Here is a 55,641-nt window from a genome sequence, read left to right as displayed (position 1 = left end):
AAATTCTATTCCTTACTACTTCTGAGCCAGTGCCACTGAATGATCCTCTATTTGCTTTCTCCTTCCTTGCATGGGTGCAAATGAGCAGTAGAGTGAAAAGCTGAACTTAAACTCTACTGTATTTGCCCCTGGCTGGGGGCCATTGAAGGAAAAAGAAGTGGAATACTTGGCACCCCCTAGCGATTTAAACTTTTCTTCTCCTTTAAAGACAGCGAAGGCATCTATAGGACATGTGATGGCACAGGTCCGGGAAGCATTATGGATCTTGGATCCTATACTTGTGCAAAGTTGATCCAGTGACTGGTCTGACTGGGCATCTTGGGGGCAAATTTACTAAGTGGCGAAAATTCACCAGGGACGGCTTCGCAGGCAGGGCAACACTTCAACAGGCCAAAATTCGCTAAGACAGCGATAACATGCGAACATACGAAGTTGCGACCAGGGCAACGAACGCTGGCAAAGTTGCACTAGCGTTAATTCGCAAGCAGAGCTAAGTTGCGCTAGCGTTGGCTAATTAGCATGCGGCGGGAAGTTAAAGTTAAATGGGCGTATATGTTGCAGCAAAAACATTACATTACACAAGTCCAGGGAAGCTTAATAAAATAAAATAACGTTGTTTTATTGCCCTACACATGAGCCCAGTGTATAGTTTTGTGCCATATGTTAGGAAATGTAGGGGGGAAGCCAGTTACCCCAAAAAAATGTATGTTCTTTTGCAGCATATCACCCTGAAAAAAACAAAAGATGCCAACGTTTTTTGGGACTTATCAAATTTTCAACTAAATTTTGAGGAACTTCTATCTACTCTATTGCACTTCGCCTGGTCTGAGGTGGCAAAGGCAAGTCTGGCGCAAGAGTTAAAGTTCAGTAATATCCTCATCTTAGTGAATTTGTGCAGTTACGTCCATTCGCCAGAGAGCAACTTCATCTGGCGATTGAGTATGAATGAGCGCCAGCGTCAGTCTCTTTCGCTTCCGAAGTTACGCTTGTGCCCAATACAAAATCCGCGGAGTACCGAAATGACGTCACACTGGTGAATTTTTGCCAGTGTTAGCCACTTCGCCCTTTAGTAAATTTTAAATGTTTCAAATTGGAGAGACTTTAGATGGGGATTTCCGCCATTCTCTGGATCAGTTGGCAGTTAGGCAGGTTTCATTTACACAAAAAGGTTGAATTTAATGGACCTATGTTACCCCAAGGTGTGGCATGGGCCTTGGGGCTATGGCACACTGGGCATTTTGGGTGCCACTACTCGCAGCAGTGATCAGAATACCCATGAGCCCATGTGGGCTGCTTGACACTGACATTGCACCTAGTTAGCCCCTAAATCAGGAGATCAGTATAGGGATCCCTATAGCTTATCCCCTGTGAGTCTCAAACCCCTTCATCCTGGGTGGTGTTTCACACTTCCCCCATAGGACTAATCCATTATTTTAGACAAATCAATAACAAGTCTAGCCAAGATTCTGTGGCTTTTCCCAAGGTTTTTTGACTCGTCAGACATGTGGGTTAATCTTGACCCTCCTTATAAACAGTGCTGGAATGGTTGGCCCAGATAAAGATTATCCCAGGGCCAGAGTTGTGTGAATTACAATAAGAGTATAAGGTCTTATTTAACAACAAATGCAAAGTGCCTCCACTTTGTGTGCCAAGTTAACTTTGCCTTCTTTTTGGGATCGTTTTTGATTCCAGGTTTAGCCAACCGACGCAGGTTCCCTTGTCGTGCCCTGCTTGAGAATATGTGAGTAGTGCTCAAGTTAAAGAGACGTCCCTATGAAGCTTGTGATTCCTCTATTCATGCCCTTTAACTGAAAGAGGTGATATGGAACCTAATTCCATTGAATCCACGGAAACCATCTAATTGGTGGCACCCCAAAGCCCTCTGATAAAATTTGGTGTATTACCGTTAAGTATGTAGAATGGTTTGTGACTAGTAAGTGTAGGGTGCACCACCGTGAACCAACAGCATATTCTAGGAATACGAATGAATGAAAAGTATCTGTGGGGCAGGTGTTGGGTGTTTCCTACATATTTGTATGTGTGTGTTGTAGACAGACTTAAATGTCCGCAGATTCCTACACCAGGGAGAGAAACCACTTGAGGAAAAACAACTTCCAGTTGATTAAGATAAGGGGTCGCCATTTCTGGCAGATACTCAATACTCGAAAGTTTTAGCGACAAATGGTGGACTTTCATGTCCTTGTGGGACCCTTGGAAAAAGCCCCATTTATTTAAACATTCCTACCTACCAACACACACACCTCAAATCAAAATTAGACACAACTACCAGTAAGGCAACCAGTAAAACAAAACTATGTCTTGATATGAGGAACATCTCATACAACTACTTGTTACACCCACATACCCATCATTCTATTCTATCCATGGCGTCATAGAATATCTGAAGGCAGAAGACAGTTATAGGGAACATCTCATATAATATAAATGTTTAATGAATGACAAACACAGAGTGACAAACACATTGGGTTAAAACTTTCTAAATACACCTTTATTCATTTTCTTAAAGCAGCAAAGAACTTTAGTGTTCAGCTTTTTAGTTCTCACCCCATAAATCAAGGGGTATAGAAATGGAGGCAGCACAAAGGTCGTTAAGCAGAGAAAAACACTTAAAACAGCAGAGTTTTTGCGCCCGACTCTGTAGCGAATAAACACAAACAAGACTCCGATTAGGAATACAGAGAAATTGAGTATGTGGGTGACCAACGTGTGGACAGATCTCTTGCAGGTTTCACTAGTCAACCTAAGGCAAACCAAGGATATCTGCAGGTAGGAATAGGATATGAGCAGCATGCAGACAATTAAATAGGCTGAGAACATGACTGTCCCATAGATATAATTGATGGAATTATCCACACAGGACAAGTATACAAGAACCATGTTATCACAAAAAATGCCTCTGACTTGGGTCCCACATAAAGGGAGTCTAGCTACCAGTAATATAGCAATAAGGACTAAAACGAAGTTAATAATGTAGCAACTGGCAAGCAGATACAGAACTGTCTCCTTGGTCATCAGGGTGGGATATCTTAAGGGATGGCACACGGCTATGTATGTGTCGTATGCCATAATGGTGAAAATGCTGATTTCAGAAATTGGGAAGACTCCAATGCAGAACGCTTGGGTGAAACAGCCAACCCGTGAGACGCAGTTGGACCACTTTAGGAGATCAACCATCATTTTTGGCATAAAAACTGAGCTTCCAAAAATCCCATTGAGGACAAGACTACCAATAAGAATGTACATGGGTTAAATAAAGGGTACTTGCTGCCCGAAACATGTTGTGTGAAAGGCACAATAAAGATTGAATAGCAGTTATTCTGCTTTTTGCTGTTTTTCCTTGATTTGCTACCTTAATATATTGAAGTTAACTCTGTGGTTGCCTGTGACGGAGCACCAGTGCGAATCAGGAATATCCAACCAATGCTGGGTGCATGCGTGTTACCTTCGAATGTACATGGGTTCATGGAGGCTTTGTTCGGCCCAGATCACAAACAGAATGGTCAAACTGAAGAACAGAGTGAAGCTGTAGGTGAGAAAACAGAGAACACAATGCAGGAATCTGGAACCTTCTATCTCCACTATCCCAAGTAGGACAAAACTGTTGCTCGTGTTGCAAGCATTTTCCATAATTAGCCTGGATCAGCCGCCCTCAACCCTGAGAAATAAGATAGAGAAAGATGAGTAGTTTCTGATATTGGTGGCTTGGCATTATCATTCGAGGTATGGTGGTAGTGTCTACTACAAAACAATATATGAATGGTTCTATAACTCTGCAATATTATGACTTCCATGAATACTCTGAATCTCTGTCAAAATCAGTTTTACATGCTTTGTGAAATTTAATCCTAAAATGTCACCCATACTATAAACTATTTTTGACTCCCAGCAGTAAATGATACAGTGACTCCCAGCATTTCATGATACAGTGATTACCAGCAGGGCAGCCACCAGGGGGGGACAGGGGGGAGAGTTGTAGGGGGCCCGAGGTTAAGGGGGCCCCCCCATATTTCTGATAGCTGTTGACTTCGGGAAGGCATGGACGTTTAAAGGTGCCCTGGCCACCAATTTTCTTATAATGGGTGGGGGGCCTGGCCACCAATTTTTTTTTTCTCATGGGGGGTCCTAGCCACCAATATTTTTTAATGGGGGGGCCCTGGCCACAAATGTTTTTTTATGGGGGGTCCTGACCACCAATATCTTTTTATTTTTTATTAACATGTGGGAACCCAAGCCACCAATATTTTTTTGTTTTTTTACTGTGTGGTGGGGAGGGCAGACCTGTATGTGGGGATTGCGGTGGGCGCAGCCCCCGGGCCCAGGAAATTTTGTCGTCTGGGGCCCTGCTATTTCTGATAGCGGTCCTGATTACCAGCAGTAAATGATGCAGTGACTCCCAGCATTTCATGATACAGTGACTCCCAGCATTAAAGGGTACAGTGACTCCTAGCATTAAAGGGTACAGTGACTCCCAGCATTATAGGGTAAAGTGACTCCCAGCATTAAATGGTACAGTGACTCCCAGCATTAAATGGTACAGTAACTCGCAGCATTAAATGGTACAGTGACTCCCAGCATTAAATGGTACAGTAACTCGCAGCATTAAATGGTACAGTAACTCGCAGCATTAAATGGTACAGTAACTCGCAGCATTAAATGGTACAGTGACTCCCAGCATTAAAGGGTGAAGTGACTCCCAGCATTATAGGGTACAGTGACTCCCAGCATTAAATGGTACAGTGACTCCCAGCATTATAGGGTACAGTGACTCCCAGCATTAAAGGGTACGGTGACTCCCAGCATTAAATGGTACAGTGACTCCTAACATTAAAGGGTACAGTGACTCCCAGCATTAAAGGGTACAGTGACTCCCAGTATTAAAGGGTAAAGTGACTCCCAACATTAAAGGGTACAGTGACTGCCAGTATTAAAGGGTACATTTACTCCCAGTACTAAATGGTACTATTACTCTCAACATAAAATGGTACAGTGACTACCAGCATTCAGTGGCACAGTGACTCCCAACATTTAGTGGTACAGTGACTCTCAGCATTAAATTGTACTGTTACTTCCAAAATTCAGTGGTACTGTGACTCCCAACATTAAATTGTATGTTTATTACCGGCATCAAATGGGACAGTGATATTGTGACACCCAGCATTAAATGGTACAGTGACTCTCAGTATTAAATAGTACAGTGACTGTCAGTTTTAAACAGCACAATAACCCAAGCAATAAATGGTAGATTGAACCCCTCTTAATCTCTGTTTGAGGGTCAATTTTGAAGGCAAGATTACCATAGATAGTACAGTCATGCCTAATCATAGAGGCCATGACCATTAGGTGTTTTACATGCTCTGTGGAGGTATCGGTTTTCGGTTTTGTAATGATAGAAATGTATTTTCATAGGCCATGCCAACTTTTAGATACTAGATACTTGACAATGTTCATTGGTGGCTGAATGCAGAGGTGGGCCAAGTCAGCCACGGGCCCTAGACAACCGAGCAAACCAATGGTGGGCGCAGTGTGTGGTGAGAAGCAGAGGAGGAAAGAGAGCCCAGACTAGGGGTCGGCAGAAGGGGTACCTGTCAAGTGTTGCACCATCATTGCACCATAGTCAGGGTCCTCTTCTGCCTCGCTGAATGAAACATACAAACTGAAGAGGTAAAGGTAAGATGCACAAAAGGGGTGCAACAGACGTAAGCCTTAGGAAATGTCCCAAAGGAAAGATAAAAATGAGCCTCAGATCATGTGCCAGAGCAACTAAATGCAGCGTCAGTGAAAGTGGATGACCAGACCTCAGGTACAGTATGTGTCTTGGTGTTGAAAAAGAGGAGAAGAAAAAGGGAGTATCCAAAATAGCAGGCTAAAATAATGAGACATTAATATTAATCAGAACATTTAATTTTAGGATTTATCATGTGAAACTTCAGTGCAATATTTGAGAAGAAAAAACAGTTTTTTCTAATGTAGTTCCAGTTTTTCCATAGACTTCAATGGACTTTTCATGTGATTATTAATCACAGAGCCAGAATGGCATGATCTGGCTCTACTGGAAAATTCAATTAGGAGAGAAGCAGCAGTTGATTCAGACAACGTTCCTGACTGGCTTAATGAAAGGGATACAAGACAGTGGCAACAAAGATAAAGTTTAGGAATATAACTGGGTGGGGGAATGAAAAGGATTTGTTAGACATAGGCGGAGGGTGATTTTTCTCTTTGGGAAGGCTAAAGTTGGCCATACATGGGATGACTTAAAATAGTTGTTCACCTTTAAATTAATATTCAGTATCATTAATATTCTAAGATCAATTGCAATTAGTCTTCATTTTTTATTGTTTTTTAGTTCTTTAGAGTTTTGTTCAGCAGCTCCCCAATATGGTATTTCAGCAGCAATTGGGTTGTTAGTCTTATTTGCAGCAACCAGGCAGTGGCTTAAACAAGAGATGGGAATATGAGAAGTAGAGGGTCTAAATAGAAAGATATGTAATAAAAAGTAACAATCGCACTATAATCTGAACTTTACAAAGCAAAAGTTTTTAGATGCCAGGGTCAGTGACCCCCATTCAAAAGCTGGAAAGAGTAGGAAGAGGAAGACAAATCATTCAAAAAACTATTTAGAAATGTATAATGAAGACGAAATGCAACGTTGCTAGGAAAGGGACATTATATAACATACTATAAGTTTACCTAAAAGTGAACCAACCCCTTTAAAGGTAATATCAGATGTAGCTGATAAAATAAACACCCCCGCCTCCTGTGGCTCTTTAAAAACCTTCACAACTGCGCATTGGTCAACATGTTTTTTGTTGTCTTTTTGATTTAGAATTATGTTACACCTCCATGTCTGTCACTCTCATCTCATTCTCTTCTTTCATATATTTTTCTTCAGTTTGTTCCCTTATAACCTGCCTTTTTCAGATTTTTTCCCCTTCAGCCCCCTGTTAACCCTTTTAGCTAAATATGTTTCCCAGTCACACAGTGTCACAAGGGCTACCCCTGAGCAGACACACAAAATGAACAAGGAAAAATGTGCAAACAGCCCCTCAACCAAAATTCCCTTTTTCAGTGAAAGTGTTACTTTAGGATTGGGACACGGGTGACTGAGACACAATTGATATTGGGGGTAAATTTACTAAGTGGCAAAAATTCACCAGCGACGGCTTCACACCCATTGCTACACTTCGCCAGGCAAAAATTTGCTCAGCCAACGCTAATTTACTAAAATGCAAAGTTGCGTCCAGGGTTCCAAATATTGGGAAAGTTTCGCTAGCGTTACTGCGACAATCTAAGCGAGGTTGCGCTAGCGTTGGATAATTTGCATGCGGCGTGCAGTTAAAGTACAATGGGCGTATATGTTGCAGCAAATACATTACACTACACAAGGCCAGGGAATCTTAATAAAATTATATAAAGTTGTTGCCCTACTCATGAGCCCACTGTATAGTTTATGTGCCGTATGTTAGTAAATGTATAGGTGGCACTTGGTTAAAGACTGGGCAAACAATGCCTGCAAGGGCAACGTATACACTACAGCAGTGGATACGGAATATATTATTGCTGCTTGGAAAACGTCACTCAGGTGGTGTTTCTGGAGACGGTATTATTATTGATATTTAGACAGAATATGAAAAAGATCACACAGCTAGATGGCAGTTGTTTGAAGAACAGATGCAGATGAGAGATCAGCAGCAGGACAGCTGCCCACAGCAGCTACATACAGAGCACTGCAGTAGAAGGTAGATTACTAGCCAGCAAAGCTACCTAACCTAAAATGTCCCTCAAATCCCTGCAGACTTCTGTCCCTCCAATACAGAGCAGTATCAAGTAGATTACTAGCCAGCAAAGTTACTATCATCTGTCCCTCAAATCAGTGAAATCACTAACAGCTCTCTCCCTACACTAGCTATTCCAAGCACACACAGGCAGAATGAAAAAACGCTGCAGGGCTTCAGTTTATATATGGAAGGGGAGTGATCCAGGGGGTGTGGGGGTGGTCCAGGAGGGAGAGCTTCCTGATTGGCTGCCATGTATCTGCTGGTCTGGGGTGAGAGGGCAAAAATAAGCGCCAGCTAAGGCGAACCCAAATTGGCGAACGTCGCGCGACGTTCGCGAACATTCGCCGAACGCGAATAGTCGATGTTCTCGCAAATTAGTTCGCGGGCGAACAGTCCGCGACATCCCTACCTAGGAGTATAATTTCAGCTAGTGAAGCAGTTTGAAGTTGACCTCAGTCCTCAAAACCTATAAAGTACCTGTCATTGAGTGGGGATGAAAGATGCTGCAAATATTCAGAAATATTCAGAGCTAGTGAGTAGATTGCACACAGTTTTAAGATCTTTCTTATCTATCTGCCTTCTCTCCTGCTGCTCCTTCAGATCCTAATGTCTCCACAGTCCCGCCCCCTCCTTTGTGCTGATCTTTGTGTCTATTTTACAGCCTGATATGAGGGGTGAGTTCTGATTGGAGAAGCTTCGAGGGGAAAGCTCCAATCAGAGAGCAGATAATTTTCTACAGCATCAGAGTTTTGCAGGCACGGCAGGAGTTTTCGCGTGTTTAACCAGCGGCATTCAGTAAGGGAGATTTTTTTCTCTCTTTTCTTTGAGGTGTCAGGCAGGTTCTCCCCAAGCCTTAATGAAAATCCGCCTATGGGCCTGTTAGAAGATTCAGAAATAAGCCTTACAGGGTGACACAGGGTGACACATTAATAAATTACTCAATAAACTAATACTACAGAGAGGAGACAAATATAAGATCAAAACCATGGTGTATGGTGGAAATAAAGACAAGAGGCTTAGATATAGTATCTCACAGGGCATTTCAATTTGCGAAACGGCGCCAGCGTCTCGTTTTTGACGCTGGAGCCCGTTTTTTTGATGCTGGCGTCAGTTTTTTTCCGAATTTTTGCCAGCGAATTTTCACGGGCGTTTCGAATTTATTTGCTGGGGTCGAATTGCACAAATTCGCTGCAAATTCGCGCCTGGCGAATAAATTCGCCCATCACTACCGGTGGGCCACAACCCTCATTAAACTGGTATAGCTGGTGTGTCTGTATGGCTGAACTGTAGGCGTATTAGAGCAGAGATACAGAAAGAAACACCAAATAATGTTGAGTAGGAAATAGACGAGAAAGGCATAACCTTGGGCAACGTGCCATTGTGGCTGAATAAAAGGGGTGTAAGAGACAGAGATCAGCCTAAAGAAATTTGCCAGGTGCCTAAACAAGTGGTGCCATGCACAAATAATATGCCATGACAACTCCCTGAGACAAATAAATAGATAATAAATATTATTAATCTGTAGCCAGTGTGGAATTACTGCTCAGCCAATCAGATCATGGGACTTAAGGGGAAGTAAATCGAGGCAAAAAAGATAAGCTCTTAGTGCAGACAGTATCTACAGTTGTGCCCTAAAAGATAATAAAAGGCACTAAGTTGACCCAGGTGCAGTAACCCATAGCAACCAAATCCGTAGCAGAGAATGTGAGAACATTGTACCAGTGAGATGTGGTTCCAGCAGGTATAAATACTAACCAGCGGCACAAAGGAAAACTAAGCAGAATTCTTCTGCCAAATGTTTACACCTGTCACACACTATCTCCTTATGTAGTAAGTACTGTGTGTAGTAAGAATTGTGTGTAGTAAGTACTGTGTGTAGTAAATACTGTGAGGCAGGTTCGAAGGGAAAATTTGAATTTGAATTCAAATTTTCGAATTTTTTGGTAAAAAAAAAAACAACTAGAATATTCAAGATTTATTATACACCGACCTATAAATAACTTGCATCAGAGAATTCGCCACCTCAAACCTGTCGAGGTCATGTAGAAGTCAATGGCAGAGGCCCCCTGAGCTATTTGAAGATGTTATAGACTTCATGATGTGAGGTTTTTTTTGGAGGGTTTGGCTGAATTATTCAAGCAATTCAAGTTTTTTCTCCTAGATTCGAACCTTGCAATTCAATTTGAGCATCGCAACTGGAATTCGTTCATTTGAGTTTTTAACGTTCAAGATTTTTCTTGGATACTATTCAAGTTGTGAGTTCATTCAAGGAAAAGCTCACTTAACTCTAAAACTCAACCTTTGATAAATATGCCCCTATGTGTAGTAAGTACTGTGTGTAGTAAAAACAGTGTGTAGTAAGTTCTATGCTTAGTATGTCCTGTGTGTAGTAAAAATGGTTTGTATTAAGTACTGTATGTAGTAAGTACTGTGTGAAGTAAGTACTGTGTGTAGTAAGTACTGTGTGTAGTAAGTACTGTGTGTAGTAAAAACTGTGTGTAGTAAGTACTGTGTGTAGTAAGTACTATGTGTTGTAAGTACTGTGTATAGTAAGTACTATGTATGGTAAGTAGTGTTTCTTTCCTTGACATAGGCTGCTAAAAGTCACGGTTGCTATCAAGTCAAAGGTACTGGAAGTGAAACATCAGCCCTTAGCTTTATTTGTACTCTCCAAACCCAATCACTTACTGGCACACTCAGTACTTTGTGGCTTATTCATGAATTCATATTTAATTTGGAAATTATATTTTGAGCAGAGGGCATTGGGGTTTCTGTGAGGCAAAAGAGAAGACAGAGGCCCAGAGGTAGAATGATTGGCTTGGGCTCTTATAGAAACAGTTCCCCCATCTAAATTTGCTTAGTGGCCCAGACTTTGCACCCCCCAAAATATTCCTTTATTAGGCTGATTGAGCTTTCCCCCAATTAGATCACCAATAGCTAACATGGAAATATCAGTGGGGATTGTACCCAACATCTGATGATAACCACAATGAAGGGGCAGAGCAAATAAACGGCAACTCCTCACTGTAATAGTTGGAAAGATCTGACACATTGATTATTGTTTTCTTTGATTGTCTCACTTGTCCCACCATAATTCATTTCAGTGTGATGTTCCATATAATTGGGTTATATATTCTCTTGCACAGACTCAATATAAACAAATGTATGTATGAAATTGTATAAATTTGTTGACAATTAGATCTTTTCACCAGTGCCTTAATTCTCCCCTTCCTCTTATGTTTCAAAGGATTAATATCAATACCTGCAAACTGGCCAGACCCTAAGAACTAGAAAAATTATGGTAACAGTCACCCTGCTATAGTTCCAGGGGTACCCAGGGTACAAATAAGTACTCACCCCAAATCTCCCCCTAACTGGCCTTCAGACTGGGCCCCTTAGCTCATAACAAGGTTACAGTTATATAGAAACATTGGGGTGTCACCCTGCTATAGTTCCAGGGGTACCCAGGGTACAAATAAGCACTCACCCCAAATTTCTCCCTAACTGACCTTCAGACTGGGCCCCCTTAGCTCATAACAAGGTTACAGATATATAGAAACATTGGGGTAACAGTCACCCTGCTATAGTTCCAGGGGTACCCAGGGTACAAATAATCACTCACCCCAAATCTCCCCTTAACTGACCTTCAGACTGGGCCCCAATAGCTCATAACAAGGTTACAGATATATAGAAACATTGGGGTAACAGTCACCCTGCTATAGTTCCAGGGGTACCCAGGGCACAAATAAGCACTCACCCCAAATCTCTTCCTAAATAGCCTTCAGGCTGGGCTCCGTTAGCTCATATATCCACCAGCTGAAGGGTTTGTGATTGGGCAGTACCTTAGTCAAAAGTTACAGTAGATCAAAGGTATAATAGGGCCCCCATGCAAACTAGGCTAATTCCCATTTATTACAATGATAACAGACAATATTACATGAAATAACTATATGAAATAATATGAAATGGTGATGTAGAGCCACTTGATGAGAATGAAGGCAACAGCTACATTTTTATTTTTTTATCAATACATGTTTTATTCATACAAGAATCAGATTGTAGAACTTTGGCAAGTGTTTCATGGGTTTATTCCAAATGTTTTCTGGAAGAGGTGAAGAAGCTTTACATTTAGAGCCTTTGTCCTTATTCCATATATAATAGGGTTGAGAAGAGGTGGGAAGACTAATATGGTTACAGAGAGCAGTACATGAATTACAGTGGGCAGGTTGACATTTCCTAGCCTGTATCGAATGAAAATGAAGAAGACTCCAATCAGGAAAATAGAAAAATTGATTAAATGGGTCACCAACGTGTGAATGGCTTTCTGACAAGCCTCCTTGGAAATCTTTAGACAAACCATAAAGATGCGAAGGTAGGAATAAGCGATCATTAGTAGGGTGAGCACCAGGAATAGAGTGGTGGATACTGTTCCATAGAGAGTATTGACAGAAGCATCCACACAGGACAGGATCACCAGAGACATATTGTCACAAAATATATTTTTGATACGAGTTCCACAGAATGGAAGCCTTGCTGAGAGAAGGACAGCAGTTAGGACTAAGGTGAATGTGAAGATAAAAGCTCCTCCAATGAACTTTAGGGCCTTTTCATTGCTCATTAAGTAGACATAATGTAATGGGTGGCACACAGCCAAGTATCTGTCATAAGCCATTACTGTGAGGGAAGATACCTCAAAGGTGGTGTAAGTTATGACACAGAGGACCTGGAGGAGACAGCCAGTGCGTGAAATCTTAGTGGTGGAAGAAAGAAGGTCAATGATCAGTTTTGGGAAAAATGATGAGCTTCCAAACATCCCGTTTAAGATGACGGTGCCAATGAGAATGTACATGGGCTGGCGAAAGCTTTCTTCTGTGAGGATCACAAAAACTATCATGGAGCTCACGAGGATTATAAAGGTGTAGGTTAAAATGCACAGAATACTATACATGTGTTGGAGTCCTTCCATCTCCACGAGACCAAGGAGGAGGAAACTAGTGCTGCCATTGGACACATTTTCCATTTTTGTTACTTGTGCAGATTATCCAGGGTCCTGATTAATTAAAATAATTAAAATAAATTACTATAAGGAGATAAAACTAAAGCTACATTTATCAGAATAAACAACCATAAGGAGTATACAAGACATTAGAGCACAGGAACTGAATTTACATTGACATTTACTTAAATGACACAATTTGGGTATTTCTTAACAAATGCTTATTATTGGTTTACGTGGGGCGCTCATAATGAATGTTATGATCAAACTCAGGAATATTTGTTGCATTGTTTTTGGTGCAATGTTGACCAAAAAATGTAGGACAACAATGACCTCTATTGATTCGGTCACCGGCCAACCCAAAAGTGATTACATTTTATGACTTGCAATGACAGTTGGACCTCAGATTGATGGTTTAAGACTAACTTCAACCCTACGGCATGGTTACTAAAGTTTAGCGGGTTTTGCCCTCTGTGATCTTACATAGTGAAATATTCCACAATTATATGACACTGAAATGAAAAATCAGGAGGCAGGACAGGCTAGTGTTTAGTTGTTCTGTTATAGAGAAACTAGGTTTAAAGGTTCCAGCTCCAGTTGCAGGAACAAAGAACATGGAGCCAAATCGGCACTGGAATTAGCATTGTTGAGATTATTTAGCATTTTAATGGGCTGCTAGTCCTGAAGGGTTGGGATATTGCTTATGCGGCAATATTGCTTTACATATACAGCACCCAGCTCTTTAACCCTTCATATAAAAATTTGCAGGGATTTTATAATCAAGCAACTATTGAATAAACTGAGGTGGAGCAACATATTTTCAGTCCCCTTTGAATTAAAGGTATGGATATAAACGAGCAATGAAGGCATTTAGGACTCAATAGCTATAACAAGACATATTATACTATATAACATTAAGAACCATGAAAACAACAGCCTGATATTACTCATTTGAAAGGGAAAGAAATCAAATTTTCTGGAAAGTCCTGATACCCACAGTATAGTACTTGCCATTCTCAGGAGATCCCAAGAGAAAAACAGGAGGCTACAGGCTTATTAACCTGACGCTACAGGTACAGTATATAACTACAAACCCTGGTAGACTTCCAACCAGTTGTATTTCCTCAGCGTAGAGATGCCTCTGCCAGTTCTCAGTCTGTAGGGGCTGAACTTGTCTGTGTCACTGTGTTTCGCATAGTGAAAGAAATACACAATTAAAATCAAAGTTCATACTGCACCTGCTTTGTCCTTCTCCATTAAAACTGCTAAATAAGACGACTGCCTTTTATATATGTATCTATATATATTTATATATATATATAAAACACTCAGACTAAGACATAATAATCCCAGGGAGATTCCACTGCCATAAAATCCCAAAGTGGGTTCATTATCATTTCTGCTGAAACAGGAGGGCCAAACATAAATTAAGCACATGAGAATATCTTTAGTGAAGTAGTTGACTCTAACCTGTCGAGCTACTTTTTAAGTGTGGATTAATAATTATGTACATGAATTAAGTGCTTAATAATATTTTTTTTATGCCATAATGCCAGGGCTGTAAAACTTGGTCTCCATATCTACAGCAGCTGACTCCAACTGCCTAAATGTCGTGTTTGGTATCCCGAAACTCAAAACAGACGCAAAGGTTTCAGTCATGGCTCCAGCTTACAACTGTAACAGCCACCTTTCAATTCTGGAGGAGCTCTGCTTGATGCCACCAGGTCTTAAAGCGAGAGAACCAAGGAGAGAGTTCTGGGCAGACAAGGGAACCATAATATGTGACTGGAGGGCGGTTTTAGACGGTGTAAGCATAGTCATAGAACAGGTCAAAACCAATCAGTACAGAGTCTGGGTCCAGAAGATTAGTCAGTAACAGGCAAAGGTTGGTTCAGGCGATGGTCAAGGACCATCCGTCAAGGAACAGAGAAAACTTCTAGACTAGAAGCGCACCCAGGAACTATCTATAGTAGACCTACCTTGGGTGATGGGAAGACATATGGAAGGACGAGACACCTTTAAATATTGAAATTTTCACTCCAAGCTAGATTACATCACGTGTGAACTAACGCATCTGATCCTACTCGGAAGACAGCTGCAGGGGTCTCCACCAACTCACAAGTATCCTTGCACTACTAGTGCTAAATGTGGATATTGACTTTGTGCAAGGTATATAAACCCTTCCAATATTATGTAGGATACTGTGAGGTGCATTACAGTGATTGGGGATCTTTCTGTAATTGGTATCTTCATACCTTAATTCTACTAGAAAATAATTGAAACATGAAATGAACCCAATAGTCTAAGTTTTGTTTCCAATAAGGATTAATGATATCTTAGCTGGGATAATTTTAAAAATATGAATTATTTGGATAAAATAGTCTATGGGAGATGGCCATTCTGTAATTCAGAACTTTCTGGATAATGGGTTTCTAGATAATGGATCTCATACATGTTTAATTAAGTGGTGCTTTGATGCCCAGTACTTTCTGTAGGGCTCCAATCACCCCCTAGTTATATCACCTTTTCTTCTCTTTGAAGCACAACATAAAGTCTATAAAATAGCTCTAAGGAGCAAATTCACTAAGATTCGTATTTGCGCCAGCGTCCGATTCGCCGCACTTCACCAGGCGAATTTTCGCCAGCACTACGCAAATTCACTAAAATCCGAAGTTGCGCTCAGGGGAAATGAAAGGTTGCGTATTTGCACTAATTAATTAATTCACCAGGCAAAGCAAAGTTACGCTAGCGATGGTTAATTTGCATACGGCACCAGATTGAATTTACAAAGGAAGTATATGTAGCAGCACTACACAAGCCTGGGAAACCTTCAAAACATCAAATAAAATTTTTATTTTGCCCTAAACATGTTCCCACTGTATAGTTAAGGTGCCATGAGTTAGGAAATGTAGGGGGGAAGGAGGGTAGCCCCAAAAAAAATTTCGATCTTTTTCAGCCTATCACCCATAAAAAAAGAAAAAACGCCAGCGTCCCTATCTACTCTATTGAACTTCGCCTGGTCTGAGGTGGCAAAGGAAGTCTAGCGTAAAAGGTAGCGTTCAGAATAATGCGGGCGTCAGTGAATTTGCGTAGTTACGTCCATTGCGCAAATTCGCCAGGTGTAAGGGTGCGAAGTAACACTAGCGAATTTACGCCATTTACGCCAGTCTGTAACTGGACACAATAACAATGAGTGGACTGTGTGACACAGACTTGCTGTTTGTACTTACTGTATATTCTGATAGAAAGATCTTTATGATGCTTGAGCTGACCCCAACGGACATAGTCACTTTTGACTGGGTGCCCAAAAACTTTTCTTGTGGGGTTAACCAGAGACTTATAGTAATGTCTGTGCTACCTAATTTCATTTCCACAGTTTCATTATACCACTCATTGCTTAGACTTCAGTTACTAAGGCTGTATTCAGTAGGCAATAAACTGCACAAAAGAACTGTGCATAATGTGAACATGTAAATTGACCGCACCATGAGTGGACATCCCAATCAGAATGTGCAAAAACCATTATCGCCCTGCTGTTTTTATTATTATTTAGTGTCTTCTTTTGTGCTTTGTGCAGCCACTAATACCTTTACATTAGGAGCAGGGCAGACAAAATGAGGTGGGAAACTCTTGAAACTCCTGTTGATTTTGTTCTTGCACCTTATTATTCCATGAGTTCTCCCTCTTATATTCCATTAAACAGAGACTACTGAGCTTATTGAGTGATCAGGTTAATGTTGGTAGTGGCCAGTTTAACTCTAGTAAAGTGGCATATGGTGTTGATGTTGAAATTAAGTGCATCTAAATAGGAAATCAGTGCCAATGTAATGTCATTTCTGCAATTGCACCTTCATCCAAACATGCCATTTTCTCTGTTAGATCCTGCAGTGCATCTTTCAAGAGATTCCTATCAAGTGCAGGATCCATATTTATTGGTATAACGCATCCTATTTATAAAGCAAGGTGTGTTGGCAATGAAATAATTCCATCAAAATATCTGACTCTAGTAACAGTAAGAAAACAACTCCTTACTGAATTATAAAAAAGGCCCCAGTATGCAGTTTTAGTAGTTAAGATGGCAACAGATCCTATATCCAGATTCTGAAGCTTCCTGCGTGGATTCCGACCCTGGTGATACGTCAAAGGCCAGAGGTTTGGACCAAAGGGAGCCTCAGGGGAAAAGATAAGAAGGTTTACACCATGTGGTACATGGAGCAGAAACCTGGGTGCAGTCTGTGGAGCTAATCAAGAATTGAGGCTCACATTACTGGAGTGAATGGACTTCTTTGAAGTGGACATTGGAGCTGCATTCCTGCTTTCATGTGCCTGTTTTTGCTGAGGGTGTCTGTGTAAGAGACATACCTGGTGGTCTAGTGGGGGGACGGCAGGGACGCCTGCCGCCCCCTCGGCGGGGACACCGGCCGCGTCGTGCGAGTTCAGTTAGGCCTTGTGCGTCTGATCTGTTCTGTATCTAGCCTGTTTGATTACCCGTTTCTGACCCAGCCTGTTCCTGACTATTCTGCATTCTGTATCCTGACCCCTGCCTGCCTACGACAACGCTTCCTGCTTAACCCCTTGATTGACAACCTGGTTTGACCCTTGCCTGCCTGACGATTCTGATATCTGCCTGCCTCGACCCAGCCTGTCTGACGATTCTCTTGCCTGCTCCATTTGTACCATGACCTTCGGCCCAAAAGACTCTGCTAACAGTCGTGCCCCTTCGCCAGCCAGAACATCTCGCCTTGTACCCCTCGTTAAGTCCAGGTGGCACCCAAGTAAGCTGAGGGCTCCTCCCGATGCCCAACGGTGGTCACACTACTGGTGAAGCCGAGCCGAGACCAGGGTGCTTGGCATTTGTTCTGGTATCGGGTGCCGGCCGTGACAGTCTGGTACTGTTAGTAGCCTTTTGGGTGCATGTTCATAGTGCCAAGCATTCCTACAGTAGGTATAATAAAGTTGCAGACATATATATAACAGCTTTTTTTAATGAACCTGTTGCATTTTAATTTAGGTGAGTGGTTAAGGAGCTGAGTTAGGTGAAATGGGGGTCCATATTAGACATAGTAGCTTGACATTGCAGCAGCTTCAAGGTTGGCAAGAAGGAAAACGTATCTCAAACAAGATAGAATGAAGGAAGGAATAATAGGCTTTGCATGTGCTTGGGAGAGTGAAGATGCAAGATTTGCGTGGGAAATACGGTTTTGTTTGGACAGGAGGGATGGACAGTTAGGGGCAGATTTTTCAAGGGTCGAAGTAAAAATTTGAAATAAAAAATTTTGAATTTCGAGCTATTTTTGTGTACGTCGACTAGACCAAAATTCAATTCGAATTGAAAAAAAATTCGATAAAAACTTCAATTTATTAAATACATTTAAGTTGCTCAAAAAAACTCCCATTACTTTGAAATTCAACTCTGGCTGCAGGCTAAGCATCCAGCCTCTGCCTTTAAATGTATGCCGATAGACTGCATTGCGGATTTAACCAGGGGAGGTGACATTGATCGTATGTTGCCACAAAGAGAGGTGTTTTGGACATACAAACTAAATTGTGTGGCCCCGAGGGGCTTGAATAGCTCATTAACTTTAAATTGTTTCTTATGAATAACTTGTCCTGAAAAATCGATACATATATATACTAACTCTACTAAATGTGTTTATGTAAAAACCTAAGAATATATTTTCATTCAGTATATAACCACTGTATAAGGTACATGTAGCACAGACACTGCTGTGAATGTAGTTGCGAAGTCAATTCATCAGGACTGACTAGTTTTGACCCAGATGTGTTAGCTATTATGTGACGACAACTATACAGAAAGTCAGAATTGACACATATAGCTTTTTTCAGCCTTTCGACAGCAAAATTTGATACAAGTATAACATATAGGGTTGCCAACAGTCAGACGAATGTAACATATTGTAGTTCGACAAAATGTAACATATCTAAAGATTGACTGATTTTAACAGCTGAATTGTTGTTTTTTAGCTCGGTTTTAACGACATAGCACTGCCTTACTTTATGGCTTTATTTGCACTCAGTATGTGAACTTTTTGCATCTTAATAATATATATGATGGATACAATGTGCACTTGGTCACGTTAAATGTTTTAACACTAGTCAATTTAATATCTTTTAACACTGATATTGCAATTTTGGTACTGAACAATATGTTTTTTTATTCATTTTTTATGGATGATTGATGTCACTTCCTGTTGAAGGATCTGTGGGATTATGGGTATATAAACACGTGTGAGATTAAACATGGTTGCCTTGAGAAAGGTCCCTGAGTGGACCGAAACGTCACGTCGGCTTTACATGTATTTTTAATACACTTTGATTTTTTCACCAAAGAACTCGGTGTTGCTGGTCATTTCTGCTTCATTATATATATATATATATATATATATATATATATATATATATATATATATATATATATAGATATATATATAGATATATATATGTATATATATATATATAGTGAATAAAGTACCCCCTCATGTAAAATATAAGGATATTATACCGAGGAGTTTCGTGACCATATAAAAGTACGAGGCCGAAGGCCGAGTGTTTTTATACAGGTCAGGGAACTCCGAGGTAACTTCTAATATCCTCATATTTTGCAACTGGGGGTACTTTATTTATTATAATACACACGTTTTAGTGAGTCATGTGACAGAAATGACATCAGAACTCACCATTTATAACTGATGACATCAGAACTCACCGTTTATAACTGATGACATCAGAACTCACCGTTTATAAGGATATAATTTACAAGATATTTATGGTTTTTGTGTATTAAAATACATATATAATATATGTATATATTATAATGAATCTATACACAACTCTCCTTCAGCCGGGATTCCATTTCCCACAATGCCCTACACAGTTCTTTTGCATTTTAATGGAGCCCCTGAGCCTGGGGAGCTGGGGAAAAGCTTAATTAAGGATGTTTCTAAATAATAGAACTAAAGACTTACTATGAATATGGCTAGAAATTCCATATTTGATATACTGTACTGAGCTTTCTGCACTAGCTTTATATTGTAAATGACTAAATGACTAAATACAAAGGTTAACCAGTCCAGGGCAACAGTGCATTGTATTTGCATGCTTATCAAACTCAATTATTTGGCATTTCTTGTCCTTTAGAAAGCAAAGTAGATTTACTGCCAGCAGTCCAACTTTCTACATACACAGACCTCTTGCAATGACTTTTATTAAATAAGTCAGTTCATTTTAGTTTATGTTTTAGTTTCAGACAACAGACAAAGGCTCTCTGTGGGTTTACTTGTATTTGAGCCACAGAAAGTCACAGAGGGGCAACCTGTTGGCTATAAATTGGTTTAAAGGGTTGGAAAGGTTGGAAAAAAAATGCACAGTGGGAGACGATTTAGAAACCTATATTTAATATACTGGGATGTTTCTTATTTGTGCTCACTAGGGTGGTTTGATTGGTTACACTCTTACACTCTTAACTCCCTCCCACTGTGATACCCCTCTGCACCAGAGCATGCACTGCAGTCAGCATACGGGCAAAGATTGTGCCTTTCCCATACATTTTACTTGCTGCCACTACTAGAGAGGGGCCCACCACGTCAGCTGCAGCTTTTATATAAGCCTCTATACCATAAGCGCTTGACATAAGCCATCTGACCCCATGTTTCCTTGTGAGCTTCTCTACCCCAGCAGTGACTTGGCTTGAGTTGCTGCCAGTAGCTACCGCCTGTGCTAATGTTTTAGCAGGGGTCACATTGGCTGCAGCAGCAGAAGTAGAGGCAGTGGGGCTTATTGACATGGGCTCTGACTGGTGTTTCCTTGCAGAGCTACAGCTGGGGGTTTTCAGGTCCTTTTGCTTTAGCCTGAGGTATTTTTTTACTTTCCTTTATTCCCTCCCATTATTTTACAAAACAAACCACAAAAAGAAAGCTTTATGCTATTGATCAATGAAAAAGTAAATTTTAAGTTGAGAATCTCTGGCAGGGAGAAGGTTCATGTGAGCAGGGGCCTGGGAGCTGCACTGCTGCTGCTGGAAAAGATTTTATACTTTTAAATCCTTCTCCCTTTAGCTTTCTCTCCCCACAAAACTGAGTGCAAAAAAATCTGAACACAAAGTAAACAATTTGTGCTGAAACGGCAGAAAAATGACACTCAGATGTAGGAGAGTTGTAGGGGATCTAAAAGTGAGTTTGTAGCCCAGGGGAAGTGAAGGGAACTGGGCTAGCAATCACTCACCTTCTGAGTCAAACAAAAAATCGATTTTTTTAGTAAAGAAAATCAACTCAAAACGTCCCAAATTTCACCCACCAAGTGAAAACAAAAAATCCTGTCTTAAACAGGGATTTCTATGCTTAATTCAGCATAGCTTTCTCCTAGTGTATGTGTTGATTTGTCATTAGATGAAGTTCCCCACAGGACTATTTGTATGCGTTAACTTCATTTTGGGCCTCTAAATGCCACATACTTTTGGTAAACCTATGAACAATGGGCATCAAACTGTTCAGTGGACCCCTGGCAATTATATTCACTGTGCTTTTTCTTTGTACTTAATACAGTGTGGGATATTCAGAAAAAATTTCAAGGGATTTTTCAGATTTGTAAGACATTTTTATAAAAACCGCTACATTCAGACAAGCTTTGATGTTTGGTACTTAGGACTAGAGAGACATATTTACCCCTTTTGGAATCAGCAGCATATGTACTATATGGTTTTCTGGGGTAAACTTACTGTTTCAGGATTTTTTGGCCTTGGAATCCAAAGTTTTCTGCCTTAGTGCTTTCAAAATTCGGTGCCAGGAGTTTTTGCTGTACAGAAGTCCTAAATCTCCCTAAAACTATACATATCTATTATTGGCATGTTTGAGAGACACGATGCTTTCCAAATCAGTTGGATTTTTATGCATAAAATGAAATATTTTTCTGGTATAAATTCATATATTATGAAAAATAGGAATTTTCCATTTTTGTTTTGGTATTTAACGCTAAACATCTTTTTGCAGAGGTGGAACTATATGAACTACTAAAAAAAACCAATGTACAGTTTCCCAAGGTTTCCACTCAGATCATGCCCCTAAAGTGAGAGAGTACAAATTTTTTTCACAAATGTCTGGAATTTTGTGCAACCAAAATGTCAAATTCTGCTGGCACTTAAAGGGTTAATAGCATTAGGGCATGGTGCTCCATATTACAGAGGAGCCCATTGGCTGAAAACATCATGTACCAGCCATTTCAAACAAGAGATCCCACATCTGTGTATAAACTGGGTGTGAAATTATTGCTTTTTATTTGACAATATATGACAACTTCATTGTTCAGTGAGCAGATAAGATATTGAATTTGTGCAGGCGATGAAAGATTTTTACCCTTAATGCTTTAGTCCTTATTCCATATATAAGAGGGTTGAGGAGAGGAGGGAAAACTATAAAAGTTACAGAGAGAATAATTTGGGCAAAAAGAGGGAGATTATTGTTCCCCAGTCTGAACCGTACGAAAATAAACAGCCCCCCAACCAAGAAGATAGAAAAACCAAGTAAGTGGGTGACCACAGTGTGAATGGCTTTCTCACAGGCTTCCTTGGAAATCTTCAGACAGACCATAAAGATGTTCAGGTAGGAATAAGCAATGATCGATAGGGTGAAAACCAAGAAAGTAACAGTAGATAAGATTCCATACAGACTATTTACAGAAGAATCTCCACAGGACAGGACAATAAGGGACAGGTTTTCACAAAAAATATTTTTGATTTGTGTCCCACAATAAGTAAGTCTCGCAGATAAAATCACAGTAACTAAGACAGAGAAGAATGAGAAGGCAAAGAAACCCAGGATGAGCTTGACAGCTTTTGTGTTGGTCATTTTGGTGGCATATCGCAAGGGGTCACACACAGCCAAATATCTGTCATAGGCCATGATTGTAAAAGAAGATATCTCAAAAATGGCATATGTTATTATAGCAAGAAGTTGAAGAAAGCAGCCAGTGTGTGAGATCTGATGGGATGAAGTCAACAAGTCAATGATCAGCTTGGGAAAGAAAGAGCTGCTTCCCAACATTCCATTGAAGGTGAGATTACATATGAATATGTACATGGGCTCATGGAGGCTTTCTTCTGTCAGAACCACAAGCACAATCTCCAAGCTCAACACCATTATACATATGTAAATAATCAGGGAGAGAATGCAGTAGAGATATCTCAGTTCTTCCATCTCCACAATTCCAAGAAGAACAAAGTTCCTGCTAACAGAAGATCCATTTTCCATTCCTTTTCTGCTCCTACCAGATCTCCACAGCCCTGTTTAAAAATAAAGAACTGATGACATTCAGAATTACATGAAAAACATCATCATTTTCATTCTAACCGGAAGACCAAAAAATTCATAAGATTATTGTGTTCTTGGCACCCAGAAAATAACATGCTGTAAATATGGTTCATAACATACCTCCTGCAAAGCTGCTTAAGAATGAGTAGTGTATTATTTATATAGTCTGCTGGAGACACATTAACACCTCTGAGGCCCTTTCTGTACAATCCCAGTGGAGGTTCAATGTGCATCAACAAATTAATCATTTGAAATCTTCTATTTTTAAAAATCCACAAGAGGACTTGTGACGTTATGGGTCTTTTGACTGATCAAAACACAACGCACACTGATTATTAAAAGGGAACTCCACACAAACTTAACTTTAGCTTTAATAAACATAATTTCAAGCAACTTTGCAATATACATCAATTAAAAAATATGCAGACTTTTCATGATTTTTAATGGTTTGGAACAGTTCCCTAAGCCTAGCCCCCTGCTCTCCTTCAAAACTGTCTGACTACTTTGGTGAGCTGTCTGACTACTGTTACTTTGTATCAACAGACATCTGTCCTCAGCCTGCATCCTCCAAACCCCACAATTCCCTGTACATGTGATTTCAATAAGGAAAGGAACATCCCAATGCAATGCATTGTGGGTTATGTAGTTCCTGCATGCTGTCTGTAAGCTGTGGAGAAGTTGTTACAATTTGTAACATCAGTGTTTAGTCCCTCCTTCCCTGCCAGGATTTCAAATGATGCAGAAAGAGGAGAACTGTTAAACAGCTGAATTTCAGCATAGAAACAGGTAAGTGTGATGGGTATATTAGGTTTTTCTGTGCTATGTGGACCTCTTTATCAAATTTTGGTTTGGAAGCCGGAGTTCCCCTTTAAGATTGTTTGACTTTAACATTAGTTAGTAGAGTTAGGGGCCCATTCACTAAGCTTGAATGAAGGAATAGAGGAAAATAGAGGAAAAAAAATTTGATTTTCGAATGTTTTTTTGGCTACTTCGACCATCGAATTGGCTACTTCGACCCTCGACTACGACCTTCGACTTCGAACCGAACGATCCGAACTAAAAATCGTTCGACTATTCGACCATTCGATAATCGAAGTACTGTCTCTTTAAAAATTTCTTCGAACCCCTAGTTCGCCACCTAAAAACCTACCGAGGCCAATGTTAGCCTATGGGGAAGGTCCCCATAGACTTTCCAAGGTTTTTTTGATCGAAGGATAATCCTTCGATCCATGGATTAAAATCCTTCTAATCGTTCGATTCGAAGGATTTAATCGTTCAATCGAACGATTATTCCTTCAATCGTTCGATTCGACGAATTGCACAAAATCCTTCGACTTCGATATTCGAAGTTGAAGGATATTAATTCGGCAGTCGAATATTGAGAGTTAATTAAGCCTCGATATTTGACCCTTGATACATCTGCCCCTAAGTGTTCTTAAGGGATGTTCCTAATAAACAGCCAGTATGCCCAATAAAAATGTCTAATTCTTGGTGGTTTCCCATAAAAATGTGAACTGTGAGTTTCTGTATATTTTTTGCTCAGCAATAAATGGTTGATGAGAAGAACTTCAGGTTGTTATCTCTTTTTCCTCCTCATTGCCCTCACCCGTAACTGACGCTTCTAGTGGTGAGCATGGATTTGCGCTGAAATTCTGCATTTTACCATCAGCAATATTTTTGAGAAATAGTGAAAGTGACTTTTTGCATGGAAAAACTTGCTGCAAAAAAATGCCCATCGATTCCAATGTATTTTTGCTCTATAAAGTCCTAGCAAAAAAATGTCACCATTTTGCACAGTTTCACAACATTATCAGCAAAGTGAATGGGACACAAATGCCTCTCACATGCACCTTTTCTCCACAGAAACAATACCAGCCTTAATAGGATTTTCAGTTTAATTCTTCTATCCCTTTTCTCAGTTTAATTTCTGCACTCTCTCCAGCTCATTAATATCCTTCTTAAGGACTGGAGCCCAAAAGATGAGGCCTTACCAGTGATTTATTTAAAAGTTAATTCAAAATAAATTTTTCTGCTGGGTAAACCTTTCCTAAAGTGCGAAAGTCTCCCTAGACTTTAATCAACCATATTCTTACTGCTACCAGGCTATCTATAGCATCTAAATGAAAGTCCGCTATCCCCCCGACCTTAGCAGAGTTAAAACGGACAGTGGAAACGAATAAAATATTTGAACTAGGCATTGCATTAATACACAACATATTCCCCAATCTTTAGCAATATGGTCTCCTTGGGTATTATTAAATCGGTTTTCAAAAGCAAAATTAATATTTAATCTCTTACTTTAATGACTTTTTCCTTTACAAAACTGTAATGTATTTGCTTTAGTAGCCACTAACTGCCTAGAGTTCCACAGCTTGTTATCCACAAATACCCACAAATACAATTAAGGAGGCCCCCACCATACTACTATGTGCATTCTCATTTTCAGACTGCTCCATTTATCAACTGTGCAAAGCTTCTGTTGGGGGCCATGGCAAATGCTGCACATAACTATGGCCAACCTGGGAAACAGTTGACAGTTGTGATAAGTACTCTTAAGATTAAGAAGAAATGGCTGATTTAGATATTCAGATTAAATGCTGAGCTGAAGTAACATAGTGACATAGTAACATAGTAAGTAAGTTTGAAAAAAGACACATGTCCATCGAGTTCAACCTCTTTTTTTTTTTTTTATTAACTACCTAACTGCCAGTTGATCCAGAGGAAGGCAAACAACCCACCTGAAGCCTCTCCAATTTGCCTTAGAGGGGGGAAAAATTCCTTCTTGACTCCAAAATGGCAATTGGACTAGTCCCTGGATCAACTTGTACTATGAGCTATCTCCTATAACCCTGTATTCCCTCACTTGCTAAACACCATCCAACCCCTTCTTATACCTATCTAATGTATCAGCCTGTACCACTGATTCAGGGAGACAATTCCACATCTTCACAGCTCTCACTGTAAAAAACCTTCCGAATATTCAGGCATCCCAGGTGCATGACTTTACATTTACCAACATTGAATCTCATTTGCCACTTAGCTGCCCAGATTGCCAGTTTGTCAAGATCCTGTTGCAAGTGTCACATCCTGGATGGAATTAATTGGGCTGGATAATTTTGTGTCATCTGCAAACACTGATACATTACTTACAACACTCTCCCCTAAGTCATTAATGAACAAGTTAAATAAAAGTAGACCCAATACTGAGCCCTGGGGGACCCCACTAACTAACTAACTAACCTTACTCCAAGTAGAGAATGTACCATTAACAACCACCCTCTGTACCCGATCCTGTAGCCAGTTTCCTATCCACATGCAAACGACTTCATTAAGCCCAACAGACCTTAGTTTAGAAAGCAGTCGTTTGTGGGGCACAGTATCAAACGCTTTGGCAAAATCTAAATGGATCACATCTACTGCCCCCCCCCACTGTCCAGAATCTTACTTACCTCATCATAAAATGCAATCAAATTTGTCTGACATGACCTATCCTTCATAAAGCCATGCTGATTGTTGCTCATAATGCCATTCATTAGGACAAAATTTTGAATGTGATCCCTTAACAAGCCTTCAAATAATTTGCCCACCACAGATGTCAAGCTTACTGGCCTATAATTGCCAGGCTGAGATCGTAATCCCTTTTTAAATATTGGAGTAACATCAGCTTTTCTCCAATCCATAGGTACCATACCAGATGAAAGCGAATCTGAGAAAATCATAAATAAGGGCTGGTCTAAAACTGAACTAAGCTCTCTTAGAACCCGGGGGTGTATGCTATCAGTCTATTCACCCACAGATAAAAACTTCAATTTATTAAATACATTTTAGTTGCTCTTTTTTTCTTCGAATTTCGAAGTAATGGGAGTTCAAAAGAGAAAAGCAGAGATTTTCTGCTTTCATTCAAATTGCTCCCCCCCCCCGTCTTCAGTCCAAGATTACAATTTGCCCTTTGGAAAACCAGCATTGGGGCAAACAATTGGCTTTCAAGTGTGTCTACCTTAAAGGGGAAGTTCAACTTTTTGGTGGCAGTGTTTTTGTTGATGGCTGTTACTATTATATATATATATATGTATATATATATATATATATACATATATATATATATAGTGAATAAAGTACCCCCTGATGTAAAATATAAGGATATTATGCCGAGGAGTTTCATGACCATATAAAAGCACGAGGCCGAAGGCCAAGTGTTTTTTTACAGGGCAGGGAACTCCGAGGTTACTTCTAATATCCTCATATTTTGCAACTGGGGGTACTTTATTTATTACAATACACAAATTTCAGTGAGTCATGTGACAGAAATGACATCAGAACCCACCGTTTATAACTGATGACATCAGAACTCACCGTTTATAAGGATATATTATAAAGATATTTATGGCTTTTGTGTATTATAAATACATATATAATATATGTATATATTATAATGAATCTATACACAACTCTCCTTCAGCCGGGATTCCATTTCCCACAATGCCCTACACAGTTCTTTTGCATTTTAATGGAGCCCCTGAGCCTGGGGAGCTGGGAAAAATCTTAATTAAGGATGTTTCTAAATAATAGAACTAAAGACTTACTATGAATATGGCTAGAAATTCCATATTTGATATACTGTACTGAGCTTTCTGCACTAGCTTTATATTGCAAATGACTATATAAATACAATGGTTTACCAGTCCAGGGCAACAGTGCATTGTATTTGCATGCTTATCAAACTCATTTATTTGGCATTTCTTGTCCTTTAGAAAGCAAAGTAGATTTACTGCCAGCAGTCCAACTTCCTACATACACAGACCTCTTGCAATGACTTTTATTAAATATGTCAGTTCATTTTAGTTTATGTTTTAGTTTCAGACAACAGACAAAGGCTCTCTGTGGGTTTACTTGTATTTGAGCCACAGAAAGTCACAGAGGGGCAACCTGTTGGCTATAAATTGGTTTAAAGGGTTGGAAAGGTTGGAAAAAAAATGCACAGTGGGAGACGATTTAGAAACCTATATTTAATATACTGGGATGTTTCTTATTTGTGCTCACTAGGGTGGTTTGATTGGTTACACTCTTACACTCATAACTCCCTCTGATACCCCTCTGCACCAGAGCATGCACTGCAGTCAGCATACGGGCAAAGATTGTGCCTTTCCCATACATTTTACTTGCTGCCACTACTAGAGAGGGGCCCACCACGTCAGCTGCAGCCTTTATATAAGCCTCTATACCATAAGCGCTTGACATAAGCCATCTGACCCCATGTTTCCTCGTTCCTAGAGCTTCTCTACCCAAGCAGTGACTTGGCTTGAGTTGCTGCCAGTAGCTACCGCCTGTGCTAATGTTTTAGCAGGGGTCACATTGGCTGCAGCAGCAGAAGTAGAGGCAGTGGGGCTTATTGACATGGGCTCTGACTGGTGTTTCCTTGCAGAGCTACAGCTGGGGGTTTTCAGGTCCTTCAGCTTTAGCCTGAGGTATTTTTTTAACTTTAATAACTTCCCTTTATTCCCTCCCATTATTTTACAAAACAAACCACAAAAAGAAAGCTTTAAATTGTAAGTTGAGAAGCTGTGGCAGGGAGAGGGTTCATGTGAGCAGGTGCCTGGGAGCTGCACTGCTGCTGCTGGAAAAGATTTTATACTTTTAAATTCTTCTCCCTTTAGCTTTCTCTCCCCACAAAACTGAGTGCAAAAAAATCTGAACAAAAAGTAAACAATTTGTGCTGAAATGGAAGAAAAATGCAAGTGAAAATGACACTCAGATGTAGGAGAGTTGTAGGGGATCTAACAGTGAGTTTGTAGCCCAGGGGAAGTGAAGGGAACTGGGCTAGCAATCACTCACCTTCTGAGTCAAACAAAAAATCGATTTTTTTAGTAAAGAATATCAACTCAAAATGTCCCAAATTTCACCCACCAAGTGGAAACAAAAAATCCTGACTTAAACCGCAGTGGCGTAACTAGATATTACTGGGCCCCACAGCAAATTATTTTTCAGGCCCCCAAAATGTTTAGAGGTTGACTTGTTTCTCCAATATTTATTGAAATTGTATATGAATTAGGGCCTCATGGGGCCCCTATACCTCCTGGCCCACCCTGCAGCCACAGGGTCTGCTTCCTCTATAGTTACGCCCCTGTTAAACAGGGATTTCTAGGCCTAACTCAGCATAACTTTCTCCTACTGTATGTGTTGATTTGTCATTAGATGAAGTTCCCCACAGGACTATTTGTATGCGTTAACTTCATTTTGGGCCTCTAAATGCCACATACTTTTGGTAAACCTATGAACAATGGGCATCAAACTGTTCAGTGGACCCCTGGCAATTATATTCAGGGAGCTTTTTCTTGGTACTTAATACAGTGTGGGATATTCAGAGCATCAAAATAAAACCTTTCAAGTGATTTTTCAGATTTGTAGGACATTTTTATAAAAACCGCTACATTCAGACAAGCTTTGATGTTTGGTACTTAGGAGTAGAGAGACATATTTACCCATTTTGGAATCAGCAGAATATGTACTTTTCAAAAATATATGGTTTTCTAGGGTAAACTTACTGTTTCAGGATTTTTTTGGCCTTGGAATCCAAAGTTTTCTGCCTTAGTGCTTTCAAAATTCGGTAATATACTGCCAGGAGTTTTTGCTGTACAGAAGTCCTAAATCTCCCTAAAACTATACATATCTATTATTGGCATGTTTGAGAGACACGATGCTTTCCAAATCAGTTGGATTTTTATGCATAAAATGAAATAATTTTCTGGTATAAATTCATATATTATGAAAAATAGGAATTTTCCATTTTTGTTTTGGTATTTAACGCTAAACATCTTTTTGCAGAGGTGGAACTACATGAACTACTAAAAAAAAAACAATGTACAGTTTCCCAAGGTTTCCACTCAGATCATGCCCCTAAAGTGAGAGAGTACAAATTTTTTTTTTTTCACAAATGTCTGGAATTTTGTGCAACCAAAATGTCTAATTCTGCTGGCACTTAAAGGGTTAATAGCATTAGGGCATGGTGCTCCATATTACAGAGGAGCCCATTGTCTGAAAACATCATGTACCAGCCATTTCAAACAAGAGATCCCACATCTGTGTATAAACTGGGTGTGAAATTGTTGTTTTTTATTTGACAATATATGACAACTTCATTGTTCAGTGAGCAGATAAGATATTGAATTTGTGCAGGCGATGAAAGATTTTTACCCTTAATGCTTTAGTCCTTATTCCATATATAAGAGGGTTGAGGAGAGGAGGGAAAACTATAAAAGTTACAGAGAGAATAATTTGGGCAAAAAGAGGGAGATTATTGTTCCCCAGTCTGAACCGTACAAAAATAAACAGCCCCCCAACCAAGAAGATAGAAAAACCAAGTAAGTGGGTGACCACAGTGTGAATAGCTTTCTCACAGGCTTCCTTGGAAATCTTCAGACAGACCATAAAGATGTTCAGATAGGAATAAGCAATGATCGATAGGGTGAAAACCAAGAAAGTAACAGTAGATAAGATTCCATACAGACTATTTACAGAAGAATCTCCACAGGACAAGACAATAAGGGACAGGTTTTCACAAAAAATATTTTTGATTTGTGTCCCACAATAAGTAAGTCTCGCAGATAAAATCACAGTAACTAAGACAGAGAAGAATGAGAAGGCAAAGAAACCCAGGATGAGCTTGACAGCTTTTGTGTTGGTCATTTTGGTGGCATATCGCAAGGGGTCACACACAGCCAAATATCTGTCATAGGCCATGATTGTAAAAGAAGATATCTCAAAAATGGCATATGTCATTATAGCAAGAACTTGGAGAAAGCAGCCAGTGTGTGAGATCTGATGGGATGAAGTCAACAAGTCAATGATCAGCTTGGGAAAGAAAGAGCTGCTTCCCAACATTCCATTGAAGGTGAGATTACATATGAATATGTACATGGGCTCATGGAGGCTTTCTTCTGTCAGAACCACAAGCACAATCTCCAAGCTCAACACCATTATACATATGTAAATAATCAGGGAGAGAATGCAGTAGAGATATCTCAGTTCTTCCATCTCCACAATTCCAAGAAGAACAAAGTTCCTGCTAACAGAAGATCCATTTTCCATTCTTTTTCTGCTCCTACCAGATCTCCACAGCCCTGTTTAAAAATAAAGAACTGATGACTTTTCAGATACATTCAGAATTACATGAAAAACATCACTGTTTGCATTCTAACCAGAAGACCAAAAAATTCATAAGATTATTGTGTTCTTGGCACCCAGAAGATACATGCTGTAAATATGGTTCATAGCATACCTCCTGCAAAGCTGCTTAAGAATGAGTAGTGCATTATTTATATAGTCTGCTGGAGACACATTAACACCTCTGAGGCCCTTTCTGTACAATCCCAGTGGAGGTTCAATGTGCATCAACAAATTAATCATTTGAAATCTTCTATTTTTAAAAATCCACAAGAGGACTTGTGACGTTATGGGTCTTTTGACTGATCAAAACACAACGCACACAGATTATTAAAAGGGAACTCCACACAAACTTAACTTAAGCTTTTTTAAGAGTAAACATAATTTCAAGCAACTTTGCAATATACATCAATGAAAAATATATGCAGACTTTTCATGATTTTTAATGGTTTGGAACAGTTCCCTAAGCTTAGCCCCCTGTCCTTCAAAACTGTCTGACTACTTTGCTGAGCTGACTGACTACTGTTACTTTGTATCAACAGCCATCTGTCCTCAGCCTGCATCCTCCAAACCCCACAATTCCATGCACATGTGATTTCAATAAGGAAAGGAGCATCCCAGTGCAATGCATTGTGGGTTATGTAGTTCCTGCATGCTGTCTGTAAGCTGTGGAGAAGTTGTTACAATTTGTAACATCAGTGTTTAGTCCCTCCTTACCTGCCAGGATTTCAAATGATGCAGAAAGAGAAGAACTGTTAAACAGCTGAATTTCAGCATAGAAAATGGCATTTATTCATACTTTTTAAAGAAACAGGTAAGTGTGATGGATATATTAGGTTTTTCTGTGCTATGTGGACCTCTTTATCAAATTTTGGTTTGAAAGCCGGAGTTCCCCTTTAAGATTGTTTTACTTTAACATTAGTTAGTAGAGTTAGGGGCCAATTCACTAAGCCTGAGTGAAGGAATAGAGGAAAATAGAGGGAAAAAAAAAAATTTGATTTTCGAATGTTTTTTTGGCTACTTCGACCATCGAGTTGGCTACTTCGACCTTCGACTATGACCTTCGACTTCGAATCGAACGATTCAAACTAAAAATCGTTCGACTATTCGACCATTCGATAATCGAAGTACTGTCTCTTTAAAAATTTCTTCGAACCCCTAGTTCGCCACCTAAAAACCTACCGAGGCCAATGTTAGCCTATGGGGAAGGTCCCCATAGACTTTCCAAGGTTTTTTTGATTGAAGGATAATCCTTTGGTCGATGGATTAAAATCCTTCTAATCGTTCGATTCGAAGGATTTAATCGTTCAATCAAACGATTATTCCTTCAATCGTTCGATTCGACGAATTGCACAAAATCCTTCGACTTCGATATTCGAAGTTGAAGGATATTAATTCGGCAGTCGAATATTGAGGGTTAATTAAGCCTCGATATTTGACCCTTGATACATCTGCCCCTAAGTGTTCTTAAGGGATGTTCCTAATAAACAGCCAGTATGCCCAATAAAAATGTCTAATTCTTGGTGGTTTCCCATAAAAATGTGAACTGTGAGTTTCTGTATATTTTTTGCTCAGCAATAAATGGTTGATGAGAAGAACTTCAGGTTGTTATCTCTTTTTCCTCCTCATTGCCCTCACCCGTAACTGACTCTTCTAGTGGTGAGCATGGATTTGCGCTGAAATTCTGCATTTTACCGTCAGCAAAATTTTTGAGAAACAGTGAGAGTGACTTTTTGCATGGAAAAACTCCCTGCAAAAAAAAATGCCCATCGATTCCAATGTATTTTTGCTCTATAAAGTCCTAGCAAAAAAATGTCACCATTTTGCACAGTTTCACAACATTATCAGCAAAGTGAATGGGACACAAATGCCTCTCACATGCGCCTTTTTCTCCACAGAAACAATACCAGCCTTAAGTGACCTGTCACCCAGACACAAAAATCTGTATAATAAAGTCTTTTTCAAATTAAACATGAAATCCAATTTCTTTTTTTTATTAAAGCATTCAAAGCTGTAATGTAAGCTCATTTAAACATCATCAGCTGTCAATCAAATATTGTCTGCCCCTCCTCTATGCCGTCTGGGCATAGAGGTGGGGCAGACATTACTTCACTTTCCATTCAGCATTCGCCTACATGTCACTGCTCTCCCCACATTCCCGCCGTTCTCTTTCCACCATTTAATTGTGTAACCCAGGGCATGGGGATGGACATCAGTCCCCCATTCTAGTGCACAAACAAGATTTGAGATGATGCCAAGACTTGTCTTAATAAACAGTGTCCACAAAATGGGCTCCTGCCTGCTTGTTATAATTATGAATTCCCAGACTGGAGGAAACAAAATTCAAATAATTTACATATTGTAATTAAAGTTAATTTTGCTTGACTGATGTGATTGATGTGATCAAATAGGATTATGAATATTTTTTTTGGGTGACGGGTCCCCTTTAATAGTATTTTCAGTTTAATTCTTCTATCCCTTTTCTCAGTTTAATTTCTGCCCTCTCTCCAGCTCATTAATATCCTTCTTAAGGACTGGAGCCCAAAACTGCCCCCATACTCCAGATGAGGCCTCACCAGTGATTTATTTAAAAGCAAAATGATTTTTTCTGCTGGGTAAACTGTTTCCTAAAGTGCGAAAGTCTACCCAGACTTTAATCAACCATATTCTTACTGCTACCAGGCTATCTATAGCATCTAAATGAAAGTCCGCTATCCCCCTGCCCTTAGCAGAGTTAAAACGGACAGTGGAAACGAATAAAATATTTGAACTAGGCATTGCATTAATACACAACATGGTTCCCCAATCTTTAGCAATATGGTCTCCTTGGGTATTATTAAATCGGTTTTCTTCCTTTCTCCCACGTGACTACCATTATTATCATTACACGGATTATTGTTATAATTTTTATCGATATGAGTATGATTATCTTGAATTATATACTTGACATTGACCCTTTGCTATGTGTTTGATATCGGATATTGTGCTATGTACGTAATAGTATACCTGTATTCTTTATTGTCAAGTAACACTGTGGGGCCCATTTACTTAGTTCGAGTGAAGGAATAGAAGAAAAATAGTTTGAATTTCGAATGGTCGAATATGGCTACTTCGACCATCGTATGGGCTACTTCGACCTTTGACCTTCTCCACTAACTGCCTAGAGTTACACAGCTTGTTATCCACAAATACCCACAAATACAATTAAGGAGGCCCCCACCACACTACTATGTGCATTCTCATTTTCAGACTGCTCCATTTATCAACTGTGCAAAGCTTCTGTTGGGGGCCATGGCAAATGCTGCACATAACTATGGCCAACCTGGGAAACAGTTGACAGTTGTACTCTTAAGGTTAAGAAGAAAGTAAACATTTCTGCCTTACCCTTCCTTGAGTATGAAGGAAAACTAAACCCTTAGCTCTCAAATTTACTTACTACGGTTAGTATTGTAATAGTGAAGTGAATTTCCTGGATGCACACTATTATTTTATTAGTTTTTTCCCACCAACAAAAAAGATTCAGTCAGGTCAGGAGAAATGATTGTAGGAAACGGCTCAGTTAGATATTCAGATTAAATGCTGAGCTGAAGTAGACTTTTGGGTTTGTGCCAGCTAGGCCATTTAATCAAACAAGGTATCAAAAATGCTTATTTAGAACCCTAAGGGGTATATTTATCAAAGAGTGAAGTTAGAGGTCACCACAGTCCACTAGAGTGAAATTCCGCCTCTCTCCATTCATTTCTATGGGATTTTGAAAGGCGTATTTATCAAAGGATGAACTTTCACTTTCAACCATTGATAAATACTCTTTTAAAAATCCCATAAAAATGAATGGAGAGAGGCGGAATTTAACTCGACAGGACTGTGGTCATCTTTAACTTCACTTTTTGATAAATATACCGCTAAGGCTGCCAAGGAGTAATTGTCACTTTAGAGATCTAATTACAAACTGAGCAATCTGCTATTTGGTAAAAGGAAAAAGCTAAGATTCCAATACTTATTGACAAACAAGTCCCGAGCATTGGTTAGATGCATCTTTGAACTGCTTATGTCAACTTCAAGTCAAATAAACTCTCTCCAATGAGCAATGCCAGTAGGTATCCTCAACAAATCTGTGAAGGTAGATGTTTGGAAGGGACTGAGAGTGCTGCTCTGCACAGCCCATGGATTCTTTCAGCCAGGTGGATAGGTTATGAGAGTCCCTGGTCCAAATGCTGCTGATTAACACCTCCTTGCATGACTCGTGAAAGGATACTAGCAGAGAAAACAGTGTTACTGAAGACTATTTGCAGTAGAATATAGTCTTAGACATTAGAATGCATCATTTCAGATCAGGGTTTGCTTGACTTTGACACACGTGTCTCATTGTGATGTTAAAGTGGACCTGTCACCCAGACACAAAAATCTGTATAATAAAAGTCCTTTTCAAATTAAACATGAAATCCAATTTCTATTTTTTATTAAAGCATTCATAGCTGCTGTAAGCTCATTTAAAAATCTCAGATGTCAATCAAATATTGTCTGCCCCTCCTCTATGCCATGGGCATAGAGGCGGGGCAGACAATTACTTTCACTTTCCATTCAGCACTTCCTAGATGTCACTGCTCTCCCCGCATTACCCCGTTCTCCCATTTATTAATTGTGTAGCCAGGGCATGGAAATGGACATCGGGTCCCCCATTCTGGTGCACAAACAAGATTCTGAGATGATGCATGGCTTTCCTTAAAGGAGAAGGAAAGGTTAAAACTAAGTAAGCCTTATCAGAAAGGTCCATCTAAATATACCAGTAAACCCCAAAAGTAGTGCTGCTCTGAGACCCCTGTCAAAAGAAACACTGCATTTCTTTCCTTCTATTGTGTACTCATGAGCTTCTGTATCAGACCTCATTGCCCTGGGCAAGAGCATGCTCAGTTTGTTCCTCTCCCCCTACCCCTCCCTTCTCTACTGTTATCTGAGCCCAAAGCAGGGAGAGACTCAGGCAGGAAGTGATGTCACACCATGTTAATATTGCAGCTCCTATTCTAAACAAACAGAGAGTTTCTAGAGCTTTTTACTCAGGTATGGTAAAACATTCTACAGAATAAATATAGCATTCTATCTTGCACTATTGCAGCTAATCTATTGGCAATAAAATACCTCCGTAGCTTTCGTTTTCCTTTAAAAACAGTGTCCACAAAATGGCTGCTGCCTGCTTGCTATCATTTTGAATTCCCAGACTGAAGGAAACAAGATTCAAATAATTTAAACAGTGTAATTAAAGTTCATTTTGCTTGACTAATGTGATAAAATAGGATTTTGAATAATTTTTTTGGATGACGGGTCCCCTTTAAGGACAAATGTATTACAATATTGAGTTTTTCCATGATTCAAGAAAATTGTGTAAAACATATGTGTTTGAATTTTTTAAAACAGGTATGGGACCTATTAACCAGAATGCTCGGGACCTGGGACTTTCTGGATAATGGGTATTTCTGTAATTTGGATTTTGATAGCTTAAGTCTACTAGAAAATCATGTAAATATTAAATAAACCCAATAGGCTGGTTCTGCTTCCAATAAGGATTAATTATATCTTGGTTTGGATCCTGTACAAGCTGCTGTTTTATTATTATAGATAAAAAGGAATCACTTTAAAAAATTTGGATTATTTGAATGAAATGGAGTCCATGGGAGACAGTCTATCCATAATTCGGAGCATTCTGGATAAGGTGTTTCCCTATAACGGATCCCATAACTGTACATGTTTTTTACACTTGAGAATTATCAGAAAGTTGAACAAAAATTTAAAGGATACAACTCCAAAGAACCACTAAAACCTGCTTCTATAGAAGTCAATGGGAGGTGCATTTTCATTATTCAAGCTATTTTTTTCCAGATTATATTAACAGCTACAATGTGATTGTCATTATGACCAAGTTTAAGTTCACAGAAAAAAATGGAAAAAGAACAAGACGGCCTCCCTATTCGTTAAATTGGCGATTGTTTGGGAATTTGGGATGAGGATGATGCATCTTTATCATTCTTTTGTAAGGTATTGTAACACTATGAATAAGGGTATTCACATGAGATCACTTTACCATTTCTAGACGTGAATTTTCGTATTCAAGAAGGAAAGGTTTGCACAGATCTTTATTGGAAGCCCATCGCCCATAATACATTTTAGAAGTGGACATCCACCTTCCTGCTTGAGAGGCATCCCCGTGGGTCAATTCCTTTGTTTCAGAAGGGTATGCTATACTTGGGATGCTTTTCAGGAACAAGCTATGTTGTTATGGGATGGATTTGTGAAAAGGGTTATACTATAAAAGTACATAAAGTGGCCTATGAAAATGCTGTGTCCTATGATAATTCTGATTTGTTGGTATATAAGAAAAATGCCAATATGTTTAAGAGAGATGTTAATAAGAATAAATCTGAGGGGTCACAAACTACGTTGAGATTTTGCATGACTTTTATTAGGGATTTAATGCCATTTAATGAAGTATTCATAAACACTGGGGAGTCTTACGCCAAGATTCTGTGTTAGCTTTAGGGGCTGATTCATTAAGGGGCCGATTCACTAAGGGTCGAATTTCGAAGTAAAAAATACTTCGAAATTCGACCCTCGAATTGAAATCCTTCGACTTCGAATATCGAAGTCGAAGGATTTAGTGCTAAACGTTCGTTCGATCGATCGAAGGATTTTTCGTTCGATCGAACGATTAAATCCTTCGAATCGAACGATTCGAAGGATTTTAATCCAACGATCGAAGGAAAATCCTTCGATCAAAAAAAGTTTAGCAAGCCTATGGGGACCTTCCCCATAGGCTAACATTGACTTCGGTAGGTTTTATCTGCCGAAGTAGGGGGTCGAAGTTTTTTTTAAAGGGAAAGTACTTCGACTATCGAAGGGTCGAATAGTCGAACGATTTTTCGTTCGAAACGAAGTCGAAGGTCGTAGTCGATGGTCGAAGTAGCCCATTCGATGGTCGAAGTACCCAAAAAATACTTCGAAATTCAAAGTATTTTTCATTCGAATCCTTCACTCGAGCTTAGTGAATCAGCCCCTAAGGGTCGAATATCGAGGGTTAATTAACCCTCGATATTCGACTAGGAATTGAAATCCTTCGACTTCGAATATCGAAGTCGAAGGATTTAGCGCAAATACTGCGATCGTACGATTCGAAAGGATTGTAATCCAATGATCGAAGGAATATCCTTCGATCAAAAAAACTTAGGAAAGCCTATGGGGACCTTCCCCATAGGCTAACATTGACTTCGGTAGCTTTTAGATGGCGAACTAGGGGGTCGAAGTTTTTTTTAAAGAGACAGTACTTCGACTATCGAATGGTTAATTAGTCGAACGATTTTTAGTTCGAATCCTTCGATTTGAAGTCGTAGTCGAAGGTCGAAGTAGCCCATTTGATGGTCGAAGTAGCCCAAAAAATACTTCGAAGTTTTTTTACTTCGAATCCTTCACTCGAATTTAGTGAATCGGCCCCTTAGTGTTGGATAAAACACCTCCTTTTGTGTTTAAGAAAGGTGGAAATTTGGAATCTTGGTTTTCTAAAAGCCTTTATAATTCAAAGGCTAGTGACATGCTCAAGACCTGGTTGAACTATAATGGAAAATTTAAGGGCAGTAGGAACAGATGTAAGTCACGTAATTTCCTAAAAAAAACAGATTCCTTTACTAGTACTTATACAGGGAAAGTGTATGATATTAAACAATATTTTAATTGCCTTTCTAAGGGTTGTGGTTTATTTAGCGTTCTGTTATTGTGGTTCCCAGTATGTGGGCAAAACCACACACAGAGCTTGCACTAGATTTTTGGAACACTTATCAGCAATACAAAGAAAATATTAAGGGGCCAATTCACTAAGGGTCGAATATCGAGGGTTAATTAACCCTCGATATTCGACTAGGAATTAAAATCCTTCGACTCCGAATATCGAAGTCGAAGGATTTAGCGCAGATAGTTCGATCGAACGATCGAAGGATAATTCCTTCGATCGAACGATTAAATCCTTTGAATCGAAAGATTCAAAGGATTTTAATCCAACGAACGAAGGAATATCCTTCGATCAAAAAAAGTTAGCTAAGCCTATGGGGACCTTCCCCATAGGCTAACATTGACTTCGGTAGCTTTTAGATGCCGAACTAGGGGGTCGAAGTTTTTTTTAAAGAGACAGTACTTAGACTATCGAATGGTCGAATAATCAAAGATTTTTACTTCGAAGCCTTCGATTTGAAGTTGTAGTCGTAGTCGAAGGTCGAAGTAGCCCATTCGATGGTCGAAGTAGCCCAAAAAAAACTTCGAAATTCGAAGTTTTTTACCTTCGAATCCTTCACTCGAAGTTAGTGAATCGGCCCCCTAAAGTCAACAATAGCTAAACATGTGGTTCAGGATCATAATGTAATTTCAAATAATAGATAAATCCCATTTTCAAGTAGGTAAGGGTAATTTTGATAGGAGGTTATCCATGAGAGAAGCTTATTGGATCTAGAATTTGAGGACAACTGAGGCATATGTTGGCCTGAATAGGCAATGGGAGGTCTCTTGTTTCTATTACTCTTATTTCCATCTGTCTATTTACTCTTTGTATTTACTCTTTGTAATTTAACCAGTCATTTGGAATGGAACTCTGTGGCAGATTTTTTTCATAACAACTATATTAGGGGTTAATGTTTTTAAAGGGTGGGGTCACATGGGATTTAAAACTGATGGAGGGATGGGACTGAAGAAGTGGCGTGAGGCCACGAAACGTGTTAAGTGTGGATTCCTTCCCCCTTTTTTATGATTACTTTTAAAAGGTGAATAAAAGTTATTTTTTTATATCTTCTCCGTTCATTATTCTGTTTGTGGTTTTGAATTTTTTCTTCTTCGAATAAACTTGTAAAACTTGAATGTTTGCTTATTTATTAAAACATCTGAATAGAAAAAAAACTTAATTGAATACAATCATGTAAAAACCCTAATACCTCGTATTTGTGAGTTTATAAGCTCAAAAAACTCGATTGAAAAAATGGCTTGAATTTTTTAACTACTCCCATTAACTACGGTTGTAGATGCCAAAGCTTTACATTTGAGTTTTTTTGTGCTCAAAAAATACCAAACAATCAAGTTTTTGAAAATATAACTCAAATTGGAGAGTTTTCGTGCAAAAAAAATTGAACTGTGGCAAAAATTCTAATTTGAATGTTGATAAATCACCCCCAAGTGTCAAAACACCCCAGAAGATAATTAATAATAACTGTAAAGCTGTCCATAGACAAGTTTATCAAGTGGAGAAGTCTGGGAGAGGAATGATAGGAAAGGCTTTCTATGAGAGTGAAAGATAAAATATCCATAAAATCTCAATCTGAAGGAGAAATTTATTCAAAGTCAAACTAAGTTTTGTTTCTTGACAAAAACCTTCTGATGTGGATGGAAAGACAGAACCTGAACACAGAGGTGTTTGATTCAAAGCATGGTACAGACAAGGGTTACTCATGGTCAAAGGAGACGTTAGAGATATGTGGAACATTTATCTTGTTTAGGCCCTGATAATGAATGCAGACTCTAAGGGGCAGATTCACTAAGCTGGAGTGAAGGATTCGAATGAAAAATACTTTGAATTTCGAAGTATTTTTTGGGTACTTCGACCATCGAATTGGTTAAATTCGCTTGAATTCGATCGAAATCGAACGAAATCGAACGATTCGAAGTAAAAATCGTTCGACTATTCGACCATTCGATAGTCGAAGTACTTGCCCTTTAAAAAAAACTTCGACCCCCTACTTCGGCAGCTAAAAGCAATGTTAGCCTATGGGGAAGGTCCCAATAGGCTTGCTAACCTTTTTTTGATCGAAGGATTTTCGTTCGATCGTTGGATTAAAATCCTTCGATCGTTCGATCGCAGGATTAGCGCTAAATCCTTCGACTTCGATATTCGAAGTCGAAGGATTTCAATTCGAGGGTCGAATTTCGAAGTATTTTTTACTTCGAAATTCGACCCTTAGTGAATCTGCCCCTAAGACTGCCATCCCTTTTTTGGTCAAAGAAGAAACTGGATCCAGGAAGTGAAGTCGACTTTCTGATAAAATGGGTTTCCAGAACAGATAATGGGGTTGTTCTACCTCAGTGGAGCATGGTTCCAGGAGTAAGGTCAATAGGACAATCATACAACCTATGAGTAGGAAGGATTTCAGCATGCTTCTTCTCATAGCCATTCAAGAATTTACTCTAACACTCAGACAAAGAATCAGATTTATGGGAAACAGAAGAGATCGGAACAGCAAAAACCAGTGTTGTGATGTGTGCCAAAGTTAGTGTGCATGCACGCATCAAGACACATAGGAGACAGTGGATCATAACAAATACTACCACACAATAAACCAAAGAAATATACATCAGTTGCAAAATGCTTCTAAAGACCAGATCATTTTTTTTCAGACATGAAACATGGTAGACATGGCACAACCTGCAGTGGTGTAGGACGTGCACCCAGCCCTCTGCCCCCCACCCCTTCGGACTTGTGTCTGTTGCATGCATTCATGCAAAATGCTTATTGCATATTGCATGCCTGGTAGTTGTGGCACCGAGTGGCATGCCAATTTGTTAGGCATCCCCAGGCTGGAGCTCGCTTCCTTACAAAATGCACCAGCCGGGGTACTTAACAGCAGAGCATGCAGTAATAGTAGTTTAGTAATTACAAAGAAGTTTCTTTTGTGCATGCTCTGGAAAACCTCTAAACATATATTAGTCTAAACCTTCTTAATCTTCATTATTTTCCCTCTGTGGCGGCACACTCTGCACAAAGCACTTTAGGTTACTGCTAGTGATGGGCGAATTTGCGCTGTTTCGCTTCGCCGAAAAATTCGCGAATTTCACGAGAAATTCGTGAAACAGCGAAAAATTCGCGAAACGGCGCCGGCGTCTCGTTTTTGACGCCGGCGTCCGTTTTTGACGCCGGCGCCCGTTTTCCCGACGCCGGCGCCCGTTTTTGACGCCGGCGTCCGTTTTTCGAAAAAAAAAATTTATAACCGCCGGCGAATTTTTTCCGCGAATTTTCGCGGGAGTTTCGCGAATTTATTCGCTGGCGGCTAATCGCGCAAATTCGCCGCGAATTCGCGCCTGGCGAATAAATTCGCCCATCACTAGTTACTGCAAGAAGAGGGGAACAGGCCGGGTAGCAGGTTAATGACTAAAGCCATTAACTTCATTGAGATCTATTCATAGAAACTATTTATGATCTTTTTAATTTGTATTCAGGGATGCAACAAATCCATGATTCGGTAACATAATTATTTAGATTGAGATAGGAAAATTATTTCTATACAAACTCTTTAAAAAGAGAGGAAATTAAGGCAAAATACGCTCATACAATATAAATTCAGTGGAAGCAACAAAAATGCCATGACATGTTTATGACATTTTGGCCATATGAAGGAAAATTCTGTACAGAATTCTGTGAAATAAAAATACATAAAACCTATGCAAATGAATGGGAGTGAGTGATGTGTAAGTGATCTTACATAGTAACATATTAAGTTAGGCTGAAAAAAGACACACATCCATCAAGTCTATATATAACTTGCCTAACTGCCAGTTGATCTAGAGGAAGGAAAAATTCCTTCATGACTCCAAGATGCAATGGGACCAGTCCCTGGATCAACTTGTACTATGAGCTATCTCCCATATCCCTGTATTCCCTCACTTGCTAAACACCATCCAACCCCTTCTTATACCTATCTAATGTATCAGCCTGTACCACTGATTCAGGGAGACAATTCCACATCTTCACAGCTCTCACTGTAAAAAACCCCTTCCGAATATTTAGGTGGAACCTCTTTTCTTCTAATCGGAATGGGTGACCTTGTGTCAGCTGGAAAGACCTACTGGTAAATAAATCATTAGAGAGATTATTATATGATCCCCTTATATATTTATACATAGTTATCATATCACCCCTTAAGCGCCTCTTCTCCAGAGTGAACATCCCCAATTTGGCCAGTCTTTCCTCATAGCTAAGATTTTCCCTTTACCAGCTTAGTTGCCCTTCTCTGTACCCTCTCTAATACAATAATGTCCTGTTTGAGTGATGTAGACCAAAACTGTACGGCATATTCTAGATGGGGCCTTACCAGTGCTCTATACAGTGGGAGAATGAGCCCCTCCTCCCGTGACTCTATGCCCCTTTTAATACAGCTCAAGACCTTATTTGCCCTTGATGCTGCTGACTGGCATTGCTTGCTACAGACAAGTTTATTATCTACAAGGACTCCAAGGTCCTTTTCCATTATGGATTTGCCTAGTACAGTCCCATTAAGGGTATAAGTGGATATTTTTACATCCCAGGTGCATGACTTTACATTTATCAACATTGAATCTCATTTGATAAATGTAAAGATTGCCAGTTGTCAAGATCCTGCTGCAAGGATGTTGCATCTTTGAAAGCGATTTTATATATCTACATACAAAATACTTTATAGCAATAGATACAGGTCTGAGATCTGTCATGCAAAACTCATTATCTAGAAAGCTCTGTTGGAATACAGCCATATTTTTATTTCTTCATTTTTTGACTGATTTGGATTTTTCTCAATAGTAATAAGACGGCGTCTTGTATTTAAATCCATGTTCACTGTAAAACAATACTACTGGATTTTTAATGTTTTTGAAGTCTTATAGCCTGGTTCCCGTTATTACAGAATGGGCCCCTGTATGAAATCCATAGGCCCTAGCCATTCAAGATAACATACCCCTCTCCAATACTTATATTGTGGATGAGAATTTTTTAGGATAAATTAGTCCCCTTTACTGTATATGACAGGAAGGGGCCGATTCACTAACTTCGAGTGAAGGATTCAAAGTGTTTTTTGGGCTACTTCGACCTTCGACTACGACTTCAACTTCGAATCGAAGGATTCGAACTAAAAATCGTTTGACTATTCAACCATTCGATAGTCGAAGTACTGTCTCTTTAAGAAAAAACTTCGACCCCCTAGTTCGCCATCTAAAACCTAACGAACTTAGGCTTGCCTACGTTTATTTTTGGTCGAAGGATAATCCTTCGATCGAACGATCAAACTATTTGCGCTAAAATCCTTCGACTTCGATATTCGAAGTCGAAGGATTTTAATTCCCAGTCGAATATCAAGGGTTAATTAACCCTCGGTATTAGACCCTTGGTGTATGCATAACATGTGCAACAAATATTACTTCATTGTTGATTGGTTGAATACAACTCTTATTTTGTGCAGGTGCCGAAAGATTTTTACCCTTAATGCTTTAGTCCTTATTCCAAATATCAGAGGATTGAGGAGAGGAGGGAAAACTATAAAAGTTACAGAGAGCAGAATTTGGGCAAAAAGGGGGAGATTGTTGTTCCCCAGTCTGAATCTAATGAAAATGAACAGCGCCCCAACCAAGAAGATAGAAAAGCCAAGTAAGTGGGTGACCACAGTGTGAATGGCTTTCTCACAGGCTTCCTTGGTAATCTTCAGACAGACCATAAAGATCTTTAGGTAGGAATAAGCAATGATCATCAGGGTGAAAACCAACATAATAACAGTGCCTACTGTCCCATAGACATTATTTACCAAAGTATCTCCACAGGACAAAACAATTAGGGAAAGATTATCACAAAAAATATTTTTGATTTGTGTCCCACAATAAGAAAGTCTTGCAGATAAAATCACAGTAACTAAGACAGTGATGAAGGAGTAAGAAAAGAAACCCAGGATAAGTATAACAGCTTTCCTGTTGGTCATTATGGTGGCATATCTCAAGGGGTCACACACAGCCAAATACCTGTCATAGGCCATGATTGTAAATGAGAATATCTCAAAAAAGGCATATGTTATTATACCAAGAACTTGGAGAAAGCAGCCAGTGTGTGAGATCTGATGAGATGAAGTCAACAAGTCAATGATCAGCTTGGGAAAGAAAGAGCTGCTTCCCAACATTCCATTGAAGGTGAGATTACAAATGAATATGTACATGGGCTCATGGAGGCTTTCTTCTGTCAGAACCACAAGCACAATCTCCAAGCTCAACAGCATTATAAATATGTATACGAACAGGGAGAGAATGCAGTAGAGATATCTCAGTTCCTCCATCTGCACAATTCCAAGAAGAACAAAGTTCCTGCTAACCGAAGAGACATTTTCCATAGTTTTTCTGCTCCTAACAGATCTCTACAGCCCTGTTTGGAAATAAAGAACTGATGACTTTTCAGATACAGAATTACATGAAAAACATTATAATTTCCATTCTAAACATAAAACAATAAGATTCGTCTGCTCATACCAGATTTTTTCTGCAACCCTGTTTAGAAATAAATAACTGATGATCCTGCAGTGTCATTGATATATGGAGACATACACTTTGCATGACTAAAGGGTTATACAGTTGTGATGATGACAAAAGTCTCTTCTGCACCAAGACAAGACATCATATAAATGCTATTCATACCATACCTTGTAATGCAAGTTCAAATCTGCTTCAGAATGAGTTGTGCCTTATTTAAATAGTTGGATGAAGATACGTAACCACCTCTGAGTCCTCTCCAGTGCAGTCTCAGTGGAGGTTCTATGTGCATGTACAATCCACAAATGAATTCTTTGAAATATTTCATTTTTTTATGATCTATAAATAACACAGAAAAAAAAAACATTTTCTAGAAATTATAGCAAGTGAAGATGCCGTAATACTGGAGAATTGCTGTTACATGTAGGTTCATGGATGAGAGGAGGAATAGCAGTTGGCAAATAATGGCCTGGATCTTGATTACACTAATACCACCAACCATCCAAGCATCATCCATGACATTGTACCACCTCAGATAATTCACCTAATTCTCAGACTTCCCCATTGATATTCCCCATTATGCCCTGGCAGATGGGACTTTTTGTCTACTGCTACCCTCAGGCAGAGAACAGTGAAAGATAAAAACATCCTTCTCTGTCTGTTGGGTGGACCTTGGTCCCAGAATATTAGCTTTAGTGTGTTAGTGCTGTTATTCACTAACATAAGGAGTGGTGTGTTGGAGTGGGGTATGTAGTCTATCACTGTTCTTTGCCTTGGGAAAGTGGCAGACAAATTACCCCACGCCAGGGTTTATATTTATCTTGAAGAGCAAACACTGAGCTCAACTATGGGGCAAATTTACTTACCTCCGTAGATCCGCCAGCGTTGTCTTTGCTGCACTTCACCGAACTTCGCCAGGCGTATATTCGTCAGGACATCTCAAATTCACGAAGATCCGAAGTTCCTTTACCGATCGTTTCCGAAGTTTCGCTAGTGAAGTTACGATGAGCGGTCCGAAGTTGCGCTAGCGAAGGCTAATTTGCATAGGGTGCCAAATTTGAATTTCAATGGACGTGTATGCAGCAGCACATACAGAACACTACAGAAGCGCAGGGAAACTTAATAAAAGTTTATTTAGGTGTTCTAATACCCTACACATGTGCCCACAGTATAGTTAAGGTGCCACAAATGTAGGGGGAAAGGTGGGCACCCTAAAAAATTTTTTGATCTTTTTCAGCCTATCGCGAGCGTTTTTTGGTACTTAGAAAAAATGTCAACTATTTTGGACTTTTTTTTAAAACTCCTATCTACTCTATTGCACTTTGCCTGCTCTAACTTGGGGAAGAAAACTCTGGCGAAGGAGGTCACGTTCAGAAAAAGACCAATGTTAGTAAATTTGCGTATTTTCACCCCTTCGCCACAGTGCAACTTTGCCAGCGTTAGGGTGCGAAGTTGCGGTAGGCTATCATCATCGCTGCTGTATTTTCGCCAGGGTGAATGATAGTAAATTTGCGAAGATGCGAAATGACTTCACACTGGCGAATTTTCACCAGCGTTAGTCACTTCGCCCTTTAGTAAATTTGACCCTCAGACTACCCTGGGTGCAGGTGATAAAAGTAAAAAGCTTAACCTTAAGATTAGGGAGTTTATGTATGTCATTAGCATTAACATTGGCATATTCATACAAAGTTGCACAACGGAGCTCATGGGTGCCATCTTCAGTATCTTCAGATTCCTCCAGTAAGTGAGCGACATAGACATTTCGCATGCATGCACAGTTGGAGCCAGTCTGGTATTCGTGCTTACTGCGCATGTGGAAGCTCCAAAGATTGCCAAAGGAAAACAAGAGCATCCAAAGATGAGCCAATCGAGGAAAGGGAATGGGGTTTTTTGCTTAACGTGGGTTTAGATCTCCTTTAAGTTATGTGCTCCTATAAGCCCCAGTAAAAGTATCCTTCTTTGAGATGCCTAACCTTGACGTGTATTGTCTGGGCTGAGAAAAAGACCAGGCTGAGCCTTAGGACCCCTTAAAGGAGAAGGAACCCCTCCCTCCCCCCACAGGATGCCTCCAATTGCCCCCACCCCATGCCATCAACTAGTCTCAAAAGTGCCATCTTATACTGCTTTCTGTTCTGTTCATTTGAAACCAATTCAAACATGGCTTCAACTGTGCTTGCTCCATGTTTCTGATCAAACAGAACATCACTAGAAGCAGCGCAAGATGGCAAGAATGCCAACCCCACTGCACAAAAAAACATGTGATTGAGTTTTGGATATGGGCATTTATGTAGTAGATCACCTATCTCTTCATCCAATAATCTGTTCTCCATATTTCCAATCTAAACAATATAAGGCCACACATGCTGAAGACAGTCCACTTTTAACCATCACTGTTTTTGCATAAATAGAAGGCTTAGTGAACAGCCCAGAATACGTTGACATTTTAAAAACGTTCTCCTCTATCCCATTATTGAGTAACCAGGAACTCCTCAGCTTAGTAACCCATCTATGTGGATCTTAAATGATGTCTGGAACAATGTGATAGCATTCAGAGAACTGCAGTATTTTCCAGATTCAGAATGTTTTAATTATTACAAAATCTGATGCACTCAACATTGAACATAGGAGAAGGCCTCTGGTGTGGAAAGATTATAGCCTGTAGGGACACCTTTATCAACACAGTAGTTGTGAATATTTGAGTAGTAAGTGTAACCTTATTTTACTTCTGCTTCACTACAGTTTCCTTTCTTGACTCTTTCTCACATATGAGATGGCCAAAATACTTATATAGTTCGCTCCTTAAACATTGTTAAGGCACATCACACAGAGATAGATTTGTGCCAGTGAAGGTGTTTACAGTTTATCAGTCCATTTCCATATCCATTTATAGATAGCATTAAAGAATGTGCACTGGAATTGCTTCTGCTCTGGACAGATATGGTACCCAGGGCACAAATAACTACTCACCTAACTGGCCTTCAAGCTGGGCCCCCTTAGCTCATAACAAGGTTACAGATATATAGAAACATTGGGGTGTCACCCTGCTATAGTTCCAGGGGTACCCAGGGCACAAATAAACACTCACCCCAAATCTCCCCCTAACTGACCTTCAGGCTGGGCCCCCTTAGCTCATAACAAGGTTACAGATATATAGAAACATTGGGGTAACAGTCACCCTGCTATAGTTCCAGGGGTACCCAGGGTACAAATAAGCACTCACCTCAAATCTCCCACTAACTGGCCTTCAGACTGGGCCCCCTTAGCTCATAACAAGGTTACAGATATATAGAAACATTGGGGTAACAGTCACCCTGCTATAGTTCCAGGGGTACCCAGGGCACAAATGAGCACTCACCCCAAATCTCCCCCTAACTGGCCTTCAGACTCGGCCCCCTTAGCTCATAACAAGGTTACAGATATATAGAAACCTTGGGGTAACAGTTACCCTGCTATAGTTCCAGGGGTACCCAAAGCACAAGCACTCACCCCAAATCTCCCCCTAACTGGCCTTCAGGCTGGGCCACCTTAGTTCATAACAAGGTTACAGATATATAGAAAAATTGAGGTAACAGTCACCTTGCTATAGTTCCAGGGGTACTCAGGGCACAAATAAGCACTCACACCAAATCTCCCCCTAACTGGCCTTCAGGCTGGGCCACCTTATCTCATAACAAGGTTACAGATATATAGAAACATTGGGGTAACAGTCATCCTGCTATAGCTCCAGGGGTACCCAGGACACAAATAAGCACTTGCCCCAAATCTCCCCCTAACTGGCCTTCAGGCTGGGCCCCCTTAGCTCATAACAAGGTTACAGATATATAGAAACATTGGGGTAACAGTCACCCTGCTATAGTTCCAGGGGTACCCAGGGCACAAGCACTCACCCCAAATCTCCCTCTAACTGACCTTCAGGCTGGGCCCCCTTAGTTCATAACAAGGTTACAGATATATAGAAACATTGGGGTAACAGTCATCCTGCTATAGTTCCAGGGGTACCCAGGGCACAAGCACTCACCCCAAATCTCCCTCTAACTGACCTTCAGACTGGGCCCCCTTAGCTCATAACAAGGTTACAGATATATAGAAACATTGGGGTAACAGTCACCCTGCTATAGTTCCAGGGGTACCCAGGGCACAAGCACTCACCCCAAATCTCCCTCTAACTGACCTTTAGGCTGGGCCCCCTTAGTTCATAACAAGGTTACAGATATATAGAAACATTGGGGTAACAGTCACCCTGCTATAGTTCCAGGGGTACCCAGGGTACCCAAGGCGGTTAATTGCAAAATTGCTAAACGCACGTGACAGGGACAAGATCCTAACGCTGGCCAGAGGACAATGCCCTTTAAAACACCTTGCTTCAACTATTTCAATCTACGCTGACTACTCCATGGAGGTCCAGAGGCAGAGGCAGGGGCGATCCTGGCCCATCTGCCGCCTGAGGCAGCAGAGGTTGCTGCTGCCCCCCCTCCCCACGGAAATTTGCTCTTAAAGTACCAGGAGAAGCATTTTTGCTGCCCCTGGTACCTAGTGGGGCACTGCCGCCTGAGGCGACAGCTTAAACTTGCCTCATTGGTGAAGCTCCCCTGGGCAGAGGGCAGGCTTCCAAAGCGGGAAAAATCATCTACGCACAGAAGGGCTCACCTACGCCATGCTATACCCAGCGAAGCTGCTGGTTCAAGCAGACGGGCGCACACATTTTTTTACTACGCCACAAGAGTTCACCCAATGGCTGGATGCAAGAGGTGCGCGTCCGTGAAATTCTCACAGCGCTGGCAACAACCGTGGCAGTCCCATCTCATTCTGTAGCTACGTACAGTATGTAAGTTTTTTCACATATGTTTCAGCTTGATAGCTCTAAGGGTTCTGTACTGTCCTGCACCGGGTTTTTCACTAAATATCACTAGTTGGAATGTGAGGGGCGTCAATGACCCGATAAAGCGCAGGTTAGTTATGGACTTCCTAAACAGACACCATACTGCTATAGCCTTTCTGCAGGAAACCCACCTAATTGGTTCCAAGACACTGGCTTTGCGCAGGCCCTGGGTCGGGTGGGCCTACCAAGCAGGGTACTCGACCCATTCCTCAGGGGTCTCCATACTAATAGGTAAAAGTGTCCCTTTTAGATTTGGCAACATAAAGACAGATTCCAAGGGGCGATATATTTTTGTATATGGCTTTATCCATTCGTGTGAGATTTTACTAGCTAATATTTATATCCCCCCTCCGTTCGAGACCCAAGTCTTGCAAGTCTTAGTGGACCAAATTACTCAGTACCCCCATGCTTTGGTCATAGCAGCAGGAGACTTCAATGAAGTCATGTCCCCAGAGTTGGACAGGTTATGGAAAGGCCCCTGCACAGCTTCCCACAAAGCAACTGGGCTCAATAAGATGGCAGAGGCACTAGCGCTAATTGACATATGGCGGGCCACTAATCCAGATAAACAGCTTTTTTCATGTTACACGATTGCTCACCAAGCCTTGTCCAGAATAGACACGGCCCTCATAAACACGGCGGCTGTCCCATATGTCACTAGAGTGGATTACCTCCCTAGAGGCATCTCAGACCATGCCCCGCTACAACTTCAGTTCCAACCCCCACACAAAGCTGAAAAGCCTCGTCCCTCTATTAACCCGGTTTGGTTAAACATACTGGACAACTTCAAGGCAGTAGAGGGGGTCATTGATGACTTTCAGGCCATGAATACTGGTATCCCCACAACAGTTCCTATTTGGGATTCCTTTAAAGGGTACTTGCGCAACTCTATTGATGTTACGGAATATAACATTTAACAGTGGCAACCAGGTAGAGAAAATCCAACTATACGCTGATGATACACTGGTGTATTTGGGGGACCGAGACCAGTCGCTACTGGCACTGGTGGAACTTACGAGGGACTTCGGTCGAGTGTCCGGCCTACAGACTAACACAGCTAAATCAGTGTTGTTCTTGGTAGATGAACAGAGACAGGGGGAAACATTAACTGAATGCCCGCTTCAGGTAGTGACCACCTTTACCTACCTCCGAGTCCAAATAACACTGCCACTTACAAAATTCCAAGCCCTAAACATTGATACTCTTATCAAATGGACCCAAAACAAACTCAAAGCATGGGAAATGTTTCCTATAGGCCCGGCAGGTAGAATACAGCTAATCAAAATGTTCATACTGCCGAAATGGTTATATATCCTGTTGCATTCACCGGTGTATCTCCCTACAAAATTATTCAATGCCACCAACAGTATGCTGAGCAAATTTATATGGGGACCTTCTAGGCCTAGGTTGAGATTGGCCACCTTAATGAGACCCAGAGAGGGGGAGGCATGGCACTCCCTGACCTGTATCTTTACTTTATAGCAGCTCAACTGGTCCATATTATGCCAATGATCCATCACGATGTATCTCCCCCACTGTACCAACTGTGGGCTGATGCAGCTAAGAACCCCTACACGCCCTGGGTTACTCTTTTGAGCAAAGACCCCCGCAAATCCAATTCGCCTTTGCCTACGCTGCAGGGCAGGATCCTAAACATAGCACATAAACTGGTAGGTTATACTGGGATAGCCCCGCAAACCCCGATTTGGGCAATCAAGGCGTTTGCAAGGCTGGCAGCTGGACCTCCCCCAGAAATCTGGCTCAGACTTAAATTGGAAACTTTAGCGGATGTCTGGGAAGAAGGACGAGTTATATCCTTACAGCAATTGCAAGAAACTAGAGACCTCCCTGGGTCATAATGGCTAATGCACCATAGGATTAGTACGTCCTTAACAGAGTATTTTAGACACAATAACCAAACGATAGGTCCTTCCCCAATTGTTGAAACGCTGATGGAGCCTAACCATAGAAAGAAAATATCCACCCTATACAAACTACTTAGTGAACCTCTCTATGTAGACAGTGAGATAAAAGCAAGAGGTGCTCGGGAAACTGACCTAGGCCCAATCTTAGATGATCAATGGGAATGGGAGTTAAGTTCCCCTAAGATAGTGGCCTACTCCAGCAGGCACAGTCTGCTCCAGCTATACCTAATACACAGAGCTTACTACACGATGCAGAGATTGTATGCTATGCAGGCAGTGCCTTCCCCTCTCTGCCTCAGATGTAAAAAGGAAACAGCCACACTGCTCCACACGGTTTGGGGTTGTACTGAAATACAGCACTACTGGAAAGACATTATCTTATGGTTGGATAGATCTATTCCTGACTGGGGGGAGGGAAACACTAGGAACTGTTTGTTGACACTGGACTTGGGTGAATCATTGGATGTGCACACTAAACAGTTCATCACTAAGGCACTATTTCAGGCTCGGCAACTAATCACACTACATTGGAAGGACTCCCTTCCACCCTCAGTATCAGAATGGAAAAAGGCTATGGAGGACATGGTAAATTTTGAGCGGGTTATTCTAGACAAAAGAGGCCAGATGCTTAAATATATTCAAACTTGGCATGACTCATTACAAATAAGGACGTCATGAGATGCTGCTAGGTTATTATTGTGATTACAGGTGTTGCTGGAAATGCCATTTAGGAGGGGTCTGGCGGGATTGGGTGCACGTGCGTGGAACCCAGGGATATTCCAAGTGATTACATGCTTAGAGGCCTTTATTGTACTTCAGTCTATGTATACCCTTGTCTAACATGACTGTATGGAATGTTTGTGTTATATGTACATGCTGAAATATTTTCTCAATAAACCTTCTTTGAGTAAAAAAAAGAAATGAAAATATCTTCAAGAACATTACAATTACGAATTTGTTTTCTTTTTCTTTTTTTTTAAAATTCTTTATTTCTTAAAAAAAAATTCCAAATCATATGGGAAGGGTACAGAAAGAATTTGTTTTCAACATAATATGCCACTTCTCATTTATTCTGGGTTACTGCACAGGTATGTCCTTTGGGATCCCACAGTAAATAAAGCTCAGGAGACACGTCCCTGCCATTGAGAACCTATATAAATGCACATGGATCTTCCACTGTATTCCATTGGCAACAAAACAAAGACCTTTAGCTACAGAATAGAATTCATATTGGCATCTGCTAATAGATGTTGGTCAGAAATGAATTTTGCTTGTTCGACTCTAAAGGTGGAATGATTGAGTTGAAGATTTGTTGACTGGACCGGCTGTTCTCTTGCTCTTTGCCATGGTATGTGTTTCTGTTTAGAGTATGGCTTCTGATTCATAAACCAAAACATTTCAACTAAAAAGATGGAGAAAGCATCCAATCTGAGCTCCAGTTTTTTGCTGCTTGGACTCGTGGAGATGGAAGGACTTTGGTACATTTATTGCTTTGTTTGTCTCATCACTTACACATTCATAATGATTCTGAGCGCCATCATCGTGCTTGTGATCATGACCAAGGAAAGCCTTCATGAACCCATGTACGTTCTCATATGCAACCTCGTAATCAACGGCATATTCGGAAGTTCAACTTTTTTCCCAAAACTAATAGCTGACCTTTTCTCTTCATCGAAAATGATCTCCAGAGGTTCCTGCCTCAGCCAGGCTTTCTGTGTCTTGTTCTTTGCCTTTTTTGAAATCTGTACTTTTACTATAATGGCCTATGACCGATACCTGGCTGTCTGTTACCCTTTGCAATATGTCCTTATCATGACAATAGAGAAGACATTGACGTTTATCATTGCATCTTTTGCCTTCACCTTCACGTCGGTCTTGGTTGCAATCCTTCTTTCTGCCAGACTCCCCCTTTGTGGATCACAAATCAAAAATATCTTTTGTGATAACATGTCTTTTTTCATACTTTCTTGTACCGACACGTCTATCAATAATGTCTATGGTGCCGCCGTATTCATGATTTTTTTGGTGTTTACCCTATTGGTCATAACCTATTCCTACCTAAGGATATTTGTCATCTGCTTTAAGATTTCCAAGCATGCCTGCGAAAAGGCAATCCATACACTGGTCACTCATTTGCTGAATTTTTCTATTTTCCTCATAGGGGTCTTGTTTATATTTATTAGGTACAGGCTGGGGAACATTGATCTCCCACTGGGGGTGCAAATTCTGCTGTCAGCTACCTGCTTGGTTATTCCTCCTCTACTCAACCCTTTTATATACGGAATAAGGACAAAAGCTCTAAAAATTAAAATCAGCCACTTTCTGCAAAACGTAATTGTTTGGAATAAATTATAAAAAAAATCCAGATGCGTGTTTTTCTCATATATTTAATTATTTTAGTAAATTGTAATAAATTAGTATGACACTGCACATTATATGATAAATATCTGTGTAAAGCTTCAGTTGATGGCTGATGGTTCCATACAGAATTTTTCCATGTAGAATATGTGGCTCCTAGGCAGAGCTAGTGAGAAAGACTCCAGGGAACAAGAGTTTAAATTAGCAAATACAATCCCATATAATAATCCCTCTGTGCTCTACATGAAAATGTACTAATTTGACTACTGTACCAAATGTGGACTTACATGTTTTTCAGGGTTTAATACTCATTGCCAATGCAAAAGATTCAGCTTTCCCATTTTTCTCACTCATAGAGCTATAGATAATGACAATAGTTGCTGAAAATTCAATAAAATTGTGCTAATTATACCTCTTTGGCATCTAGTTCTTGTATAAAACACATTATAGTCTAAGGCCAACCAGTGCTACACCTTCTTCATGTTGATTTTGTTTAACCTTTCTACCATTGTCTTCACTAACTGCCCTCACATAATATTAAATCATATATAAACCTTACACAGAATGCAGTTTGGCAGCCCATGAGGATTGAACTTGTGCACCCCTGCTGGCTTACAACAAAAAGTTGATTCTCCTTATTGCTCTGACCTATTTATTTTTTGCCATTCTGATTCATCATCCTGTTCCCTTTATGTGACACTTGTGTTTTCTTATTTTTCTTTCCCATTTTCCTCTTCTTTTCTTCCTTTCCTAGAAACCACTATTATGTGAATTCCTCCCCTTCCTTATGCTCAGCCTAAAATGAACACCTTTTCCTCCAAATATTCACTTTGTTGTTGTTCCTTCTCTATACTTTCTTTTGCCTTGCACTATTTTCTTTTACCTTACTACTTCCCTTGTCACCTCTCTACTTTCCCTTTTCATTTGCTTAGTT

General features: G+C 40.1%; 6 protein-coding genes across 6 annotated transcripts; 1 reads left to right on the top strand and 5 right to left on the bottom strand.

Moving 5' to 3' along the window:
- Positions 1-2,487: 2,487 nt before the first annotated feature.
- LOC108705418 (olfactory receptor 6B2-like) lies at positions 2,488-3,648 on the bottom strand. Its single transcript, XM_041581332.1, has 2 exons — positions 3,472-3,648; positions 2,488-3,258 (listed from the first exon to the last, which is right to left on the bottom strand). The coding sequence occupies exons 1-2, from the start codon at positions 3,646-3,648 to the stop codon at positions 2,488-2,490; spliced, it is 948 nt and encodes a 315-aa protein (XP_041437266.1).
- An 8,226-nt stretch (positions 3,649-11,874) lies between these two features.
- Positions 11,875-12,816, bottom strand: LOC108706226 (olfactory receptor 52E8). The gene has a single exon (XM_018242819.2). The coding sequence runs from the start codon at positions 12,814-12,816 to the stop codon at positions 11,875-11,877; it is 942 nt and encodes a 313-aa protein (XP_018098308.2).
- A 9,293-nt stretch (positions 12,817-22,109) lies between these two features.
- Positions 22,110-23,060, bottom strand: LOC121399769 (olfactory receptor 52B6-like). Its single transcript, XM_041581331.1, has one exon. It carries the CDS (start codon positions 23,052-23,054, stop codon positions 22,110-22,112), a length of 945 nt encoding a protein of 314 aa, XP_041437265.1. The 5' UTR covers positions 23,055-23,060.
- Positions 23,061-30,215: 7,155 nt separating this feature from the next.
- On the bottom strand, positions 30,216-31,205 carry LOC108705421 (olfactory receptor 52B6). Its single transcript, XM_018242294.2, has one exon. The coding sequence runs from the start codon at positions 31,197-31,199 to the stop codon at positions 30,255-30,257; it is 945 nt and encodes a 314-aa protein (XP_018097783.2). The 5' UTR covers positions 31,200-31,205; the 3' UTR covers positions 30,216-30,254.
- A 13,247-nt stretch (positions 31,206-44,452) lies between these two features.
- LOC108705420 (olfactory receptor 8H1) lies at positions 44,453-45,415 on the bottom strand. The gene has a single exon (XM_018242293.2). The coding sequence runs from the start codon at positions 45,407-45,409 to the stop codon at positions 44,453-44,455; it is 957 nt and encodes a 318-aa protein (XP_018097782.2). The 5' UTR covers positions 45,410-45,415.
- Positions 45,416-53,750: 8,335 nt separating this feature from the next.
- LOC121399768 (olfactory receptor 52B6-like) lies at positions 53,751-54,704 on the top strand. Its single transcript, XM_041581330.1, has one exon. The coding sequence runs from the start codon at positions 53,760-53,762 to the stop codon at positions 54,702-54,704; it is 945 nt and encodes a 314-aa protein (XP_041437264.1). The 5' UTR covers positions 53,751-53,759.
- Positions 54,705-55,641: the final 937 nt, after the last annotated feature.

This window comes from Xenopus laevis, chromosome 2L, assembly GCF_017654675.1.
Source record: "Xenopus laevis strain J_2021 chromosome 2L, Xenopus_laevis_v10.1, whole genome shotgun sequence".
Taxonomy (NCBI): domain Eukaryota; kingdom Metazoa; phylum Chordata; class Amphibia; order Anura; family Pipidae; genus Xenopus; species Xenopus laevis.
This window is presented reverse-complemented; position numbering and strand designations above follow the sequence as displayed.

What these genes read in the sequence shown, in the direction of transcription:
- LOC108705418 (XM_041581332.1), bottom strand. Translation starts at nt 3,648, where the DNA reads ATGGAAAATGCTTGCAACACGAGCAACAGTTTTGTCCTACTTGGGATA. An exon ending in GCCTCCATGAACCCATGTAC is followed by an intron (nt 3,259 to 3,471) that starts ATTCGAAGGTAA and finishes TAACCCATGTAC; the next exon opens with ATTCTTATTGGTAGTCTTGT.
- LOC108706226 (XM_018242819.2), bottom strand. Translation starts at nt 12,816, where the DNA reads ATGGAAAATGTGTCCAATGGCAGCACTAGTTTCCTCCTCCTTGGTCTC.
- LOC121399769 (XM_041581331.1), bottom strand. Translation starts at nt 23,054, where the DNA reads ATGGAAAATGGATCTTCTGTTAGCAGGAACTTTGTTCTTCTTGGAATT.
- LOC108705421 (XM_018242294.2), bottom strand. Translation starts at nt 31,199, where the DNA reads ATGGAAAATGGATCTTCTGTTAGCAGGAACTTTGTTCTTCTTGGAATT.
- LOC108705420 (XM_018242293.2), bottom strand. Translation starts at nt 45,409, where the DNA reads ATGGAAAATGTCTCTTCGGTTAGCAGGAACTTTGTTCTTCTTGGAATT.
- LOC121399768 (XM_041581330.1), top strand. Translation starts at nt 53,760, where the DNA reads ATGGAGAAAGCATCCAATCTGAGCTCCAGTTTTTTGCTGCTTGGACTC.